Here is a 69481-nt window from a genome sequence, read left to right on the forward strand (position 1 = left end):
TGAATCTGAGTACTAGTAAGTCTTTAGGGATGACCAAGCCAGAATGTCTTCATCAGGGTTTCCATTTACCATGCCACCACAACACCTCCATCTCGGGCTCCTCCCATCATAGGTTCACACCTAGGACCACCTTATATACCATTTACCCACCACAGGTATCCAATCCAGGGGGTGCCTAGGTAGCACCACAGGGCAAGACTTGCCCCAAACTCATCATATACTCCAACTTGGTTGACACAACCCTCACCCTCCACACACCCAAGTCACACACGTAGCACTCTCCCCATAGTCTAGATAATACCAGTTTCCACCATGTATTAATGTAGTAGAAGTGTAAGTAATGGAATATAGCAGTAAGCGTGTGTCTAGCCTAATAGCAGGGTATGCAGGGGTAAGGTTGCGTCAAGGTAAAGGCCATCAAGTAAGCATACTACCTTGCAAGTCCTATCATAGTATGATTATAGCAGTAAAGTAAAGCAATAGCAGTTATATATTAGCCATGCATAATGGGTGCTACAAGATTGGGTGGGATGTGGCACCTTCAGTGTAGTCGTCTTCGTTCTCCTCACAGTACTCACGATCCTCGTTCGTCTGGTTCTCCTCCGAGTCTGTATATGTTCGAATTATAGTCACGTTAGCGACATCTATAGAATAGCACAAAGAAGCAATGAAAATTCAAAAGAGCCAAATGCACTCAAATATGGGTTCATTGCATAAAGCTTTATTTTAGATGAATTTTGGTCCTAGTTTCGTATTTTTCTGAGGTCATATGAATTAGTTATGAATTTCCAAAGTTTTAATCATTTCTGAAAATGGGAAAAGGCTGAATTAATCCTAGGCTGACACGTGTCACACTGTGACTGGTCCACGTGACATGCTGACGTCAGCATGATGTCATTGGCTCGTCTCTGAGCTAACAAGTGGGGTCCTGCTGACGTCAGCATGACGTCATCAACGTCGTCGGTTCCGACAGGTGGGGCCAGAGGCTCTTAGGTCACTGACTTGTGGCTCCGGTCAATGGTCAACATTGACCGGTCATTGGCCGATACAGGCCGGGCCTCGACTGGGCTGGTTGGGCTAGGCTTGGCCCGCCATGTGGCACGCGCTGGTGCGGCCACGTCGTCTTACTAGGCCACTAACGGGTCGTGATCCATGGGCACAGGTGAGGCGTGGTTCATGGTGAACCCGCCTGCGTTGGTCCATAGACCGCAGAGCCGGTCTATGAGGGACTTGGTCCACTTACTCCTTCCTAGGGTTTGGTTCATGTGCACAACGTGGTCGTGGTCGGAGCTCGGTGGAGCTGCTTGGGACGTGGTCGGCGTAGTCATGGTCGGAGCTGCTTGGGATGTGGTCGACGTAGTCGTGGTCGATGAGGTCGTGGTTGGAGCTGCTCGGCGGAGCTGCTTGGGATGTGGTCGACGTAGTCATGGTCGGCGAGGTCGTGGTCGGCGAGGTCATGGTCGGCCAGGGGGAAATCCCCTGCTTCTTCCCCGGCATGCTCCCACCGGTGGTGAAGTCACCGACGAGCTTCTCGGGCGGTACTGGTGTGCGATTAAGGTAGGCAATAGTTTTCCCATGCCTCGGTGAGTGCAGTAGTGGGGTCAATGGGGCGGCTGGGGCTTCATAGGGTCTCGGCCACGGTGAACGGCGGCGTGGGTTCGTCGGTGTGCATGGACAGGGCTACAGTGGTAGCGAGAGCCCAGTTGGAGGAGCGTGTGAGCTCCTCGGTGCTTCTACGGCCATGGTGGGCGTGTTGACGGAGCTCCTAGTGCTCCCAGTGGCTCCGGCCATGGTGGTGGGGGCAAAACAGAGGCGGTGGCGTTCCGACGAGGTGCGGTACGGCAACGCAGGGCTCCGGTGGGCTTCGCGGTGTGTCTCTTGTCATGGCTGGGGTCCTCCTTTTGGCTGATGGCAGCGCACATGGCGCGTCCTAGGTCTCGGCAAGCATGGCCATGGCGGTCTCCCTAGCTAACCAGTTGGGCTAGGCTGGAGCTCGAAGCTTCAGCAAGGTTCCGATCATGGCGGTGCACGTTCCATTTGGCTAGGGAGGTGGTCTCAGCAAGATGGCTTACCGCAGGGTTCGTGGCGGTAGGATGGTGGTGCAGTGGCGAGGCGAGGCCATGATGTGGCGATGTAGTGCCGTGCTGAGCAGCTACGTCGCTGCAGCTGATCGGGGCGGCGCTCCTAGCTCCAGTGAGGTCCTCCCCGCGGCGGCTTCCTTCTCCGCCTTGCTTCTCCCTCCTCTCTCTCTCTCTCAGCTTGACGCTGTGTGGCGCTGTGCCACCAGCAACGGCGGCGAACGGGCTAAGGGTTAGGGCTCACGGACGTTGGCTTTATAGCTGAGCTCCAAGGGCTCCAATGGTGGATGGCGATCGGGCGGTGGGGATACGTGCGGCGCATTCGATGGCTTTCATGCGGTAGCGTAAGCGCGGTGCAAGGGCAACAAGGTCATGTGATTTGCGTGACCCTGGGCCCGAGCCTACCACGCTGGTCGGCTCCCGGTCGCGTGGTGGAGAATGCGTGGGCGAGGGGAAGAAGATGCTACTGTGCTGACAAGCTGTAACACCCCAGGTGTTTGCCACCAGTTAAGCAATGGGTTTGAGCTAAAATATGGTATATTAAGTGATGATGAAGATGTCAAGGTCAAACCTATAGAAACGAGCCCCAACCTAAACTTGGATATTGCACCTTTTGCTCGCCTATAGACCCCTTTTCAAGATATATGCTTGGGTGGTGTGATTGGGATATCTTCATGTGTCTCACATCAATACCCATCTATATTAGACACTCAAAAAGTTTCATGAAGTTTGGAATCAAAAAGTCACATGAAATGATAAGTTATATCCTTATTGGAATGACTTTGCGAAGTGCTTGAATTGCACTATTAAGTGAATGGGAACGTGAGATGTCAACCAAACCTTGCAACCTTGCCAAAATGACTCTAGATGAACTCTACAACAAAAGTCATGAAAGGTTCATGTTGGGCAAAGGTCAAGAAAATGCTCCAATGGATCAAAAAGGATAATTTAAGCTTCATCGTGATCCTACTTTGGTCAAAGTAGAACAGTAGGTTCTATACCAGTTTTGAGGTTGGACCTTAAATGAAAGTTGTAGTACATATCATGTAAAACAAACTTTGTTTAAAGGTCAAGAGTTGTTTTGGCCTCTAACCTAGTCAAATGGAAGTCACAAGATTCAATACAGTGCTGTTTTGGAGCCCAGGAATTTGGCTGTCCTAACTGAGGTTGGACTGCGGGTACCCTACTTTGGAGCTTTATATCTTGCAAACCAAGCTGATCCAGACCTTGATCCTTTAATAAAAGTTGTTCTTTGTTTTGAGTACAACATAGTTTGTTTTTGGAGTACGCCCTAGTTCAGTTTGTAGATGATGCAAACAGAGGTTACAAGATCGAAACTGCCGCTGTTTGTAGACCTAAGTCTGAAATCTTGGGCCTCGACGATGACATTCTGCGTTCTCCAAATTTTGCTAAGCAACTTCAGTTGATCCAAATGTAAAAGTTGGAGCTTACATAATGGGGAAGAACATACAAGAAGATGGCACCAGTTGCATTTCATTTCGACCATCAATTTTGGATGTTTGCTTGTCGCTGTCAAATCACCGACACTATCAAGTTTAGTACTAATTATATGCTAATCCAACAGCCTAATGGCCGAGCACCCTTAATCAAAGTCGAAGAGCATTCTGAGGATAGCAACTTTTCTATAGGCGCCAAGGTCCGAATCTGCACCGAATATGCCGAAAACGGACTCCAAGTCGGGCACAGCAACGCACGCCACGTACTCGATGAAATGACTTCGTGCCGGCCATGCACCAGAGCGCGCCCCACCATTGCCGAGCTTTGCTGCCGCGTGCATCCTTGCCCCTGCGTCCTTGTTCCGCCATAACTGAACGCCTGAGGCTCCCCCTTCCACTCCCGCTCACTCCCTCTGGCTCCCCATCGCCTCTCTCGCTCCAACCGCGCGCCTGCGCGCGTGCCAGCGCACGGCAGCCATGGCCGTCGTGGACGAACTCCATTGCCGCCGCTGCTCCTTCTCCTGCTACCCTCCAGTGCCACCACCGAGTACGCCTACGGCTCCGCGACCGACTCCCCAACTGCGCAACCCTTCTCCACCGCCGTTCGCCGCTGGCTCGTCGCTACTGCCGGCGTGGCCACCGCTAGGCCGCCCGCGCATGTGGCCAGGAGGCCATGGGCCGTCGCCAGCCACACTAAGACCTTCTATAGGTGCGCCCTACCACCGCGCCTCCACAACGCCTCTCCCTTGCCGCTGATGTCCTCCACCGCCGTCGGCACGGGCTGGAGCCCGACGTGCTCTGCTCTAGAGGAAGAAGAAGGACCTCGTGCGACAATAGGGTAAAAGGGAGGGGGTTAAGTGAATAGACAGTGACTCTGATGAATAGTGCAGTAAAGGATCCGTTCGTTCGGGTTTTATTTGTGGAAACTTCAGGGTCCTCGATGCAAGATTTAGATCCCTTTTTCTTTGATTTTTTCAGATTTGAATGCTCCACTTTAAAAATTCATAGTAATTCATACAAAAATCGTAAAATAGAAAATGAGGACTTTTTGGAATCCTTGTGAAATTTTCTATGCAGTAGATCTATAATGTGGCATGTTTTAGTTTAAATATTTTGCTGTAAAAATAGATCTATGCAGCTAGGTTCCTGTTACTTGCCATGTCTTGTGTTTTTCATAACTACAGTTTTTATGCTCAAATAAATATAAAAATTTTGTGGAGTGCTACTAAGGTGATTGTTGTTGTCTGGTAAAAATTTCAGGAGTTTAGGATTTATAGTTTAAGAGTTATAAAAATAACAAATGCCCTGTATTGCTTTGCTTCTACTCTGAACAGTTCTGCATGTTTGAATTAATTGGCTCAGTTAAGTTATGAATCGTGACTTGGTGAAAATACATGAGTTGTAGTACTTTTATTAAGCTTTCCAAAAAGTTAAATATCATGATTTTTGGTTAAGTAGATCTTGAGTTACACTTGCTTAAATCTCTGTGTCTGTTTCTGCCCAAACCCAGACAGGGTTTCATTGTTGGTGTTGTGGGGCCTTCTTAATAGTATAATTAGCTTTAGGTGTTTACAACAAAGTTGTTTAGAATTTTCTAAGATTTCTAAAAAGTCTAGAATCACATTTATGGGACATGTATAACTCCATTTATAGCTGTTTAAAGTGGCATGTTAGTTTCTGTCTATGTTTTGGACAGAGCTGTAATTATTGGATTAGTTGACCCTTCTAACTATAAAATCATCTTAATATGAGAATAACAAAGTTGTATATAATTCATGTATCTAGCTTCTGTTAAAATTTGGTGTCATTTGGCCAAGTAGTTTGTGAGTTATGCCTGTTTAAAGTTGGGTTTCAGAAATGGCTGCTTTCTGTCAATTGTGGACCAGTTTCTGTAAATGGGTATATTTGACTTAGTTAGCTTGAGAATCATGCTAAGATGATTAAAGATGAATTGTAGAAAATTTCATAAGCTTTCCAGATTGTCTTGTTTCATGTCTTTTGGATTAGTACAACTCCTGTTATGAGTAAAATTAGCTGCTGCTGTTTGCAGCCATGACTCTGTGATTGCCGTGAATACCCGGTTTGTCTTGAATGCTTATGTGATGCATCTTGTGTTACCATTCATCACATTCATACATATGCATCTTGCATCTCATCTAGGTACGCTAGATGCACCACGTGAAGGATGAGATGTTGGAGCCAAACCCGAAGACGGTGTATGGAGGATCTATCCCGAAGATGGAAGGACTAAGCAAGTGCTAGGATCTGAGATGTCACCAGGATGGTGCAAGTTAACTGAACTGACTTGTGTCGGATCCCAGGTAAGCCCCGGAGCATTATAAGTCTCCTAATTTATAAAATCAATTCTTTCTATATATGAGTTATATATTGTTGCATTAAGTTGTAGGAGTTGATTGAAACCGTTGATGCATTTATTACTATCCTTGCCTACCTTATTACCTTTTTACCCTGTTAGGTCAGGATCGAATAACTGCTTAGCCTTGCTTAGACCGGTAGCGATCGGTGATATCCAGTCACTTACATTTATAGGTGGTTACTGGAAGAATTTAGCTATGGAAAGAATGATATCCTGGAATTAACCATGTGTGATGGATAATTGGAGACCGGACGGAAAAAGTTGGAGGCAACCAGACAGGGTTCTGGGGTGCTGTTAGTTTCCATCTGTGTCGATTAAGGACCGACCATTGTTGGGCCTCGAGTCATGTTGAACGCATGCCTTACATTTAGCTGGCCGGATAAAGTACCTTCCGACCACGAAGCTGGGAGATTTTTTGGGCCGAGTAGATTGCCCGCAACGCACTGTGCCGGAGCAGGTGTGGTAGGACACGGGGGCGAGATGATAAGACCAAAGTGCAGTCGGTCGGCCCCCGGGTACATGTGGTTCCTGGCAAACTCGAGATTCCTGGAAAGTTGACTCGGTGATCAATATCTCACTTTAGCGGGTGAGTGAGGTTTGTGTAAGGAATAAATCACCAGCTGGTTAGGAATCGATTCGAATCGCCATCGCTCCTGGATAGTGAGCACTTGACTCGAGTTACTTCATCGTAGTAATTATTATGGAATAATGATGGTTATCTGGATGGTATGGGATATGCTAAATCTAAATTGGTAACTGGATGTTATTGGTTAATCAAGTGATTGCTATAGTACAGGTGCTTACCTAGATGGATAGGTCATAATAAAGATGATGCAAAGTACTTAAAATGGTTTCTTCATGATAGCTTATGCTTTTCGCAAATAAGTCAGCTAGCCCACTAAAGAAAGCCTTGCATAATCCTTGGTGTCGCTTTATTTTGGTTTAAGACGGGTAAGTCTGGCTGAGTACATTCGAGTACTCAGGGTTTATCCCACCTTGTTGCAGGTGATGTTCTCGACCTGTTGATGATGGTGGCTAACCACCGGTGGGCTCGGTGATTCTATACTTACTTCTCATCTATATGCTTTTGTCGGATGATGTCACTATGCTAGCAATATATTTGGAACTTATATTAATGTAATCATTTGAAAGCTATGTTGTTTTCACTAAGCGGTTTTGAAACCCAAACTTGTACTATTATTTGTTAACCCCTTTGTAATATTATTTCCGCTGCAACCCAATGTATGTGATGTGTATTTGCTTAATCACGCGATCTTGGTTGTGATGTTGATTTACCGAGGTCTTTCGGGACACTCGGCGGACTACCGGGTTTATATGAGTGAAAGTATGGGTGTGTCAACGTGTTAGCGGGGACAACCGGACTTGATCTTGTATAAATTGGGCGGTTCTGTCACAGCTGGTATCAGAGCGAGATTAAGCATAATACTGTCAGGTACATAGTTTTAAAAGCTAAGTTTTGGTTTTAAAAGGTCTATTTTAACTAAAACTTTAGCTACAGGCAAATTTGTCAAAACGTATTTGCAAAACTATGCTAGCGACATCTTCCTTTATGCCCAGTTAAGGACTATTAGGTGGCTATCTAAGTACTAACTTCACGGGATGTACTGTATTGCAATTTTTCTTTCGTCGTCCATACGGCGTGCTATTGTATGGATGCCATTCGTTTGAATGGTATTGTATGGATCAGTTGCCTCTACGCCCAGGTAAGTGTGAGTTGTGAGAGCATGACCGCCTAATTGTCGGTCTAGGGGAAAGTTAGCTATGGTTACTGGAATATTTACATGTTACACCCATGTATATATGAAAGTACTTAATTGCGGGTATATTTATCGGGTAGCTATGGATGTCGAAGTATATACATCTAGGGATGTATATACGGAGAGTATCTTAGTTTACTGTTTTCATTGTGTGCTTATTTATCTCTTGTGGAGATGGGCTGCAATGAATTTGCCTGCAGGTACGCTAACCACAAATGCGTAGATTGAATGTAGCTGACGACTAGCTATATATCGAGAGAGTATATGTTATGCCACCGACATAGAACGTGATTGCCACCTTAGGCTGGCAATTTCGTGAGGACGAATAGGACGAGCATGCATCATGATTGTGCTTGTGCATAAATATGCTTCCCTTCCTTTGTTTAAAGTACTAAGTAACTTGTGATCGATGTATTGCACTATCTTCCTTGTGCGGAGTTAAACAAGAATGCCTTGTTCCATGTTTCTTGAATAGGAAGCGCTTGAGAAAAGTGTGTGCTTAGTCTTGCTAGAAATAATTGTGGTTACATGCTTAACCTATAATGTCCTCTAGTTTAGCCAAGTGGTGGGTATGTATGCTTGTTATCTAATTAGTGCCATAGTTATCACCCCTTTTGTCCTCGGTAAGCATACGAGTGTTGAGGAGCGCTATCCTAGAACCACGTCCAAGTTTTGGTAATCTCATGGTTGTCATTTTCAATTAAGTTCTCTCTTAGGAGCCTAAGCCTGTACATGTGGTTGCTAGCCATTGAACGTTGTGCTATGAAGACTTTTATCCATGCCTTTGCTTGATTTTTGACCCAAGCTTAGCCCCCCTTATTTGCTCGCATGTTTTGTGGTTGTCCCGCTCCTGTGTGGGAGGACCTTGCTCAAAAATCCTTGTTAGACCTCATTGCTCCTTCTTCTACTGATGATCTGGTGCAACGCTAATCGCTATCTACTCTACTTTGGAACCTTTTCCTCGCAGATGATGTCATTGCCTTATCAACTGAATCCTTAGTCAGTGCCTTGGCTCTGTCCCTTGAATCTTGTTTATCTTGTCTCCAACCTTCCCACGTCTCGGCATGTCTATCAGTCTTGGTCTCATGTTGCTGCTCGACAAGACCAAATCTCAGGCTAATCATTATCTGGTAATCACTTGGTGGACACAAGGCGGATATGGAAATTCAGCAAGAGTCTCCTGCTTAGTTGCCTTTGGCAATTAGGCTATGCTCTCTTGCACTGTGTTTTAATATTCGGATCCCCTGCTTGTTGACTCCTAACCTTGTGACTACCTTTGTTTGCTATCCCTCCTTCGCATAGTGCTTGCTCCTATGCAACCCAATTTGTGCCATGTGAGATTTCTTGTAGGTTATATGTTTAGTAATGGTGCCACGATTAGCGATCTATGGTGCCGCGACGAAACCGAGAGCCTCATGTGGGCACGCACACAAGGTTGTGCTGCTCGGCACGCGCTGGTATCGAGGTTTCTAGTCATGATCCATTATAGAACTACACCAATATGTTATTCTCACTTGAGCTCTTCCTTGGTTATCTCTCCTTATCATGTCAAGCGATCTATATGTCGAACTAGATGCAATAGGACTCCCTTGTGAAGTTGTCCAACGGTTAACCTTTGAAGAATAGGTCACTAACAGGAACATAAACAGACTGCAAGAGGTGGTAGACAAGTGACTCTACTTGACGATCCCTATAATGACGTCGGTCATCTAGTGAGCAACTTATGTCATTTTCATTGGATCAGAAAGGTGCACCACACTTAAGGTTGAACAAGTTATCAGTCGGATGATAAATGGACCAGGAGATTATGTGTTGTAATAGGTCACCTGGTATATATGAGATTTCTATCCAAGTTCTCAATCTTTAGGTGCATAAGGATGACGTAGACGAACCGACCTCCTTTGGTGTGACCCCTTTCTGCTGACTTCAATGGCGACCATCTGTAGGCTTCGACTAAAATTTTTATTATCAAGAGTGAAGATTTGGAACCTTTTTAGTGTTGAGGGACAACTGATTTGTTACCAGTAGGAAAGTTAGCCTTCAGTTAGGTAACGACTATTTGGTAACTATGAAGGCCAGATCTCACAGAACAATGTTGATCAAAGAAACAGCAAACCTGGCCCCACAATGCAAGTGCTACTTCTTCTCCAAATGTGCTATCAAGTCAATTCCATCTTTGAAAATCACGTATATAGTACAAGACGTTGTATCGGCTAGGTAGGAGCTAGCGAAAGCACGTCCCTAGTTTTAGTCAGCATCTTTATGCCCTAAGGTGCCAATTACACATGTGTCCAGACTCTATTGGATAAAGTGCCGAAGGATATATAGGAATGGTTCCTTGTCAATGTAGAAATGCCCTACATGTGGAATAATGTTTTGTGCCATACGAAAACAGCCACAAGTCCAATGCTTGTGCATTGTCAAGTTGGTATCTAGATCAACGGCGGAAATTGTTACCAGAGAAGCATGTAAGAAAAACTCTAGCCTCCATCCTTAGCTAGGGAAAGGCTGCTGCTACTATGAGAAAAGTAGAGAGTGCAAAACACACACCTCAACGTGTGAAGCAAAGAAAAGGGAGAACACAAAATCTGTCCAGATTTTGTGGCACTAAACCGGTTATCTTCCAGCCGGCGATTAGCGACTCAAACGAAGTTGAATTGACCCCAAACTTAGTGATCTCATTCTTTGCTTAGGACCCTTCAATGTCCTAAGTTGGTTTGAGTATTGGTTGAGTAAGACATCGGATTTAAGAGATATCTTGTCGGCTCGGTTTGCTGCCATTTTAGAACACAACAGTTTTGGTAGAGGAATTATTTGGATGGTCAAATGGTGTCCGTTTGAGTTGATTTTTGGTGAGTAGTTAGAAGACCCATGGATCTACAAGCCCACCAAATTTTGTGCATATTGGAGCAGTAGTTTGTGAGATATGAATAGAAAACAAAAGGGTACAGAATCTGCAATTCCGTTGTGACTGCGATCATCATTTGCATTAGACAGTTGTGTTTGTCATTCCTGCCAAGAAATTACAACTTGTAGGTGTATTGCTGATTAGACAATCCTCCATACCCTTGAGAAGACTAATTGCACCCCTATGTGCCTTGCCTTTGCCCTCTTAGATCAGCAATGCGTGAGCAGTCAAAGTATTCTAGAAGTCAAGATTGTGCCCTTGCAAGTCAAAAATAGATTGGAAGGGTGTTAAACCGCAAATTTTTGGATTATGGCTTTTGAGATATTGATTGGCCTAAGAATGGAAGCCTCGATATCAAATATAGTAAGAAAGCTAGTTTTGCTACGATGCAAGTCAACCCAACTTGTTGTGCAACTGCACCACGAAGGCAAATTGTACTCAACCTGCTTGGTAGTAAACTAGTCCTTAGTTTTGTGATTACTTGCAACTTGTGTTGTCCGCCAAGCCTCGCTAACATCCTTCTACGTCAATGGTTCTCCAATGCTAACATGCCTTTGGTACCTTATATGTGTTTTTACCCAAGAGGTTGCATCAGATTCCACCCAGATCCCTGTTGCAACCTGGATCCAAAGGCTCCCTAAGGAATGATCATCGAGAATGACAGAGTCAGCTATTACGTTTACCACTCACTCAGCAGACTCAGACCCTACAATATTGTTTTCAGAGAAAGAGAACTGCACACATGGAACCATTGCAACGAGTATCCTTCAGAAGATTATGATCTAGTGCAAAGTCCATATGGTATGTGCTGTATCCACTAGGGAAGTAGATGCTACAAGTATTTAGTCTACGTTTGTATCGCTCTTTGTACATCGAGGACGAAGTACGTAGGACATTGCTATCTTGGATTCCTCCCAAAGTAACAATACATCGTGAAGGCCAACGAAGGAAATTCTTCAGACAAAACTTACTACAAAGGACAAGTATCAGAAAGTGTCTTGATAAAATTAGCCTCTCTTATGCTTGAAGCTATGTAGCCTAAAGCTATCGCTGATATTGGAAACTGGTAGCATGTCTCTCTTCCATAAAAGTCTTTCGTCCTGAATCTCGGGACGCGATTCTTTTAAGGGGGGAGGGCTGTAACACCCCAAGTGTTTGCCACCAGTTAAGCAATGGGTTTGAGCTAAAACATGGTATATTAAGTGATGATGAAGATGTCAAGGTCAAACCTATAGAAACGAGCCCCAACCTAAACTTGGATATTGCACCTTTTGCTCGCCTATAGACCCCTTTTCAAGATATATGCTTGGGTGGTGTGATTGGGATATCTTCATGTGTCTCACATCAATACCCATCTATATTAGACACTCAAAAAGTTTCATGAAGTTTGGAATCAAAAAGTCACATGAAATGATAAGTTATATCCTTATTGGAATGACTTTGCGAAGTGCTTGAATTGCACTATTAAGTGAATGGGAACGTGAGATGTCAACCAAACCTTGCAACCTTGCCAAAATAACTCTAGATGAACTCTACAACAAAAGTCATGAAAGGTTCATGTTGGGCAAAGGTCAAGAAAATGCTCCAATGGATCAAAAAGGATAATTTAAGCTTCATCGTGATCCTACTTTGGTCAAAGTAGAACAGTAGGTTCTATACCAGTTTTGAGGTTGGACCTTAAATGAAAGTTGTAGTACATATCATGTAAAACAAACTTTGTTTAAAGGTCAAGAGTTGTTTTGGCCTCTAACCTAGTCAAATGGAAGTCACAAGATTCAATACAGTGCTGTTTTGGAGCCCAGGAATTTGGCTGTCCTAACTGAGGTTGGACTGCGGGTACCCTACTTTGGAGCTTTATATCTTGCAAACCAAGCTGATCCAGACCTTGATCCTTTAATAAAAGTTGTTCTTTGTTTTGAGTACAACATAGTTTGTTTTTGGAGTACGCCCTAGTTCAGTTTGTAGATGATGCAAACAGAGGTTACAAGATCGAAACTGCCACTGTTTGTAGACCTAAGTCTAAAATCTTGGGCCTCGACGATGACATTCCGCGTTCTCCAAATTTTGCTAAGCAACTTCAGTTGATCCAAATGTAAAAGTTGGAGCTTACATAATGGGGAAGAACATACAAGAAGATGGCACCAGTTGCATTTCATTTCGACCATCAATTTTGGATGTTTGCTTGTCGCTGTCAAATCACCGACACTATCAAGTTTAGTACTAATTATATGCTAATCCAACAGCCTAATGGCCGAGCACCCTTAATCAAAGTCGAAGAGCATTCTAAGGACAACAACTTTTCTATAGGCGCCAAGGTCCGAATCTGCACCGAATATGCCGAAAACGGACTCCAAGTCGGGCACAGCAACGCACGCCACGTACTCGATGAAATGACTTCGTGTCGGCCATGCACCAGAGCGTGCCCCACCATTGCCGAGCTTTGCTGCCACGTGCATCCTTGCCCCTGCGTCCCTGTTCCGCCATAACTGAGCGCCTGAGGCTCCCCCTTCCACTCCCGCTCACTCCCTCTGGCTCCCCATCGCCTCTCTCGCTCCAACCACGCGCCTGCGCGCGTGCCAGCGCGCGGCAGCCATGGCCGTCGTGGACGAACTCCATTGCCGCCGCTGCTCCTTCTCCTGCTACCCTCTAGCGCCACCACCGAGTACGCCTACGGCTCCGCGACCGACTCCCCAACTGCGCAACCCTTCTCCACCGCCGTTCGCCGCTGGCTCGTCGCTACTGCCGGCGCGGCCACCGCTAGGCCGCCCGCGCACGTGGCCAGGAGGCCATGGGCCGTCGCCGGCCACGCTAAGACCTTCTACAAGTGCGCCCTACCACCGCACCTCCACAGCGCCTCTCCCTTGCCGCTGATGTCCTCCACCGCCGTCGGCACGGGCTGGAGCCCGACGTGCTCTGCTCTAGAGGAAGAAGAAGGACCTCGTGCGACAATAGGGTAAAAGGGAGGGGGTTAAGTGAATAGACAGTGACTCTGATGAATAGTGCAGTAAAGGATCCGTTCGTTCGGGTTTTATTTGTGGAAACTTCAGGGTCCTCGATGCAAGATTTAGATCCCTTTTTCTTTGATTTTTTCAGATTTGAATGCTCCACTTTAAAAATTCATAGTAATTCATACAAAAATCATAAAATAGAAAATGAGGACTTTTTGGAATCCTTGTGAAATTTTCTATGCAGTAGATCTATAATGTGGCATGTTTTAGTTTAAATATTTTGCTGTAAAAATAGATCTATGCAGCTAGGTTCCTGTTACTTGCCATGTCTTGTGTTTTTCATAACTACAGTTTTTATGCTCAAATAAATATAAAAATTTTGTGGAGTGCTACTAAGGTGATTGTTGTTGTCTGGTAAAAATTTCAGGAGTTTAGGATTTATAGTTTAAGAGTTATAAAAATAACAAATGCCCTGTATTGCTTTGCTTCTACTCTGAACAGTTCTGCATGTTTGAATTAATTGGCTCAGTTAAGTTATGAATCATGACTTGGTGAAAATACATGAGTTGTAGTACTTTTATTAAGCTTTCCAAAAAGTTAAATATCATGATTTTTGGTTAAGTAGATCTTGAGTTACACTTGCTTAAATCTCTGTGTCTGTTTCTGCCCAAACCCAGACAGGGTTTCATTGTTGGTGTTGTGGGGCCTTCTTAATAGTATAATTAGCTTTAGGTGTTTGCAACAAAGTTGTTTAGAATTTTCTAAGCTTTCTAAAAAGTATAGAATCACATTTATGAGACATGTATAACTCCATTTATAGCTGTTTAAAGTGGCATGTTAGTTTCTGTCTATGTTTTGGACAGAGCTGTAATTATTGGATTAGTTGACCCTTCTAACTATAAAATCATCTTAATATGAGAATAACAAAGTTGTATATAATTCATGTATCTAGCTGCTGTTAAAATTTGGTGTCATTTGGCCAAGTAGTTTGTGAGTTATGCCTGTTTAAAGTTGGGTTTCAGAAATGGCTGCTTTCTGTCAATTGTGGACCAGTTTCTGTAAATGGGTATATTTGACTTAGTTAGCTTGAGAATCATGCTAAGATGATTAAAGATGAATTGTAGAAAATTTCATAAGCTTTCCAGATTGTCTTGTTGCATGTCTTTTGGATTAGTACAACTCCTGTTATGAGTAAAATTAGTTGCTGCTGTTTGCAGCCATGACTCTGTGATTGCCGTGAATACCCGGTTTGTCTTGAATGCTTATGTGATGCATCTTGTGTTACCATTCATCACATTCATACATATGCATCTTGCATCTCATCTAGGTACGCTAGATGCACCACGTGAAGGATGAGATGTTGGAGCCAAACCCGAAGACGGTGTATGGAGGATCTATCCCGAAGATGGAAGGACTAAGCAAGTGCTAGGATCTAAGATGTCACCAGGATGGTGCAAGTTAACTGAACTGACTTGTGTCGGATCCCAGGCAAGCCCCGGAGCATTATAAGTCTCCTAATTTATAAAAGCAATTCTTTCTATATATGAGTTATATATTGTTGCATTAAGTTGTAGGAGTTGATTGAAACCGTTGATGCATTTATTACTATCCTTGCCTACCTTATTACCTTTTTACCATGTTAGGTCAGGATCGAATAACTGCTTAGCCTTGCTTAGACCGGTAGCGATCGGTGATATCCGGTCACTTACATTTATAGGTGGTTACTGGAAGAATGTAGCTATGGAAAGAATGATATCCTGAAATTAACCATGTGTGATGGATAATTGGAGACCGGACGGAAAAAGTTAGAGGCAACCAGACAGGGTTATGGGGTGCTGTTAGTTTCCGTCTGTGTCGATTAAGGACCGACCATTGTTGGGCCTCGAGTCATGTTGAACACATGCCTTACATTTAGCTGGCCGGATAAAGTACCTTCCGACCGCGAAGCTAGGAGATTTTTCGGGCCGAGTAGATTGCCCGCAACGCACTGTGCCGGAGCAGGTGTGGTAGGACACGGGGGCGAGATGATAAGACCAAAGTGCAATCGGTCGGCCCCGGGTACATGTGGTTCCTAGCAAACTCGAGATTCCTGGAAAGTTGACTCGGTGATCAATATCTCACTTTAGCGGGTGAGTGAGGTTTGTGTAAGGAATAAATCACCAGCTGGTTAAGAATCGATTCGAATCGCCATCGCTCCTGGATAGTGAGCACTTGACTCGAGTTACTTCATCGTAGTAATTATTATGGAATAATGATGGTTATCTGGATGGTATGGGATATGCTAAATCTAAATTGGTAACTGGATGTTATTGGTTAATCAAGTGATTGCTATAGTACAGGTGCTTACCTAGATGGATAGGTCATAATAAAGATGATGCAAAGTACTTAAAATGGTTTCTTCATGATAGCTTATGCTTTTCGCAAATAAGTCAGCTAGCCCACTAAAGAAAGCCTTGCATAATCCTTGGTGTCGCTTTATTTTGGTTTAAGACGGGTAAGTCTGGCTGAGTACATTCGAGTACTCAGGGTTTATCCCACCTTGTTGTAGGTGATGTTCTCAACCTGTTGATGATTGTGGCTAACCACCGATGGGCTCGGTGATTCTATACTTACTTCTCATCTATATGCTTTTGTCGGATGATGTCACTATGCTAGCAATATATTTGGAACTTATATTAATGTAATCATTTGAAAGCTATGTTGTTTTCACTAAGCGGTTTTGAAACCCAAACTTGTACTATTATTTGTTAACCCCTTTGTAATATTATTTCCGCTGCAACCCGATGTATGTGATGTGTATTTGCTTAATCACGTGATCTTGGTTGTGATGTTGATTTACCGAGGTCTTTCGGGACACTCGGCGAACTACCGGGTTTATATGAGTGAAAGTATGGGTGTGTCAACGTGTTAGCGGGGACAACCGGACTTGATCTTGTATAAATTGGGCGGTTCTGTCACACAAGCGGGGTCGAGTCGTTAGGCGCTTGGCGCGATGTGGTTGCGTGCTGCGTGTGATGGCTGACGAGCGGGCTCGGCTTGTCAGTGGCTGTACGCGTGCGGGCGGCGATGCTGGGCCGGCTTCGTGGGCTACGCGCATGAATGGGCAGGCAGGCTGGTTTGCAAAGCCGAGCAGTCCTGGGCTGCTGCTGCTCCCTCTTCTTTCCTTTCTCTTTTATTTGTTGCCAATTTGGTTAGGATTTATCATAAATATTTAGTAAGTTAGTTAAACATCACATAATGGCAAAAGAATCCAAATCACATGTGGGTCTAAGGATGCATGCATGATTTATTTATTTAGGAATTTAATTACACGTGTGGCATAAAACCAAACTATGCTTATGATTTTAACCTAGTTGGGTCACATCCAATCCAAAACTAGGGTTGGGCTTCTACATATGTCACTCAACATCACATAGGGCTAACACAAAAATTTTGTAGTTGTGATTTTTGGTGTGTGGATTTTTGGGTTGTTACCAGTGGTGCCAACTAAATATTATTCTCCACCTAGCGCGCTAAAAGACGAAGATGACGAACCTAATCGAACAATGGATGGATCAATTGGAAGGGCAGTAGGGGCGGACCCAGTAAAGGACATGGATTTACACATGTATACCCAATATTTTTTTTGCAAAAGAGTCGAAGTTAGTAGGCATGTATACACTTGAAATGAGATCAGATCCGATTACAAATATGTAAACAGCTTAAGTTAGGGTTAGGGTGTCCGGTTCCCCACAGGAACGCAAGAGAAAAGGTGCACATACCTCGTGGCCGTGGCCCGTGGGTGCTCGTCGCCGGCGAAGGACGCGACGAAGGCCTCGGAACGGACCGACGAAGACCTGGGCAACTGGCGTAGGGCGTTGGCGTCGGCGGCCGCCCAGTTACCGCAAAAGAGAGGGACAGAGCGCGAGAAGTGGGGAGTGAGGACTGAGTGGGGACTGGACGACTGCATCGTGGTCCGGCAGGGTGAATTTGCTAGAAGATACTCGTCAGGATAAGCCGAAGTATTTTTCATCGAGAGGGTAATTTTGCTAAAAGATATATTTCATTGGTGATCTTTGCTAGAGAAGATGACAGCGGATTGGATGGATACTTGACTGTGAGTATATCCATGATCTCAGAGCATCTCCAAGAGTTTGTCAAATTTTATTTGACAAATTTTGTGATTTGCCAACTCCTAACATTATATGTAGTAAAAAACAATACATCTCCAAGAGTTTGGCATTTTTGACTTGGTAAAATAAAAAAAACTCGTTAACAAAACGAAGAGACCCGCTAAGCGAACGAAGAGCCCCGCTAAGCGAACGAAGAGCCCCGCAAAGAAACGAAGAGCCCCGGATGCCAAGCCGTATACGCGCGCGGAGGGAAGATTTGCCAAGTTGCTATTGATGCTAAGTTGTTTTACCAAACTGTTGGAGGCTATTTTTTCTTATTTTACCAAAATTATATAAATGTCAAGTTAAGATAGCGAACTCTTGGAGATGCTCCTAGGTTTTACTTACCCACGAGCATACCCACACGTAAGATTTGGTACCGAGCACTTACCTGACTGGTTAGATTCGGATGCCCATCACGTAAATCCAAGAGATCAAATAATAAAATCATAGTAATTGGAAATAATAAATTTACAGTTAAATATCAAATCTGTCACTCTCACTTACGTACAGTCAAATAGGACGATATAGCTCACAAACCACAGTACATCGTGGATTCATAGTTCGGTCCTTACAACTCATTCACGGTATGTTCGCTGGTTGGTTTCTAGGCTAGTTTGGATTGACTGGTGCTAATTTATTGTGAAAGAAAAAACGCTGTTGGCTGGCTGGTTTGGGCTGGCTGAAACCAACAAACGAACAGGGTGACAAATAACACAAACAACTTACATAAGAACTAAAGTAACAAATTAATAGCTCACAGTCACTTTATTGAACCATCCATGAAAAATATCATTTCATATTTCAACATGCTACCTGCAAGTTACAAGTTAAATGGCCTTTGTCAACATACTATTTGCATCCTTGAATCAAAGTGCTGCCTGAATCAACACGAGTGCTGATACAATTTTACATTTTTTTACACTGTACCTCTACACGAATCAAGCCAACGAATGCTGTCTGGTAAACATGTCAAAATGGCCTTTGTCGTCTCTTGGCTGAAGCTTTATAATACAATTACATTGCACGGTTTAATATAGCTGGAAATCAGAGATAGCAGAGGTGAGGGCTATAGTTTTAAGCATGATCATAGAAGATATGATGCACGCTAAATAATATTCTAGTGGATCTGAAAGCGACCGCCATACCTGCCGTCATCGCTCGCCCAAGTCATCCCGTACCGGAGGCCAGGCACCACCATAGGTGACTCGCACGTTTCTACCGATCTCGGCATCGGCGGCAAGACCCTGTCCAGAAGCCGGGGCAGGTCAAAGGCCCGACGGGACGACCGGCCTCGCGGAGTCGCTGCTCCCCTCCCCCTGGCTTGCGCTCCAATCCCAGACCCCACGCGGCATGTGGCGCGCCACGCACGCCCTGACGTAGGTAGGCTGCCGCTGCAGATGCGCGGTCGTCGGCTCGCGGAGGCGACAACGGCGAACCAGCCCGTGTTTTTGATACCTTTCTTCCCTTTAAAAACACGGCAAAAACTACCCGATTACGCTACCGAACGGCTCGGCACGGCACGAGCGGGGCCGCCGCACCGGAACGTAACCGAGCCCGAGCAGACCCGACGTCTCCAGACTGCAGAGCATCATCAGTCGAGGAGGAAGTGTGGGGGAAACGCGCGTGGCGTCTGGCCGCGTATGCGCCTCGGTGCCGTCGCCAGGACGACCAGGATGGCAGCCGAGGAGATGAGGCGGGCCTCCGCCTCCACGGCGGTCGCGGCCGCGGCCACGGCGGAGGTGCCGGCGGCCCCGGCGCAAGCGGGGTCGAGGTGGGCGCGGGTGTGGCCGAGCGCGCTCCGGTGGATCCCCACCTCCACGGACCGCATCATCGCCTCCGAGAAGCGGCTCCTCTCGATAGTCAAGTACGACCTCGCCCTTCTCCATTTTAGCAAGTAGTATTATGTGGATTGAATTGATACGTCAGGCTTTTTATTTCACTGGTGCAGTTCAGCTGGTTACTGTGCTTGGGATTTACCGGAAAAGCTAGTCACTTTCGCCTTACAATTTATCAAATTGCGTGTCAATTGGTACAAATTTCAGGCTCTTGACCAGAAAAGCTGCACGGTCACTTAGCTTCGAAATTTCATTGCATTTGCGCCGGTGCTAATTCGGCGATTGATTGTTGGTTCATCTGTGGTCGAGCCCGGCTAAGAATAAGGTCCCTTTGAATGTTGATCACGAAGCTAAGATTTTGGAACTCTAGGAAAATTGCGTGCCTTTGCCCTTTCATCAAGTCTGTCTGACTGGGCTATTGCTGCAGTTTCACTGCAATCTGCTATTAGTGCTGCAATTTACTGCTAGCTAAATGCAAATCTGCAAAGGTTATCGAGCTAACAGTTTATGAGTTGTACTAACTGAAATGTTGGGGACTCGGAATCATACCTGTAAGTTTTCTTAAAAAAAAACATAACATTGTTGCTTAAGTGCTGTCATTCATCTGAACCTAGTGTTTGATTGTAAGCACACGGTTGCTTCTGATTATACTGAAATGTTGCAAGCTGTCTGAAAAAGTGAGGCAGGAACTACATAGCATGTCTTAGTATTAATATATTGGTTCATTTTCAACTTGTGTAAGAAGTTATAAAATACCATACTACCCCTATGGCACTGCTAGTCGATATGCTTTGTTGTCTGCTAATTATTGTTGCATTGCATGGATCTTTAATGTTGTATTTTATTTGTAACAGGCTTTCTATCTTTGTTGATGAATGGGCCTTTATCATTTCATTCTAGATATTATGTATCTCTTTTGTATTTTGCTTTACATGGCACACCTTTGATTTTGTCTTTACAGAACTGGGTATGTCCAGGAACATGTCAACATTGGCTCTGCTCCACCTGGGTCAAAAGTAAGATGGTTTAGGTCAGCAAGTGATGAACCAAGGTTCATTAATACTGTAACATTTGATGGCAAGGAGAACGCTCCCACCCTGGTTATGGTCCATGGCTATGCAGCTTCACAGGGGTTCTTCTTTCGAAACTTTGATGCCCTTGCAAGCCGTTTTAGGGTGATTGCCATTGATCAGCTTGGGTAAGTTTTGACAAAAATGGCACAGAATAATTTTTGTTGTCGATCACTATAGGTCTTTAATCAGTAGTGGATTTATCGCAATCAAGAAAAAAAATGACTTTATTTCAATTATAAATTGATCTGATCCTTAAGTTTTAAAATGTCATGGCATATGGTTTAGCGTCATCCATTCTCATTTTATCTTCCTCTGATGCACGATGGCACTATAGCATTGACGTTTCTCATTCCTTTTGCAGCTGGGGTGCTTCAAGCAGACCTGACTTCACATGTAAAAGTACCGAAGGTTGATACTTCATTCTTTACCTGCACAAGTTTAGATATGATGTTAGTTCTTTTATCATGTTACTGATAACCCACAACAGTCATTAGTTTTTAACTTTCTGCATCATTTATCATGCCATGTTCTCTAATTTTCTGATGGTATTTTGATACGTTATTTTCTATGAAATCTTAGTGGTTTTAACCATTTTATGAAGCCTAAATAGTTTTATTCCACCAAATTCATATATCGATTCAGTTCTTCCCATCTCATATGCTTATGAGTGGTGTAGTAACAAGTTAAAATCTTTTGCCTCTTATGGGTGTGTTTGTAAACAGAAACTGAGGCATGGTTCATAGATTCTTTTGAGGAGTGGCGCAAGGCCAAGAACCTCAGTAATTTTATATTGCTTGGTCACTCCTTTGGAGGATATGTTGCGGCAAAGTATGCCCTAAAGGTATATTCCTAAAACATTTACCACGTCCAGTGTCTCCATTTATGCCAATCATCACTAACAACTCAGTCATATTTCAGCACCCTGAACACATTCAGCACTTAGTTTTGGTTGGTCCTGCTGGCTTCTCGTCAGAAACAGAGCATAGCTCTGAGTGGTTAACCAAGTTTCGAGCAACATGGAAAGGCATGCTATTGAATCATCTTTGGGAGTCCAATTTTACTCCCCAAAGAGTTATTAGGTAATCTAAGCTTGTTGCACTTATTCTTTTTTTTTTTTGAAGCATTACATATTACAAACTAAAATTTCATGTGACTATTTGTTGTTTTGCCCTCCAATCCAAATTGTAAGTCATTTTAGCTTTGTCCTAAGTTAAACTTTTATAGTTTTATAGCTTTGGCCAAGTAGAAAAATGCATAAACCTCTACAATATCAAATAAGATTCGTTAGGTACACTATGAAATATATTTTGATAGCACGCTTATTTTTGAAAGAGTTGGTAGCCCATTTATTTGATATGTGATAGCCATTTATTTTTGAAATATATTTTGATAGCACACTCGATTGCTCCAATGGGAAAAATATGTGAGGCTTTGTTGCAAAAACAAAAAACAATGCTCTTTTCATTTTTTTTGGGTAGGTGCTCCTACTTTTTGTCCTTATATTTATCTGTTTTTCTCGAACAGAGGATTGGGTCCTTGGGGTCCAGGTCTAGTACAAAGATATACCAGTGCCAGGTTTGGTACACGTTCAACTGGTGAATTACTAACAGATCAAGAATCGACATTGTTGACAGGTATTTTTTTGGTTAATAACTAACGCAGTAAATGTGTTATTTCTTATTGTACTTGCAACTGAACCTTATTGTTGTTTTGTCATGTGTGAAGATTATATTTACCATACCTTAGCTGCCAAAGCTAGTGGAGAGCTGTGCTTGAAATATATATTTTCCTTCGGGGCATTTGCAAGGAAACCTCTTCTGCAGTGGTTAGCTTCTTATACTAATCTACTTATGGTTAACTGTTCTCTGATATGATCGTTCACAATACAATAATTAGTCTCTTGAAGTCATGGAATTCCATCATTTTGGAAATAATATCCAGGAGCAGAGATGTGGGCCTGCATGGTATCTGTAAAATATTTTTCATGTGGAAACTAAATTATCACTTCAATTGGGGCTGTTAATTCTAGACAGAACAAGTTGTCCAAACAAACATTCTGAATGTTAATGAAATCATCATCTCATTTGGAGTAAATGGAGTCTCTTGATGCATCATGATGTTTTATTGCCCTTTAACTTGCAACAGCGCATCCGATTGGAAAGTGCCGACTACTTTCATATATGGGCTGGAAGATTGGATGAACTACCAAGGGGCTCAGCAAGCACGGAAGGACATGAAAGTTCCTTGTGAAATAATCAGGGTGCCACAGGTAAACCTTTCATTCTGGCAATGTTGCATAGTCACGAATTACAATTTTGCAATACTGGTTCAAGGACTAAACTTTAGTGGTTATGTGCTGCAGAGTGGACATTATGTGTTTATAGACAACCCTTCAGGGTTCCACTCGGCTGTCTTGTACGCGTGCCGTAATCTTTTATCCCCAAACGGAGAGGAGGGCTTCACATTTCCTGATGGCCTAATATCTGCGTGAAGTGGCATGTTCAACAATCTTTTCGTGCCCAACAATATAGTTTATATGGAGCAAAGATATACGATGGTGGAAATCTTTGCTCATTTCCACCAATTTGGAAATATTTGTGCCCTCTTCCACCAATTTGTTTGTATACGGATTATGCCGTGTGTATATTCTGTGATGACTGTAAGAAACATAATGTATTAACATTATGTAATGTATGTACACGATTCTTTATTTGATTTTCGAATTGCAATACGCGAGAACCATTTTCTTTCAGTGATTCAGTGTGCTTGCTAGTAGTAACGCAGAAAGCACGTCTCCATTCCTTCAGACAGTTTGATTCTGGCGAGGTTAGCATCACTTGGCGAGGGTCAGTTTGATCCTGTTTAAAAAGTTGGTCTTTTAAAATTATATATTCCTCTCAAATGATTTTCTATAAAGTTTCAAGAAATTGTTGTGCAAAGTAACTTTGAACGGCAGCTCACAGAACGCAAACCAGCTAACCTTTCTCTCCAGACCTCTCTCTCTCTCTCTGCCCTACTCAAACTTTGATGAGCCTAGGGTCTGATTTAGTTCCAAAAATTTTCAACCCAAACTATTACATCGAATCTTACGACACATACATGGAGTATTAAATATAGAAAAAAAAACTAATTACACAATTTGGTTGGAAATCGCGAGACGAATGTTTTAAGACTAATTAGTCTATAATTAGCCATAAGTGCTACAGTACCTAACGGCGCTAATGATGTATTAATTAGGCTTAATAAATTTGTCTCGCGGTTTCCAGACGAGCTATGTAATTAGTTTTTTTATTAGTATCAAAAACCCCTTCCGACGTCCCAAAATATACGTCCAAAAATTTTCATTTCGCGATCTAAAGACACCCTAAGCCCACATGCTGCTGGTCGCGCGGCTGCACGGGTAGCAGAGCATGGCGGCGGGGGCGCGGCCCTTCGCCAGCCTCGCCGCCGCCACCTCCCGGATTGCTTCCCTCGGCCGCGCTGGCGACGCGGCCTCCGCGCGCGCCGTGTTCGACGCCATGCCGCGGCGCGACGCCGTGGCCTGGAACGCCATGCTCACCGCCTACGCGCGCGCCGGGCAGCCGCGCGACGCGCTCGCGCTCTTCTCCCGTGCGCCCGTGCCCGACGCGTTCTCGCTCACCGCTGCGCTCTCCGCGGCCGCGGCACTCCGAAGCCCCACCGCCGGAGCGCAGCTGCACGCCCGCCTCCTCCGAGTCGGCCTGCGGGCGCTGCTCCCAGTGGGCAACGCGCTCATCGCCATGTACGCCAAGTGCGCCCGCACCGAAGACGCCGCGCGCGCCTTCCGGGAGATGCGCGAGCGTAATGCGCTGTCCTGGTGCTCGCTCCTGCATGCCTATGTCGCCTCAGACCACTTGAGGCTCGCACAGGAACTGTTTGATGAAATGCCCAACAGAAATAATGTTGCCTGGAACACGTTGCTTATGGGATATTCACGCAGCGGCAATGCTAACCAGTGCTTGCTTCTCTTCAACAAGATGCGGATGGCAGGGCTGACCTGTGATGATGCAACACTTTGTATTCTTGTTGATGCTTGCACTGAGCTGCCCCACCCATTCGCTGGCTATGCAATTCACAAGATTGTAGTGCAGAGTGGATGGAATGCAATGGCCGAGGTCAGTAACTCCCTGATTTCCATGTATACTAAATTCAGTTTGCTTGATGACGCCGTGCGGATTTTTGAGTCCATGGAGGTGCAGACCATTGTATCGTGGAATTCACTGATTGATGCTTACATGAAGCTTGGCTGTGTAGAAAAAGCCACTTCTCTCTTCGGAAGTGTACCTGAGACCAATGTCATCTCATGGACTGCAATGATCGGAGGACTTGCAAGGAACGGACGTGCTGATGAAGCACTAACGCTATTTGTCGAGATGTTGGCACACGAACACATCCATCCGGATGACTTCACATTTGGGGCCGTGCTGCATGCTTGTGCTGCTGCGGCATCTCTAGCAAGTGGAAGGATGGTCCACTGTAGGGTGTTCCAAAGTGGGTTTGCATCCTACTTGTACGTGGCCAACAGCTTGATGGACATGTATGCCAAGTGCGGGGATTTGGAGGGTGGTACTAATGTGTTCAGTGCCATTTTCAACAAGGACCTGGTCTCGTGGAACACAATGTTGTTCGGATTTGCTATAAATGGATGGGCCAACGAAGCACTGGTGGTGTACAACAGCATGAAATCCCATGAGGTCTGCCCCGATGAGGTGACATTTACAGGCTTACTCACAGCCTGTAGCCACTCTGGTCTTCTGGAGCATGGGAAAACCTTCTTCGAGTCGATGGTGTCTGTCCATGGAATTCAGCCAAAGCCAGAGCATCTGTCTTGCATTCTTGACATGTATGCGAGATCAGGGAACACTACAAAGGCTATGGAGATGCTGGATCGTTATTCAGAAATGATTCAGACACATAACAGCGACATACGTGAAGCTCTGCTTAGCGCATGCTCTTTGGAACACCTGAATTTCAGTGTTGCAAGGAAGGCAATGAAAGACATGGTGCCGACCAAGTCTGTGGGAGACGTGGGTTATGTCATGCTGTCCAACTTATTCTGCGCCACTGGGCAGTGGAACCAGGCTGAGCGGGTGCGAATAGCAATGGCTGAGTATGGCATCAAGAAATCACCTGGCTGTAGCTGGATCGAGGTCCAAGGTGCTGTTAAAGTTTTTGTATCAGGTGCACAAGATCTTGATCATTCAGGTCGGGATGTTATTAGCTTGTTGGATGGCGAGATGAGAAATATCATGCTTTTCGGTGTGTAGTCGTATAGGTCATCAACTCATCATAGTGTCCCGCATTGAGATTGTTGTTATATTCCAAATGGGACTTTCTTTGTTTCCGTATACGCTCCACGGCAAAGAAGTTCTAACACCACTAATCTTGCTAACGAAAGCTCAAGCTAGGTTCTGTTTGTTTTTATATGCTGTGACGTTTTCGTCTTGGACGTCGTCGCTAAGATTGGACGGCTAAATAATAATAGACTCTGTATTTGATTTCTCTATATTTAAGTGTGCTCTTTACCCTTTAGAAGCTGTGGGATGCAGAGGACGTACCCAGTGCAGAGAGCTCTCTCTTTGTGCGGGGTCTGGGGAAGAGTATCAGTGGCAAGCCTTACCTTCGCTTGTGCAATGCGAGAAGATCGCGACTCGAACCCTGGACCTTCCGGTCACAGGCCGGGCATTCTCCATAAGAAAAATGTGCTGTGAGTGGACGCATGCTAAGGTGGTGTAGTATGGCTAATCTGGGTTTTCTACCGAGAGAGTAAAATAAACCTCCCATACGCACACGATTTCATCAACATCACATATAATATATATCCGATGGCCCAAGGGAAATTCAGAGGTCTAGTCCATCTTTGAACATGAATACAATATGGACTGGTTTATACCTCTACTATAACCTGCTGGTGGAAGGTGCCCGATGGCCCAAGGGAAATTCAGAGGTTTAGGCCATTTTTTAGCATGAATACAATATGGACTACAAGGTTGTTTGGTTGCCAGCCTTAACTCGCCACGCCTCAGCCTCAGCGACCACAGAAAAAGGAGGGAGCTGTTTGGTTGGTGGCACACCACAAATGTTTCAGTTCATTTCAGCGTGTTTTCTCGTCACAGTTGTGGCGGTGATTTTCAATGCCACTCTTTGGCATCGCCACAACCGCGGTGTGCCAGCGTGCGGTCAAAATCCAAACAGCTCCTACATATGGTTTATACCTCTATAACCTGCTGGTGGAAGATGACGCACACGCACCTAGGGCAAAGAAACACAAACATCATGAACCAATTGGCTCGGGGGAGGTGGATCCAACCATTTTCCCCATTGTTATCCTTCATGTTCACTAAACCACTACATATGGGACGATGCTCTCTAACTTGGGCCTTGTTGGGTTTAGTAGGGATTGGAGGGGATTGAAAGGGGTTGAAGAGGATTAAATCCACTACAAGTTAAAATCCCTATCGTTTTCCTTCAATCCACTTGAGAAGAGGATTAACCAGACAAGGCCTGATTGGAAGGGGATTAACCGAACAAGTCAATAAGGTGCAACCCTCTGGTCTCCACTTGATTTTTCCCCTCTTCCGACAATGCTGCCTACGTTTATGGATCCATAATAATGCATACCGGACACCACCCCCGCGCCCCATTCAGTAGGCAGTTGACTCGCCGAAGACACACGGTCGACCTCACGGTGGATGGCCCTCCTAGTTCACCACCAGGGGCTACCCTCCAGGCTGTGGACAACGACGACTCCGCCAAACGACGCCTCGACAGCTTCATCAACAATGTCACGCGTAAGATGGACTCTCCGCTGATTCGCGAACCTCCCAAGCAGCCTCCTGCTAAGCCGGTGCTTCGGTGGCGGAGCAGGCGGTTGGCGGCTCAGAGCCTCTCGCGAGTGCCAGCTTCCAAGCGAGGTGAGGTGTTGATCATGCAGCGTATGGGCTACACCAAGGGTCTATCTGCGCCATCCGCTTCGGAGTTGGAGACCTTTGACAGGCTCTTCGACGGCAACCTGACTGTGTCCGAAGCCGAGGCGCTAGACGAGCTCTTTTCCGGCAGTTGGAAAGGCATCGTCCAGGCGGCCGCGAAGACGCAAGGCCACCTCCTAGGTCACAAAGCTAGGTCGATATTGGTTGTTCCTTTTATGTAATATCGAAACTTGAGGTCTTTTGCTAGGATGGTCCAGCTTCGGTTGTGCTAGGTCGACCTCCTTCGACGCTCGTTTGAAGCGCGTTGTTTGTTTGTTTGTTTAAACTATTCTCCTTAATACAATGATACGCAAATCTTTTGCGTGTTCGAGAAGAAAAAAATACATACATTAGGGAGGTGGAAGCCGACCCACTTCGATGGGTATTTGGCCAACCACACGTTAAATATTGCAGAAGCCTTATATATTTCTTCCATTCATAATCCAAATGGGGTGGTGATTTTTTAGTCGAAACCAATCATCTCAAAACGATCTACATCTTTCAAGTGATAAATTATGCATTTGAGGCCTTCTTGGGTTCAGGATCCTCATATGTCACCTAGTCACTTAGGTCCTCAAAAAAGGTGCATTCATTGGTTCATTCTCATACACCGGGCCTGTCTTACCGCACTCCTAACTTGCACCAAGCCTTGATCTTTTTTATAAAAAAAAAACGGAGGAAAACCCTGTTTTTATAAAGCCACAAAGGACAAGTAACAGACATAAACTGAAAAGAAAAGAACAGATAACGCTGGGGTTACCAGCTTACACCACGACCAACCAGTAACGAAACACCCCAAGTTTTTAAGTTTCCACTAGCACAAGCTGCTAGAAGGAACCAACAGGACCAAAATCTAACAAGAACAACTTCTAAGCGTGGAACTGCATCTTCATCCAATTGATCCATTTATGTCATATTTTCTATGATTTATCAGTATACTCCAAAAGTCATATGGAAATGGGATTATATTATACATCAAGTGGCCATTAGTATATGATGAAGATGAACGATTTTTTTTTCGATTAGATGAACGAGTATGTAAACATTGCCAACGAGCTGAATAGGCTGCTGCAGGCCTGCCTCATTTTTGGGCTTCACCTATAGGCTCAAGCCCACGCCGTTCAGTTAACCATGGAGTTCATGTGATCGTGAAGCCCATGTCTCTCTTTCGGCCGCCCAGCCATGGCAAGCGCTCGAAAGGTAAGCCCACCAAGCCCAATTGTGCGAGAAGACAAAGGCAAACAGCAAACTTTCCGTTCTCGTCGACGCGCCTTACCTTTTGCGCGCACCGCACCGTCGCCCGCCCTCACGTTTTGCTCGCTGCCTGCCTTCGCGTTCGCATTCGCTCTCGTCGTCACAAAACCTCGCCGCCGGTATATTCCCGAGTCCCACCTTCCCCTCGCGACGCGCTCCTACTAAACCCTAGCTCCGGCTCAATCCCATCCTTCGCCCACCTCTCCGCCGCCATGGACGAGAACCGGAGCGCCGATCCCGCTCGCCGCGGCCGCCTCCTCTCGCCGACGAGCGGTCAGCCCCAAACCTCGCCACAGACACAGCCCCATCTCCCCATGGACCTCGCCTCCCAGTACCAACGCCGCTTTGCGCCGTCGGTTTTCCTCCCACCGATGGCGCCCCGCCTGGCGTCCAGCTCCGGCTTCTCGGCCTTCAGCAACTACCAGAGCCTGCCGACGACGCACGCGCCCGCGGTGGGCGCCGGATCGCATCTCGCTCGGTCACTCCCGAAGCCGCCGCTCTTCTCCGTGGACTCTCTAGCTCCGCTCCCGTACTCCACCGGTCCAGCGGTGGGGGCGGGGGCGGTGGTCCCGCGTTCCCCGCCGTCGCCCGGCGGCTCCGAGCAGCAAGTGCCGTCCGCGTCCGGCCTGCCGCCGAGTGGGGCGGGGCACCGTAGGTCCCGTAGCGATTTCCTCGTCGGGTTCTCGCGCCCGAACCAGCTACCCCTGCCGATGACGACTCCTGCGGCTGGGGAGTACAGGTCGAGGGACGCCTCACTCGAGGAGCTATTCCGCTCGTACAGGGATCCGAACCTCGGCTCCTCCGGGTCCGGGGATAGCAAAAACGAAAGGAACGACTACCTAAGCAGCAGCCAACGCGTTTGGAGCCCCGCTGATAGCAGCGAGAATGAGGCTGAGAGCTGGGCGGCTAGTGGCAGTGGCAACGCAGACAGCAGCGCTAACCATCCTCGCCATTGCCGCAGCCTGTCGGTGGACAGCATCATGAGCAGTCTCAACTTTGGAGGCCCGGGCCAGGTTTCTCTGAGACTACCGCCTCCGCCCCCGGTGGCAGGAGCCGGTGGCAGCCTCACGCGCACCGGAAGCGGGGCATCGGGCGGTGCGGTTGCAACTGCTTCTTCTGAACTTATCAACGGAGAGTTCACCGAGTCTGAGATGAAGAAGATCATGGCCAATGATCGCCTCGCTGAGATCGCACTTGCTGATCCTAAGAGGGTCAAGAGGTTCGAATTTTCTGGAGTTCATATGAGAGGATCCAGCCTCCATACTCCATAGTGGTTTGGTTTGCTGAAATCCAGTATTTTTCTGGTAAAATTCGCAGGATTCTAGCTAATCGGATCTCGGCAGCAAAGTCTAAGGAGCGCAAGGTGAAGTACATGGGTGAGCTTGAGCGTAAGGTTCGTGTGCTGCAGATGGAAACTAGTACATTATCTTCGAAAGCAGCATCGTCGCAGGTTTGTTCTCTGAGACTCTGAATGTGGTGATCATTTTGTTCTTGGCCCAAGTTTTGGCACTGCTTTACTGGCTTAATATCTATTTGCAGAGGGAATGTGAGGCACTTAAAACTATGAACAATGAGATGAAGATCAGGCTGCAAGCAATGGAGCAGCAAGCACAGCTGAAAGATGGTATGTTTATGCCCCCCCCCCCCCCCCCCCCCCCCCCAACCCAAAAAAAAATCATTCACTGTTGTACCTCCTTTCTGCAATCAGCATTTTTCTGTTCCATCGGTGACTGATCTATACTGTCTTCTTATAAAGCTTGTTTTTTTTCTTTGGGTTGTAAGTATGTTGGCTTGTGTTTTCTCTTAACGCAATACCTACACAGCTCTCAACTCTCATGCGACGAGATCTTGCTTTCCACTGAGCAGTATGTTCTTTTATTTTGGACTTGCATGTGCAATTTTGCTTATTAAAAAACTCAAGAAACAGGAGTTTACGTTTTCCTAGATTTATATGCGCGTTCTCTCTACGTGTCAAATGTAAATTGCAGTGATTATTGGTTGATCATTAGATGCATACATTTTTCTAAAAAAATGATGATTTGTAAATGATAAGTTCCCCAACTCATATGATTTCTAATCTTCTACAGTTTCCCTGAAACATATTTTATATCCTTCAGAAGATGGTAAATATGTTCATCACTGGGTTACAGTAAGCTTCTTTTTTCTCAAAAAGATGTACCATTTGCATCAGTATTGAGGAAGTATTTTCTATTTTTATTCATGGCTTGGGCTATGAAGTTTGTTCGCATCCATCCAAATCTATGACAATTTCTACATTTTGAAGTGCACAGAGAAGGGGGTGAGGGTGAGATGTATAATAGCGAGTAGCGAGTCCATAGAAGAGGAATGTAGAGAATACGAACAAAAAGAAAATTGTTATTGAGTAAACCTAAACCTAGTGTTATGAGCAGACTGGAATAACTCTGAATGCATTTCTTTTGATTTTTCAATGCCGATACAGCATTGCCAACTTGGCATATGTTCAGCTTATTTAGTGCCCTTATTTCCCAGTGTCTTCAACTTAGACCTGGCATTCCATGCTATTGCTTTACCTCATCGTTCTCTAATTGACTGTATAGTTCAATGAGAGCATTCCCAAGAGTCTTTCTTAAACTCCCTCTTTAAATCAACATTTAGAGAGTTGTTGGATATCCAATTAAAGAATTGAGCGGGGAACAGCAGGTGCTCTGCCTTTTCATTATAGAGTTGGAAAGAAACATTTACAAACTTGTCTCAGCGTTTGGAAGAACAACCAATTAAAGAATTAGTTGGAGGATATTTTTTCATCAAAATATCTATTCCTAATAATTAGGATTTAGGAAGGATATAGAGAGTCGCTTGGAGTTGCTCCGACATGGCAAGGGAATTTCCATTGATCTATTATAAGTTTTTATGACTTATGTATGCTTTATTAATTTAAATAATTGAATGCAAACTTTAGTTTTACCTGTTTTCATAATCCATGTGTTAGAATCTCACTGCTTTTTATCAGGCCTCATGGCCATTATTATTTATTTTTTGTGAGTCTACATGGACCTTATTTTGCCACAGGTTGGGTTGTTTTTGTTTTTCAACTAACAGGCGCATATGTAGTTTCATAACACTGGGGTGTGTGGGTGCTGTATGACTATATTCTTCTACTAATGCAATGATACGTAGATCTCCTGTGTATTCGAAAAAACAATGGACCTTATTTTTTCCATGGTATTTACATTGCAATCTTGTTTCTTTGGCCTATTCAACTACTGATTTTATCATTGGTACATTGTTCTGTATCCAGCTCTGAATGAAGCACTGACTGCTGAAGTCCAGCGCCTGAAACAAATTGCTGGTGAGGCCAGTGATCCTCATGTGCCGAACGGTTCACATCATCATATGAACCGCCAGATTCTCGAACAGCAGCTGCTGCAGCTACAGCAGAAGCAGCCATCAGAGGCCCAGCAGGCTCAGCAGCAGCAGCAACAGGAATCAGAGCAGTTCAAAGCTCAGCAGAAGCAGTGGAACCATTAAGGAGATTTCACAGACGGCATGCACATGCTTGAAGGTCATTCATACTGCAGATTCATGAAGGGATACCTTGTGTTCCCGGATATTCGTTTTTCTTAGGTTTTAGAAGAACCGCAGTTGGATATTCCGTCTTTTGTGGTTTCTTGCAAAGTCATTTGGTTTCATTGGTTGGATGTTGGTAATGCCTGGGTGGATTCTGTGTTGTACAAACTTTTAGTCTCTGTAATTTTCTGCTAGAATTATTGAAATCATTTTTAGGCACATTTGTGTTGCGAATCAAAGGGGCCAATTTGTGGGGTACAACATATTCTGTAGATGCGGATGCGTGAAATCCTGCAGCTTATTTTCTTATTCATTAATCATTCTATTAGAAGTTCAGATGGATTCGTCGTAGTTGATGTTTATGTTTTAGCATAACCTGCTATTGATCTTGTTGTCCAGCGCAGCGTTGCAGAGAATCTACCCAATGAGGCTGGTATCTGCTGTTGGTTTGTAGGCTCTGGCTCTGGGAAAGTTTGGTGCAGGCTTTGGATACACTTGTGTGCTTGTGCATATATATTGTCACAAATACTTCAAAACAAAAGCACGTATCAATGGATCTTGCATTGCCTAGCCTTCTGTCAAAGAAAAAGGGCAGATAGGTGAAAGCATCCAGGGGTTGTGGTCCTGATCATGCCTAGATATGCTGAAGTCTATAGCTTTTTCAGCAGAGAGAAAAGGCAAGAAAGATTCATTCCTGATCTAACTCTTTGATTTGAAAGAGTTGATCAAGCTTAGTAAATCATCCTTGCATTGCCTCTTTCTGTTTTGTAGCAAAAGGGAGTTATGATCAAAGCTGCTTTTATTTCCTTGCCCATTTCACCAAAAGAGTTAGTAGTTGCCAACAAAATCTAGTTAATCCGCGCACTTATAATGTACAAACACCATGGCACAGAGCACCCAAGAGAGCTCCAGGAACCTGGCGATTTATGAGCACAGACATGGCGGAGCAGCCAAGCAGATGGATGGTAACTAGTCCACTGTCCTGTCCACACAACTAGCACATGCACCAACAAGGGGACGCAAGCTAGCTACTTCATCTTCAGCAGGCAGGCAGAGGAAGCAATCTCATGCAGCTCCCGCTCCTGCCTCTGGCACGGCCGCCGTCTTGGACAGGTTATGGAGCAGCGCGAGGTTCTCGTGGCGGAGTGCGCTGGCCCTCTCCCGGAGCCTCTCGTTCTCGGCGATGATGCACCGGTTCTCCAGGTAGAGCTTCAGGTTCAGTATCTCCATGGCCTCTGCTCCGGCTCTCAACCTCCTCAGCCTCAACCTGCGTACGTGTGGTGTGATTGCAGATTTGCAGGAAACTGTCGCTGCTGCTGCTGCTCCTCCAATTTGAGCAGAGGAAGCTTGAGAAACTTGAACAGAGCACGTTAATTAGTTACCTCTTTCTCCTGATGGCAACCGAGACATGAGGCGGTGGCGTCTTCTGCAGCTGCCGCTTGAGGTTGACGACAACAAGAGACGGGTGCTTCTTGCTGCTGCTGCTCCAGGACCAGGAGCCGGAGCACATGTTGCTGTGGATGGCGTACGCCTGCTGCTAGCTACTAGATTCTTTGGAGCTCAGTGACTTCGAGATGAAGTGTGTTTTAAGGTCTTTCAGGCTATATATAAAGACAGATCTCATCTCATCTCACCTCGCCTCGTCTCAGGGCTTTGGTGGTGGTAGCTTTAGGTTTTTGTTTGGTGGTGCATGCACACATTGACATGACGCATGTGAGCCGAGAGAGATGGAGAGGCAGCTAGCTCCTCCTCCTCCATCATGGAGCATGGACTATGGCATGGCATGGGCCAATGGATCTGCCGGACGCTAATCATTTAGCAGCATATTTCCATCGGAAAAAGGAGGAGGAGAGCGTGGAGAAATCGATGAGAGAGTATGGATCGGCGACGAGACAGCACGATCTTTTTGACAGGAGTAGGTTGGGGAGGAGAGGAGAAGACTACAAATAAAGGGAATCATTTGGGTTCTGCAGGAAGCTACCAGATGTGAAAATGAATTGGCTGAATAATTGTGCTCTCTATGTAACTTCTCCATTTTTTTTCCTCAAAAAAAAAAACTTCTCCGTTTTTTTGCATTGGTAAATATACACGTCAAAAAAAGCAAAATGGCCATGCATGCATTATTGATTTCTTGGGCCGGTTGCTTGCATTCCATGATGAAGCTTTAGAGTTTTCTTGGTACTCGATGGTGCAAGCAAGAGGAAGGCACGGGGAGGTCAAATTCGCTTTCGAGCATACCATCCTTTTTGCTCGTGCGGTTTCTTCGCCAGAATGATGCCTCAGCGCCTTTTTACCTCCCCTCCCCTCTCTGCAAACATGCGAGTTGCCGTCTGCGTTCAGAACTCTCGCTGCACTGTTCCAACAGAGTCTACTGGGAAGGAATTCCCATTTGATTTCTATCGCAGGCCTGAAAATGATCTGTCGGTCACCACAGTTTCTGCCAACTTGGGAGGCCAAGTTTCCATGAGAGAGAGATGTCCTTCATGCCACGCCATTCTCACACAGAAACCAGTCACCAAGCAGCAGCCATTCAGCCCCCGTTTACTGCGTCACGGGCCATCATGGAAGCGAGAATCTCTCGAGAAAAAACTTGCAGGGAAGACACTTTGGGCCACTGCCCCCAGCTTTGGCCAAAAGTTGCACTCATTACACACAAGGTAGCCAAGGAAGAGGTGCGCAAGAATTTGCGTTTGACACCTCAAGATCAACAGCACCTGTGCTCCAGATCTGCGCCGTCCGATGCCGTCCCAGACCCATGCGCGACGCGTGTCCCCCCCACCCGGTCCCGGTCCTGCGTCCACTCATTTGATGCATATCTTCGCCGAGTGGAGGTTTCACTCCGACGCTTGACCTCCCTGCACACATTGACAGAACACAGAAGCAGCATCCATCGTTGCTGCAGCTTTCGCCATTGACACTGGCCCCCGCATGAACCTGGTTGACCAATGCGCATGTGAATCATGAATCACATTAGGTAGATGCGCCATGATCCGTGAACACATACATGCATATGCATACATACATACATACACGTGCGATGCTCGTCCGGCAACAGCGACGTTCATGTTGGGTTCAGGGTTTAGCATCATGAGGACACATGCCAGTGGCACCTCGAGATGGAGAGCAGGTACTTTGATGCCTTTTTGGCAGGATTGGTTTGTTGGCCATGAACGGATGAGCTTGCGGGGACAGGGTTTTGCAGTGGTGGAGATGGTATCATGGTACTAACTTCAGTGCTCGAAACTGTAGCGTACTGAGTGGCATCTCTCTGTATCAAGTGAATGGATTCTGCTTATCTAAGGCTGTAACCGAATTCAGGGTGATTTTCACAGGCATTTACAGGAGAGATGCAGTTCTGTTTTTCATCAACACGGTCACAATCATATTTCAGAAGGTAAAGCCAATCAACCTTCTAACTCCGATCAAAAAAAAAAAATCAACCTTCACAGGCTCTCAGCAATGTCAATTTTCAAATGAGGTGTAGCATCCCTACAAATAAAGAACATTCCTGAGTGCAGCAAAATATGACTGAGTTCCCGACACTATCTTTTATCTTGCCTCAGAAAAATAATACTACAAACAGAGGATGCATATTGTTGAAAGGTTGTCCTTTTAAATAAACTTTTATCTAATGGCTAAACAGCAGTCATCCATATCAGAGAAAAGCAAGCGCATATCTCATTTACCTTGCTAAACCGGTTGTAACATCCAATCTTGCAGCCTATGACGTTTTTTAGCCTTACTGGGATGCTTTGAAGATGCGGTATGCAGCTATGCACATTGTTATGTTGCCAATCACTGTCAGGGCACCTTGAAGGGCTACAAGGACCTGTGGATCAAGTAAGAAAACCATTTTCACCAAGGCAAACAATACGAGCAAACGAACAGTTTCAAATACTGATTGGATTGCATTGTGCTTTTGTCTATTTTCATGAAAACTCTGAAGGGTTACCAGATGTAATAATTCTGTTATCACAAAAACTAGTAAAGCATGACTGCATAAGGATCTCAGCAAAAAGAATATCTGAAAATAGTTGCTGGTGTACACTAACTAAAGTTTCATTCAGGGTAAGCTAGAAACACAATAGCATCTCACAATTGAGAACATTCAAAAAAAAATATGGGGTCAGATAAGTGATAATCATATCAGCAAACAACAAACATGAAACTGCATTTTTAACTCAAGGAAATATCTTACTTCAAGAGACTCTGAATTGTAGAAGAAATGCCACGTGCAAGCACACATTGCTCCACCAAGAAGTGGAATCTATTGGACAGAAATAAAGATCTGTCAGTCAGCAAAACATAACATAACCAGTGACAAAACAGTTGAAAATTTACGAACATATGAACTGACTAAACAGCATAGTTCTGCAAACAGAAGAAACACACACAAGTTTCTTCTGCTCAAGATAACATTAAAGTGAACCATTCCTACTCAAAATCTTTAAACATCGCAATCTGTAGTTCTACAGGCAGATAGAGAAGAACCACCACACATTTCTTCAGCAAACGATATCTTAGCAAAGATCTAAAAGCTCTGCCGAAATTTGCACTCACCATCCCCCACGAGAGGCCCTTCCAGCCCTTGAGCCCCGTCCTCTCCCCGTAGTCCCAAACCAGCCACATCGCCGTCACCCTGCAACGCAAATCCCTGTCAGGGATTCAGGCCTCACAGAGCTTACAGGCGCGGAAGCAGTCGCTAGGCGGTAGCAGAGAGAAGCGGTACCACTCGGCGACGCTGGAGACGTGGACGGCCCAGGTGGGCAGCGAGAGTGCGTTCGCCGGCTCGGACAGCGCGGCGAGCGCTGGTGGCGAGGCGGCCGCGGCCCCGGCCACGGCAACCGCCGCCGCCGCCGCCGCCAGGCCCACCTCACCCGTCAGACGGAGTGCGGAGGGCGGTCTCCGCCGCTCACGTAGAGGTGGCGGAGGGGGACCGGAGGGCGCTAGCGTTGCCACGAGCCGGAGGGACGCCATGGGACGCGGCAGGACTGCGTGAGGTTGGCGTTAACCCGAACCCGGCAAGTCGTCGAGGATTATTAGACGTCTGTACATCCGTATGTGTACCCAAAAAAAGGAAAAAAAAAGAAAAAACTGAACATAGATTTGAAGGCTTATAAAAAAAAATACAGTCCAGGTTTAGCGGTGCCCCACTGCCCCTACTCAAGCTCGTATAAAATAGTAAGGCTTTCAAACAGCGGCGAATCTAGACTAAACTGCTACCGGGGTCGCACAGATTCATGAACTCAATTTAATAGGGTCGTAGCTGACCGGAATACGCGGGGTTCCACTGATTCGTACAAAGTTATCGGGGTCGCATGACCCCGACACATGCACTATGGCTTCGCCGCTGCTTTCAAATAACCCCATTCTAGACTACTCAAGAGTGAGATAGAAAATAGAAAACTGACGCTTGAAATATGAGAAGATTGGTGAGAAACTTAGGGCGCATTTGGCCGGGCTTCCGCCGGCTCTGGCCACACACTGTAGCGCGCTGTAGCGCGCTAGAGCTGGAGCCGGAGGAGCTTAAAAAAACGAGCTTCTCTGGCTCCGGTGCTGTTAGTGAGAGGAAAGAAGGAGAGAGAAAAACAGCTCCGGTGAACAGTGTCGCTACTGAAGATGAACAGGGGAGGAGTCAGAGGAGCCAGAGAGCCCAGCCAAACGGGCTCTGATAGTGTGTTTGATTTAAAGACTCAAGTCATACATTATGGAATGGTCTAGTATGGACTCATCCAGCGATTTCTCGTGGAACCACATGATCCGTCTTAGTAGGCATATCCAAGTACTACACAGAATGGCTTCGTGACGCATGATTCGATAACATGACACATACCAAACGTCTGGGCTAGCTTCGGTACTAGATCGAATGATTTCGCATGGCCTCGTGACACATACAAACAGACTGATTGGTTAGGCTCTAAAATCTGTCCAACGAAAACTAAAGCATTGTACTGAGGTATGTTCATACACTTATTCTTAGCCTCACCTCAATACCCCCTGCTTTTCAATTTCTTTTGTTCCCCCCTCTTTCCCACCCCCACCTGCACAGAACCCTATTTGTCTCCTTCCTATGCATCGCTAGCACCGCCCTCCCTCCGGCTATTGATCACCGTATCTAGGCGTGTTTGGTTCTGTATATCAGTGAACCAGGCTCTCCAGATGCGGTGACCACCTACGCCAGGGTTCGGGCTAGGCTCCGGTGGTGTAAAAGCCACCCCTCCAGCTAGGTTCCCGTGATGCGAGAAAATCCGACGTTTCCCAAGAGCCTGGCTAGCGCAGTGCGGGTGGGAGCATATGGGGTGCACACGATAGAGAGGGGAGATGCAGGCATCTAGGCAATCAATCACTTGCTCGGTGTAGCCTGTATGACTCCGTTGGCTTGGAGGAATTTTGGAGAAATTTGTGAGAGAAAAATACTGTTTCGGATGAAAAAAAAACAGATCAAGCTAGGTTTAAGGATACACGGGGCCTATGCATGGATCCTACTGTAGCAACCGAACAAACATCTCTTGCATGCTCTTAGCCTGGCTACCGAGAAAGGACCTGGGTAGACTGGGAAGGCAACTAAACGCGCCCCTAGCCTTCCCGTTGGCCGGAGTCGTTGCCCTCCTCATTGTCTGCTCTAGCCTGTGAGTGGGCCCTCCTAGAGAGCGGTCTCAATCGACCTCAAGCTCACCCTCGCCACCCGACCATGGACCACCTTTGCTCGGTGAGCTCCCTCTCGGGTTGACGGGTTGTTGTCCGGTCCTCAAGCAGGTGCTCCCATAGTGCACCTCAAAATGGGAGTTGGCCTCCCCTCATAGCCACGCGATGCAGGAATCGAAGATGAAGGAGACGAGGTCGCGGCGTGATGGAGCTCGACCCGCCATGGTGATACGGGAGACAGAGAGGACGAAGAGGAGGGAACCTTGATTGGTCGTCCATCGTCCACATTACTTGGACAAGAGAGGACGATGGATGCGGCTTGGAGGGAGGGGGTTGAGAAAAGAAATAGGAAAAACAATGTATTCCGCCGACAAATAGGTCCCATCTAGAGTTTAATCAATTATTTAACGTTCGAAAAAGAAAGGGAGGTCTTCAGATCCCAATAGGTCCCGATTTGAGGATCATCGATGGAGATACTCAACTGGACATGTGTATAGCTGCAACCGTATGTGTAGGTTACTCTTATTCCTGTAACGTTGTCATTGGGATGCAGACGAAATGTCGCATACGAGAAATTCTGACGAATCATGCGAGAATAGATATGGTTCGATGAACAGCAGTTTGAGATGCCCTGTTCACTTTGCTAAAAAAACAAGCTGAAAAATATTGTTCGCTAATTTGTCGTGAGAAAAAAACATGGTTCCTTTGCTGAAAAAGTATGGCTGCCTATGACAAGTGGCCAAAAATTGAACTCAATCAGCTCTTGGGCGGCATGCCAGCATGTATAACTCAAAAAGAAATGCAAATTTGGAAGATAATTTAGTGAAAAGAAAACACTTGCAAGCTTACTTAGGGCTTGTTCAGTTCCTATGGCACCATCGCCTGGAAGGATTCTTACCCGGATTGCTAGGCTAATTTATATAATCTTTGATCAGCTGGAACGATTCTTGGGTGCAATCCTAGAGAACCGATCGACCCCTTAGATGGAGAGAAGGAGCGCTACATGAGTTTCAAATTTGAACCATGAAAATTCTATCTAGTCTAGATAAATAAGAGCAGGAACAGCAGCACTCGATTGATTCAGGAAACTAGTCAACCACCAAAAAATCAGATGTGTTTCTTCACAATCCAAGGGAGACGAGGCCCTGTTCATGCATCTCATCTCAACAAATCGTTAAGCCCTTTGTTCGGCTTTACATGTATTCACCTCAACATGATATGTGTTGGAGTGGATTGGATCACACATGAATTGAGGTGGATACAAGTGTAGTCTGACAAGCCCTAGAGAGGTTCTATCCATGGGCTTTTTGCTATCATCCAAGAATTTAGGCCATTAGATTCCTCAAAAGAAATTTCAGGCCACTAGAAATCTTAGTTTGACAGAACCACGATCAGATATAAACTAGAAACACCGGTGCGGATTTGCCACGCCATGGAGGGACCAGCCGGTTGTATTTTGTGAATCACGGTTAAATTAAGCTAATGACATTTATGTCATATAAGCTCATTTGTGTTTTCTTAATTGTATTGATAAGATCAGTGTGTTTTCTGGGATACATTCTTTACATGTATCGCTATTCGAAAATGCTCTGGTGAGGACGTCCGTTCGGACGGACCTTACAACCGTGGAGTCATGGACCACGCAAAACATCTTGGTCCACTCATGGAACAATGCAACAGATTGGTGGGTTTTCCCGTCCGCTCGAGCTCGAGAACGTTCGGGATACAAGATATTTTTAGGCTCTGTCGCCCCCTCCCCCCCCCCCCCCCCCCCCCCCCCGCCTGTAGGTACCGCACGCACTTCGCAAAGCTTTTTTGTCTATCCTCTGCTCCTTTCTCCCCATCTTTGTCCGTCGAGATTTTTTTGCTTCTGTGCCACCATCCCGCACCGCGACCCCATCCACCTCGCGCATCGCGGAAGGGGAGGCCGACACCTGCGTCTGGGTGTACGCTGAGCCGTTGCTCTCGACGTCCCCTTGACCGAGCTTGCTGGCTACTGTTGTTCCCCACCAGGTAGGTCATTGCCGCCAACGACGCCGTGTTTGTTTCAGGCGTTTCAGACTTATGTTTCTGAGATGTTGCAATGACAGTACACATGTTGCAAACGTATGTTTTTAAATGTTCCAGACGTGTGTTTTAACTATTTCCTTTGGACGTTGCATATGTTGTTATAGCTATAAACGTATGTTTCAAGTGTATGTTTTTAAATGTTTCAGATTTATGTTGTAATTGTTTTATATGGATATTGCATATGTTCCTATGATTATACAGGCATATTTCGAGATTGCATATTTATTTTTGTCAGTTCATCTGCCGCCGATGCTCCCTACCACTCGCCGTCTTCCTGCAAGGCAGTGCGGCTGCACGGTCGTACCAGGTGCCGTTTCTGCTTACGTGGCCGCGAAGCTCGGCAGACTTTCGGGTCGATGGATGGATTGTTGACGTGGCTGATCGAAGTACTAGACACGTAGTCAATTGAGGTGTTGGCCTGTTCGCTTGAACTTATCAGCCTGACTTATCAGCCATGGTACATGATTTTTTCTCACAGTAAATCAGCCAACCGTACTCAGCGAAAAGTTCGTCCGGTAAAAGATAGTGCGAGCCAGATTGTATGCCACGATGATCATTTGGCAGCGATCCTGACCAATGATGAACCTTCCTAGATTGCTATCCATGGGGATCAGTTAGCCTGACTAAATGTCAACACGGGTTATGGCAACGTCAGAAACAATGATGAGTTGCTTCGATTTGAACTGGGTTATTAGGCTTCTGTTTTCTTGGACCACACCATGACAAGAGCAAATCCCATTAAGGACATCAACACAACCTGCAGAAATGAATCAAGTTAACGATGGTAAGATCCTCATTAATCTCTCCGCAGACAAAACAGAATCGACCCCTCTTTTGCAGAGTTTGTGTTGAAGTTTCATGTGAATTGGGTGGAAGTAATAAGTTTTTTTATCTGCTGGACAGATGTTAATACCGTGGAACAATGTATTGACCTATCCATAGCTGTCCCCAAGATTAATGTCAGATTAACAGGAAAGTTCCATTTGTAAGAGATAAATCTGCAAGGGGCTAGTGGATGGTAAAAGTTCACATACCGACACAGCTGGAGGCACACCCACTAGTGGATCTGGGAAGAACTTGTTTGCTAAAGCAAGAGCAAGGAGGCTACTTTGCATTCCTGCATCAAGAGATACTGGTGAGACAACAAACAAATTAGAAAGAAATATCCTCATGTAATAGGAGAGCACGTCACCTGTCTCAAAAGATATTGTCCTTTGTAGTGCCTTTACATCGTCTGACTTGTGAAACCAAGTACCAGCAAGATGATAACCAGCTACAAAAGATGAGGTGTGGAATGCAAAAAGGAGCAGCACTATGGCTAATCCAAATGGCGACAAAACAGCCTTGATATTTATTGCCAATGGTGAGCCAACACACAGAGCAGTGACAAACACCGATAACGGAGGGAGAAATGGCTGAATAGCTGCACAGAGCCTTGGAAGGAATCTGCGTAATATAAAGAAACATGAATTTAGACCTGAAAACAGAAGTTACTCAAAGTGGGAGCCAAAGATCAGAAATATAGTAAGGGAACTATCCAATCTAGCACAGCTGTCTCCTATACTTCAGTTCAAAGCAATGAAGGGAATACCTATTCAGAAGCAATCCAGCAGCAATTGGAGCAACAACTATTTGAACGATGCTGGACATCATCCCTTTGACATCTACAGGTAATTTCTGGCCAATAAGAAAGTAAGATAATGTTGGGGTGACAAAAACTGCAGTAGCTGTTGACAATGATGTCATAACAATGCTGAGAGGGGCCATATGTGGATCCGTCAGGAAAGTTGCATAGTTTGAAAGCTGTGCTCCGCTCACGCATGAAACCAACATGATACCAGCGCCTACAGACAAGTTCACGGCAGAGTTCACCGCATATTCTGCAATGCTCCTTCTAAAGCATATAAAAATGCATGAATCAATTTCTTACCTAGAGCAGTTGGGAGATTAAGAACTGCGACCGCAAGAGTGCCAAAAAGGAATCCCAACAAAGGCTTGATGACAAACTGTCCGATATAGCCCGCACCAATAGCATCTGGCCTTTTTATGGCTTCAACAAAATCCTTGACGGTTGAGTTTACACCAACAGCAAACATCAAGAACCCCAAAGCAGGTGCATAATACCTGCGATAATAACACACACCCTGGAAATGTAAATAACAGGTGCAAATATAAAACACAGTGCTACTGACACAAACATGAAACTATCTAATAAAAGCCAGCTAATAAGTGTATGACACTGTGAGAGGTAGACCCTTAATGATTAATCATTACAGAAAGGATATCGGAGTTTATCAGTGAGCATAAACCAAGAGGATTCATATAGTCCAGAGACCTAATCAGAAAGCATTACCATATAGAGAACGAAAAGATGGTGATTAGTAAGGATCAACACATGATTTTAAATACCTTTGAGGTAATTATATGCATACTTCTGAGAAATCGCACTCCCCTATATTTCTTATTTATGGGACTGGAAGAACAATCAAGAAGTAAGTTCGAGAAAAGTAGCTGTCCAAGAAAATGATCTTAAGATACTATCATCAGGGGGGATAAGGATCCAAAGCCAAAGGAAGCCGAACAGGGCTGTGTACCATCTCTTTCATATACTGCTAAAGTGTAGCTGAAATATAAATTCAACTGATCATTGATCCAACGATGTAGATTCCATGCTAACAGATCGATAACTGAATTTGCATTAATAAAGAGCAAAAACTTGCATGACAGACCTGGTTGTGAACCATGTAAACGAAGGAGGGTACACCAGCGCGAGAATTGTGCTCCCCAGCACTATATGGGGAATAATGGAGTTGGCACTCTTTAAAATCTTCAAGAAATCTACTTTACTCTCCTCCACTACCTGTAGCTTCAATCCAAAGTGTAAAAAGCAGACAGTGACCATCCCGAGTACAAAAGCTCACTAGCTAAGGCATAAAGAAACTGCATCGCAACGGCACCTGAGAAGGCGATACCGCGTCCTCCCCGATGTTATCTTTCTCCAAGGAACCACTCGCACTCGCCCAGAAGCGCCTCTTAGCAACCACTCCAGATCCCTGCTCTGCTTGTATAGAAGAAACAGAAAGACTACATCACAAATTTTCAATCCCGGCACCGCGAAGCTTATGATAGATAAGATACTGATTGTTGAACCCAAAAATCCAAGCTATGTCAACGGCGATATCACCAATCAATCAATTAGAGAAGGAGACGAAACTACTCAGACCGTCGAGTGAGGAGTTTCCGAAGTTGGTACACCAAACAGACTCCAGGCACCATCCATTCACACGATACAACAGCATAAGATTGGAGAGGTTTTGAGATCAGAGTGGAGCACCTACGCCATGAAACGCGCGGCGGCGGGATCGCCGGAGAAGGCACCGAGACGCGGTCCGGCCCCGGCTGCCGGTGGCGGGCCGACGAGTGGACGCCAGCGAGGTGGGCCCGCTTCAGGACGGCTGCGGCGGCGGGGGGCATTTGAACTCGAGCGAGGAGTGGGTGTGGGGCACTGGAGCAGCAGGCAGCAGGCCAGCAGCTGACGAAGGGAGATGGGAGGTGTCGTTTCGAGTTGCCATAAATCTAATGGCGCCCCGTTCTCGTGCCTTTAAATCCATTTATTTTTTTTATTTAAAATAGTATTTTTTTCTCACAAATTCTTTCAGTATTACTCTAAACCATCCAGATTTCTCCAGAATTCAGACGGCTCGGATTTGTATGTTAAGAGTACATGACCTTTATATCGGTTCACGTAGAATGTCTCTACGTTCAGTTCGTTGTTGCTGCTCGTGTTACTAGCACTGAAAGTTTGTAGTAGAGTTACAAATGATCGAGAGAGGGACAGGTCCTAAGTCTCTGGTGAGAGGAGCGAACGGATGCCGAGAGCTCGGTCGTTTCTCGATTGTATGCTCGTGTGTTCTGGTTGGTTCGAGGTTCGATGGATTCGAGTCCCAATTGATGCGATGTGTTGCGATGCTCTTTATAGAACGCCCTACTTTTCTTTTTATAGGTCAAGGGAAATCACGGGTTACAATAGAGAGAAAAGAGGAGGATGAGAAGGAGAGGAAGTCCTCCATAATCGTCGGGTCCTTTTCCTTCATGTGGGTCCCGCCAATCCTGTAGATGTCAACAGGGATAGCTCCACGTCGCGGCCCTCTCCGTCATTGGCGCCATGCGCAGGCGTCGTCTCCCGATCGTGACGCTCCACTCCGTCCTGGCAAACGTCGTGGTGAACTGACGCGCTTGTTAGTGCTCGTACGAGGGTTAGGCATAACAACACGGATACGCCCGACGCTGTTCCTCATGTGAATCCCCAGGTATGGCCCGTCCGGCCACGGGTTATATCGAAGAGTGTCGGTCACCTCCCTGATGTTAGAGCTTTGACCCAGGACCATTCGCTTGGACCTAGAGTAGTTGGCGGTGGTATGGGTCTTCGTCGGGCGAGACAGATCCCCTGGCCTCGGGGTCGGTCGAGGCGGAGCCCGCCCCCAGAGGTCGGGCGAGGCGGAACCAGCCCTCAGAGGTCGGGCGAGGTGGAGCCCGTCCTCAGAGGTCGGGCGAGTCGGAGCGCAAACCTAAGGGTCAGGCAAGACAGAGCCCGCCCCTAAAGGCTGGGCGAGGCGAAGCCAACCCTCAGAGATCGGACGAGGCGGAGTCCGCGACCTCGGTGTCGGGCGAGGCGGAGCTTGCGCACCTTGGGGTGGGTTGGAGCTGTAGTCGCGCTCTTGACTGCTCAGATGAATCAATGTTGATGGTTATTAGCTCCTCCTCTTCGGGTACCCTATTATTGGTCTCCGACAGTAGCCCCTGAGCCTGCGAAGGAGTAGAATACTCATTCGGAGGCTTTTCCAAACGGGAGGACTCTGAAGGCCTCGGGCTTCTTTTCTTGCCCACAGTGTGACCTGGGGACGGTGATTCCCTTTCCTCGAGCCCTCTCCCGTAGCAGGGGGCTCAGTCGATGATCGGTTTGTCTTTGCGATTGTCTTCCCTCAAGCGTTTTTTTAATAAAAATGAAGGGATCGAGCCGTGCCATGATTTTTCTTTAAGGATGAATTATGGCACCTGATGAGCTGTTAATGGGATAGTCTGAGTGGGCCCCTCGGCATCCCGTTCACGGGGATCCAGCTTGGATCAGCTTGGTGACTGACCCCAGATTCTCAGCGGTCAATCCATATAGTTCTCGGGTACGTTCGATCGGTCCTAAGGGCTAAGTACCTTTCTTCGAAAAAAACCATGGATCGTAACCGGCCGAGACTCGAACGTGGACCGGAATGCTCGCGGCGCTTGTGCGCCTGGGTACTGGCCGCTAGCGGGCCCATCTCTTTCCACCTCTCACCCTAAAGGCGCCTGGAGCGGTTGTAGAATGTAACACCCCTGGTGTTACGAGCTCGTTTAGCACCACGATTTAGGCCTAAGACAAATTTTCGAAACGAGTTTCTCAGAATTTCTAATTTAAAATATACTTGATGCGAAGCGAATCCTGTGTGACTTAGTTTCGTGGACTCAAATAAACACTCAAGTTAAATTACGCAGTGCGTAGAAAAATCTAGGAATGTCCGATAATGATTCTAGCAAGTAAATGGCGAATGGCTTGTTCTGTTGGATTGAACATGAAAACAATTTTTATAAACAAAAATACGATATGACTGGTATATAGTACTTAAGTAAAATTCGGAGTGTGATTTTGGTGGCAATTAATGTATCGAGTAACAAACTTTAGCGCTTAGACTGTGTTTAAAAATATAAATAGTCAGCTTGGTAAATGAATATTTGAGAGCTGAAATAATAACGAGAGTGCCGCTGACCAATCGCCCCACCTACCTCGCCGGTACGACGCACACGTTGATGGATGAGTTGGTCGGGTTGATGCTGCCGTGTACTGCTCTGCTTGTTTTCCCTCCCTCACCGCCAGTTCCGTCGCTTCACCCTGCGTCTCTTGCTGTGCTCTCTGCTCTCTGCCTTGCTTGTCTACCTGCTGACTCGCATGGTCCCGTCACTCTGATGTCCTACGTAATGGAAGTTGATCGACCCTCGTGTTGTTGTCCCCTTCCTTTCTATTCCTACATAATGGAAGTCTGCCAGTCGCTCCTTGTTTCCCTCGCCTCCCTTTGCTTGCCCAACGCCGGCTCATCCCTCTCTCTTGCCGTGCACCACTGTTTTCGTTCTCCCGTCGAGACCTTGTCGTGATGTCGCTGTTTTTCCCTTCCTGCTTGTCCTCGGCCGTTTGCTTCACCTACCCGTGTTAGTGCTGCCTCTACTTGCCTGCCGTGGCCGGTATCTATCTGTCTCTTTATTCTCTCACGTTGTTTCCTCGCTCCTTCCTTTTTCTGTTGTCCGGGGGAAAAGGCGCCCAGCTCCGCTTGCCCTTCCCACCCACTCGCTCGGCCCTCTCCTCTGCTTGCGTCGTTGCTGGCTCCATGCCTAAGCACGCGTGCCCTGGTCCCGTGTTGGACCTGCGATTCCTCGACGCGTCGAGCCACAGCGTCGCCTCTCCTTTTCCCCTTCGCAGTCAGCGTCGCCTTGGCCTGCTTTCTCCGCCACCTGCCGCCATCACTGCGCTGCCGCCCGTCGTTTTCCCCGGTCCCAATGTAGCAGCACACTGGCGTGCTCGGTTCGCCAACGGCCACCACCGCATGTGCTGGCGCACCACGAGCGCGCGCTGCTACTCCGGGCCATGTCGGGAGCTGCCATGTACCGCGCCTCCCATCGTTGTTGCCAGTTTACCCCCTCCTCGCAGCGTCCGAAGCCAATGCAGCGACCGCGACCTCTCCCCGCACCACCGCCATGGCTGCCCATGCGTGCGGGCTGCGCCCGCCGATGCCCCAGCTCCACCGCGGCCCCTGCTCGGGCCTTCGCCATGCTGTGCATGTGGCTAGGGCGTTGTGCCTTGCCTGGCACGTGCGGGGCCTAGCCGGGGGCACGCCTTGTTCACCCGGTGCCGAGGAGTTCGCCCGCGCCAGTCACCGCGCCCCGCAGCGGCACCGCCACCGCTGTCGCTCGCCGCCCGCCGATGTTCCCCTGCCGTGCTCTGTTTTTTGTGGGAGAAGAAAAGGTGAGAAATGTGAGGATTGAATCTTTCCAGGGTTCCTGATGCGAAATCAGTGACTCACTTAAATAGTATTGTGTCCTACGGGTGGATTTAAGTAAAGTAAAGGGACCACATCGCAAAACTACCGCCGCCGCGCTGCCTTGGCCGCGTGGGTCGGTTGAATGGGCTGCTCTCGCCCCCGTCCCCACGTTGGGCCGCTGGCCACGCGCCCCGCCTGGGCTGCCGCACGCGTCCACGATAGGGCTGCTAGGCTGTTTAGCCGCCGCCGGCCCAAGTGCCATGTTCTTTTCTAGTTTTGTTTAAAATGGCAAAAACTTGTAAAGTCAATATAAAATTGTGTAGCTGTCCAAAAATTATGAAATTGGTTTTGTTAGTCTCCTAAAATCATGATCTACCTATTAGTATATTTTGTTCACATAGTGTGATAATATTCTTGGAAGCTATATAATTAATTTACGGTACTTAATATTGAAAAATATAAATTTGTAGGAATCTTCATGGTAAATTAGTAATATTGTTGAATCTGAAATTTGTACAGTATACTCCTAGCAATATTAGGTACTTAGTGTAATTTTTATAGCTCTAGAATAATTAGTTGCTAAATAGATAATGATGCCCTATTCCGAATAATAATTAAATAGATAAAATGGAATAAAGAAAACACCTTGGGTTTTGTATACCTAAAACATTAGTTGGGAAGTAACGTCTTATTCGACAACATGGATATGTAGACCAGCGTTAGAGCTATCTCGTTAGCTTGTGAGGCGTGATCAGATTTCTAAGCACTTCGATGATCGTTGATTATTTACATCTATGCATTTGCATCAATGCATATCATATAGGTACGATGATAGATCAACGGATCAATTGAAGGATGATTGGAAATCCGAAGATGGTGTAATAGTATTCTCTCCAAGAGATGATGCAATGGGCTTTCTATTCAGAGGATGTGGATGATCTGAAGATGCAAATACTAACTTTTTGGTTATAATTTACCTAGGCAAGCCCCGGTGCATAACCCCTACTTTTTCTACAGTTAAAATTATTTTGTGCATTAAGTTTAAGGAGTTGAATGAAACTCATTTGCATATATATCTTTATCCTATGAGTCTTACTAGTATTACAGGATCGTGTAGAATGCTATGCTACAGGACTCCGGTAGAAGTCAAGTGATTGCCTGTCACTCGTGAGAGATAGGAAAATATATTATTGTATTATTATCACTTAGAAAATATAAATGATGGAAAGAAAAAATGGTGACTAGGCAGGGATATGGTTTGGGTATTGGTGGGTGTAAGAGGTTGTGTTGCCGTGGACGTGGGGCATGGCTTGGTTACATTGCTTTCCCTGTCTGTGTCGGTTAAGGTCTGGTCGTTGCAAAAGGTATCGTGGGCAAGTCATAGATTTATTATCCCGAGCACATACTTGTGTATGGGCGCTTGGAAGACTTGTTGCTCTCTTGTCGTGGGTTCCGATTCTTTTCGGACCAACTATCAGGGTTTTGTTTTAGTGGAGGAGGTCCTTGCACCGCACTGAGTCTAGGACTCAGGCGCGGGGGCTTAGAGTCCTAGTTTGGACAGGGACCTAGGACCCTAGGACATGAGGGTGATGGGTTGGTCCTGTTTGTGTCTGGGGTACAAGTGGGGCGTGTGTTTTCGGGGTACCCAGCTAGGGGCATTGATTCGCCAATTGCCGGGTGATCTGGTACGGCTTGTTTCGTGTCTAGCACCGTAGTAAGAACTGAAAGATGAAAGATGGAAAAATGAACTCTGATTGCATACCACCTGCTTGAAAGTAGCACATGTGCTTACATAGAATGGTTAGTTAATGAACCAATGCGGCTATTAATAAAAATCAAATATAAGGATGCACGCTTAGTAATGCTTCCTGCAAATGCAATAAACCCACAAGCCAGATAGCCTTGCATATCCTTGGAGTGTTTTCTTTTCTCCTATCGGGTAAGTCTTGCTGAGTACAATTGAGTACTCAATGTTTTATTCCCCCTATTGCAGGTGACAGGTGGATGCTAGAGCTAACCCTTGTGTGTGGATTCCTCCTGGTGGGCTCAAAGAGGATTTCCTTTATGCTGTGATCATAGTTTTTATTTATAACTTTCACTAAATGTTTTGATGAATGAAAGTATTATAATATGTTCTCATAGTTTATATATCAATGCTTTATCATTTCATGACTAGGTATTTATTTCCGTTATAATTCTGATTACATGTTGTATTTCGCTGTTAAATTAAATTGTTCATAACTCTGATAATATGATTATATTCCATTGTTATAATAATAAATATTATATCCTGATGTCGTATTAAAAGTGATGTAAGAAATTGTTAAGAATGATGTAAGCTTTATTCTCTCATTTGTGATCCTGATGATAAAAATATGGATTTTTGGGTTCTCCCTTGGGGTGGTTGCTGCCCGGCGAGGAGGATGTGCCATCGCCTCCCGATGGCTACATGGTGTCATTCGTCCACTTCCATGAGCGTGGGTTTGCAACCCCCATCCATAGATTTCTTCGGGGGCTGCTGCACTACTACAAGATTGAAGTGCAGCATCTCAATCCCAACGAGATCTAGCACATGGCGGCTTTCGTCGCCCTGTGCGAGGGGTTCCTGGGGATCAGCCCCACTTCGATTTGTATAGGTACTTCTTCACCGTCACCCTCTAGACGAAGAGGGAGAAGAGCGACAGGTAGGAGCTGCACATGTCGATGGGGTGCGCCGGCATCTAGCTCTAGAACAATTGGCTCAGCGAGTACCCGTCAATGCGGCTATCAACGTCCAACAAGGGGTGGCACTCACAGTGGTCCTACCTCAAGAACAACGCCGCCGCCCCTCTACCGGAGTTCACCGGGTGCCTGATCGAAGAGGCCCCAGAGTCATAGAGGAAGTGGGGTGTCCCGGAGAAGGACAAGAAGAAGATTCGGGACCACATCTCCACCATCCACATTCTCAAGGAGAATGGCTTGAAGGGGTCGGGCGTCATCGGGGCCTACCACGTAAGGAGGGTGGCGCCATTGATGACGTGCGTGCTCCCGCTATATGCGATGGCGCCCGAGGCATCATTTGATGGAACGATGCTCGTCGAGGGGGCGCTCCCCAACTCCGAGATTGCGCAACGCATCAAGGAGGCAATGGAGCTCTCATGGGACGACGTGGGTGCCCCCTCGATTTCATCCACTCGGTGTTGGGATATCCTCCGATGTGGCTAGAACCAGGCAATGTCCTCTTCATAAGTTTACCTTTCTCATGCCTTCGCTTCAATAGATTTCCTGACCTCTTGATACTAACTTTGAGAGGGGCGGGATCAGCCGAGGGACCTCATCTTCATGGATCACCTGGCACCATTGCCGAGGGATTCATCCATGAGGGCGATGAATCATGCCTTGGGCAAGTGGCTGAGGAAGGTGAAGGAGGACAAAAAGAGGAAGAGGCAGCAGAAGCTGCAGGTGTGGGAACAGGGGGAGGACACTGACAGCGACGACAATGATGATGATGGTGATGATGACGAGGTAGCCGACCATGTCGAGTTGGACATCCTAGAGAATGAGGATGCGCTAACTGGTATTGGTTTGTCCTTGCAGGAGTCAGGACCCTTCCCATTCCATGGAGGGGAGGGTACGTCTGGGGAGCCGGCAAAAGTGGGACATACCATCGACCTCCCTCAGAAGTCAACGGGGGTGGGCGGCTCTACTGCTATGCCTGAGATGTCAGCGGAGGCAGGCAGCTCTGTCGTCACACCCCAAGAGTCAAGGGCAGCGAGCCCTTCTACCTAGGAGTAGGGGGCGAGCTCGAAACGGCCTCACCCCGATGAGGCAGAGTAGAGGTCGAGGTGTTCGCCCACCAAACGTATCTGCCGCCCGACGACGTGGAGGTGAGTTATTAGATCCTCTGTTTTTCCTTGTTTTGGTCATATTTCATCGTGACTTATGTTTTTGGTCCCTTGCAGCATCGATAGGCAACGGAATCCTTTGGTGCTAGCGCCAAAGAAAAACATTGCCCTTTAGGTGAGGTGGCAGTCGTTGGCTGGCGCCATGCCCATTTCAGGCAGGAGCGGCGCTAGTGCGACTGTGTCTCTGGCCGAATAGGCACTGCCCACGGTGGCGCCCGTGCCCTCGGTGGGATGGGTGGACATGGGGGCTCAAGGGGTGTCTTCGGAGGTCCTAGAGCAGCCGGCGATGGCAGCGATACCGCTACCGACAATGGGGCAGATGGTGCTATCGACCGTGCTTGTAGCACCGACCATGGTGGGCATGATGCAGCCGGTCGGGGCCCCACCAACGCAGGTGGAGGTGGCGGTGGCTGTGATAGGCGGGCCATAGCTGGACACAACCGTGGCAACGCCTGAGGCACCGACGTGACCCACGCTATCAGCGGCACAAGCGATGGTGCCTGGCGTGCATTGGGCGGAGGGGGACACGACTGAGGGGTCCCTAGATGTTGTGGTGCTAGGAGTAGGGTTAGTGTCCATACCGTTGACCCCTCCTGTTGCCAGAGGGAGTGTCTCGTGCGGGGATGTCACAGCGAGAAGGGTCGGCGGTGCTTAGAGCCGGCAAGGAGCCATCCCTGGTACTGATGTTGGTACGCAGTGACTCGCCTACTCGGGGCGAGCCCCTGCTCCAGAGGATGAATCCATAGGATCCGGCATCGATGCTCTTCACCCTCGATGATGTCACCGAGTGCATAGCGCGGGAGGGCCTCGACATGGGGATCACATCTGTGCTGGAAGCCCTAGACCATGCCAGGGGTGCCTTACGTGATGTTGTTGTTCCCTCCGGCTAGGTATTTGCTTGATCCTACCTCTCGCCCTTTTCTTTCTTTATATATTTTTTTATATCCTGACCATCGTCTCCCTTTAGTCCCTCATTGCTCGTAGCTGGGGGAAGTCTCGGTTCCTTCATGAATAGAAGGAAACCTAGGACCACCTCATCAAGGAGGCATGGCTACGTGGGGAGGTGACCGCTTAACTTGTTGCCACCCAGCAGAGGGAGGCCAAGCTGACTCCCCTCATCGAGGAAGCAGACGGTCTTTGGTCATGGGTGGCCGAGGTCCATCGAGATGCTGACGAGGCCGAGAAGGCATTTGAGGCCCTATCAACATGGTCATAGAGGGATGATGAGGAGGCCGCCTGGGTCAGGAAGGAGCGGGATGAGCTGCTCCAGAAGGATGCCAAGACCTACCAGCGGATCCTCAATCTTCTGGCCGAGGTTTAGAAGGAAAGGGAGCTGAAGCTAGGGGCCAAGGAGCTTGAGGCCCTAGGGAAGAAGGCGAGCCTAGATGCCACGGTGGTTGCTCGGCTACACAAGGAGTAGGATGAGCTGCACCAAACCACGAAGATGCTCCACTCAGAACACAGCGTGGCTCATGAGGAGCGCGACCAGCCCTTCTGAGAGCATGACCAGGCCTACCTAGAGCACGACGACGCATAGCAGATGGTCGGATCAATCCAGGCCAAGCTTGGAAATGCGACAGCCTAGAAGCTGGAAGCTAAAAGCATTTTTGCTGGGCTAGCCATGGACCTCACTGAGGTGACAAGGAATCTTTAGGTGAAGAGCGACAAGCTCAGTATCCTAAGCGCCACCCTTGGAGTGGTCTACGATGACCTTTAGGTGGTGCGGTCGGAGGGGACCAGTTTGCTCGTGGCCTGTGTCGTTGAGATCACGGCACGGGTGTGCCAGCTCAAGAGGAATACCCTTTGCGCTGAGGCCAATCAATCCTTTGTGATTGCTCGTTCTCACTATGGGGACAGCATTGATTTGGAGATGATGAGCCACGGCTTCACGCCTGGCTATGAAGTCCATGAGCTGGAGGAGATGGAAGCGATGGTGGCTCCCCTTTCATAGGACCTAGCAGACAGGATCGAAGGCATAGTTCTCCCCTAGAGGGGTTAGTTAGTTCAATAGGTTGATCGATCATTCTTGTAATCAGCGAACAAGTGCCGACCCTTGTGTATCATTTAAACAAACTTATTATTTTGTTTTGGTGCGAACGGATTTGTTTTTCCTCCCTTTTTATGTGTGAAAAGGGGTTCATGTGTTCCAACCCTTCCGTTTGTTAAGACCATAGAGCTCAAGGTGTAGGGGGAAACTCTGATCACGCTGGTAAGCAAGAGTGCCATAGCCACTGGGGCGTAGGTTTCTCGCAGTCCGACTAGCCTTGTCCAGTCATTTATTTCCATAGACCTTGCTACTAGGTTTAACGTGAGGAAGGGTGTCGGGCATGGTGACTGTTTCAGAAAGGGTGTATGTGTACCCTTATCAGCCCCCAAGTGAGATCTGACCCCTTGTCGTTGCTAGGGTCGAGTGTCACTAAAGATCGAGCAGAGGATAGTGAAACTAGTAGGAGAAAGCGTCTCTTGTTTTTGTGTGTACCCCCTTCCTAGGATCTGAGCCATCGTTCTGCGACCGCACGTTCAGTCTCCTTGCGAGTCAAACTTTCCTTGACCCCTGCGCATAGCAGGGGTTCGCCCAAGGGTCAGCTCATCTTTGTGATCATCGCCCCATCCACGGTTTCTACGACCAGAGGGGTTGAGCTAATGTCACTTGCCTCGATGGCTTGAGTGACGCGCTTAGTGAGCTCGCTATCGGGCATGTTCGTGTGGAATCCTGGTCCATTATTCATGACAGGGTTAGCATGGTCCTCATGTGGCATTCCACTACACCTTAACTCGAGTCCCAGAGGATGCCTGTGTTGCCCCGGAGTGCGACTCAGGTGGCGCGCTGGCCTCCCATCGATGGAGATTCTATGGGCTCGGCTCAAGGTTAGGATCGAATGAGAAGGTTGAGATGACCCTATCTACTTCTGAGTGGGTCGAGCAAAGGCCATTGGGGCTCATCTATGTTTTCTCCCTTGGCTCTGTTCGAAGTGAGGTAGCCTCGAGCCCTTCGTGGGTCGGCCTTCGAACCCCGGTCAGGTGGATTCCTGAGTTTGGGTTGGGCGGCTCGAGCCCCCAAGCCCCATGGGTCTCGGTGGGGGTCAGCCGTGTTTCATGTGTCACCCCATCCATGGTTTTCGCAACTAGATGGGCTAAGCTAATGACACTTGCCTCGATGGCTCGAGTGTCGTGCTCTGCGAGCTCGCTAACGGGCATGTACGAGTAGAATCTGGGTCCATCATTCGCTGACGGGGTTGACATAGCCCTCATGTGGTATTCCACTACTCCTTAACCCACCTCCCGGTAGATGCCCGTGTCACTCCGGAGAGCAACTCTGGTGGCCCGCTGGCCTCTTCTCAATGGAGATTCTATGGGTTTGGCTCAAGGTTAGGATCAAATGAGAAAGGTCTCGATGTCCCTGTCCACTTCTAAGCAGGGTTAGGCAAGGCCACTAGGGCTCATTTACAATTTTCTCCCCTAGCTCTGTTTGATATGAGGTGGCCTTGAGCCCTTCATGGGTTGGCCTTCGAACCTTGGTTGGTCACCGCTCATATCGAATGAGACGACTACCGCTTCATGACGCGATGCGAAGTGTTGTGATGCAGCAATTGCATATGCAATGCTTGGATGTATATGATGAATGTATGAATGAATGAATGAATGCATGAGAATGGATGAATGAATGATCATGCAATGGAAAAGAAAAGTTGGGGTCAGTAAAGTTACCTTGATGGCTCGAGTGATGGGTTTGGGGAGCTCTTACTAGATATGTCCATGTGGGGTCTAGGTCTGACGTTCATGATGGAGCTGGCGTAACTTGCATGGGGCATCCCACTTCTCCGTACCCATCTCTCAGTAGTGGTTGGGGCTATCCAACCGACTTGGGCGACCTGTCGACCTCTCCTTAATGGAGATTCTGCCAGTGGGTCCCTCCAAATCCTTCTAGGGAAGGCGAAGGCTAAAGCTTGGGGTATGGGGACAAAAACTCTGATCATGCTGGTGAGTAGAAACGCCATAGCTGCTGGGGCATAGGTTTCTAGCGGCCTAACCAGTTTTACTTAGAGTTTGTTTCCGCACACCTTGCCTCTAGGTTTTAGCGCAAGAAAGGGGTTGAGCATCGAAAATGTCTACCGAATAGACACTCTTGCTAGCCCCTGAGCAAGACCTGACCCCTTATCGTTGCTAGGGTCAGGGGCTCGATAGCAAAATTAATGCGCGTAAAGTAAGGGTGACCCATCTCTCGGCAGCGGCCTGAATCGTTTGATCAACTTGGGTGGCCCACTGGCATATGACTTACCTTGATGGCATGAGTGATGGGTTCAGGGAGCTCTTACCAGATATGTTTGAGCAGAATTTGGGTCCGTCGTTCATAACGGGGTCAGCATAACCCGCATGGGGCATCCTGCTGCTCCCTACCCATCCCTCGGCAGCGGCTAAGCCGTTCGATCACTTGTATTTCCCTACTGGGATAGGACTTACCTGCATAGATAGAGGATGAGAATATCCCACGCAAGAATTTAGTTAGGCAGATAAGCCAGGCAGCGAACTTGTAATAAATTGACAAGCCCTTAAATTTCGTTATAGCCAAACAGCTTTTTAGCCCTTCTCCCATTTTTTTTATAAAAAGGTTAGTGCATTCCGACCCTTTTCGTCATTAAGGTCGTAAAGCTCAGGGGGCGGGTGAGAAAATTCTGATCACGCTGGTGAGCAAAGGTGCCATAGCCGCTGGGGCATAGGTTTCTCGCAGTTCGACCAGTTATACTCAAAGCTTATTCCTGCAACCCTAGATCCTAGGTCTTAATGTGATAGGAGGTCGGGCATAGAGAAAGTAGGCTAGGTGGATAAACTCTTAGACGTGCACCAACACTTCTCGTGACTAAGGCCAAAAAAGCCTAGGGTGTGGAAAAAATCTAATCACATTGGTGAGCAAAGGTGCCATAGCCGCCGAGGTGTAGGTCTCTCATAGTCCAACCAGTTTTACTCAATGTTTGTTTCTGCAAACCTCACTTCTGGGCCTTAATGTGAGAGAGGGTTGGGCATAGAGAATGTCTACCAGATAGGTATGCCCTTATTAGCCCCTGAGTGAGGCCCGACCCCCCGCCATTGCTGGGGTCAGGTTTCACTAAAGGTTAGGGAGTTAGATAGCAAAACTGATAAAAGAAAGTGTGCGTTTATTAAGGGTAAAAGCGATGTAGCTGCTTGATGTTCCAGGCATTGACAAAGACTCCGCTGTTGATGGTCTTGAGCTTGTAGGTGCTCGGTTGGAGCACCTCCACGATGACGTATGGTTCCTCCCATGGCGGAGAGAGCTTGTGGTGGTCCTTGCTGCTCTAGATGAGGTAGAGGACTAGGTCTCCGATGTTGAAGGCCTAACACCGCACTAGACGGCTGTGGTACCAGCGCAACGCTTGTTGGTACTTGGCCTAGTGGAGGAGGGCAACATCGCGTGCTTCATCCAGCTAGTCCATGGCATCCTTGAGGGATGCCTCGGCTCCCTGTTTGTCGTACGCCATGACCCTTGGCACTCTATAGTTGAGGTCAGTCAGGAGGATAGCCTTAGAACCATAGACCATAAAGAATGGTGTGCAGCTAGTGGCCCGGCTAGGAGTCATCCTTAGGCTCTAGAGCACTGTGGGAAGCTCTATGACCTATCATCCACCAAACTTGTTCAACCGGTTGAAGATCCTAGGCTTGAGGCCCTATAGGACCATGCCATTTGCGTGCTTGACCTGCCCGTTCATGCGGGGGTGCGCTACAAAGGCCCAATCAACACGGATGTGATATTCATTGCAGAATTGGAGGAACTTCTTCTTGGTGAACTGCGTGCCATTGTCCATGATAATGGAGTTCGGTACTCCAAAGCGATGGACGATATCAAGAAAGAATAGCATGGCTTGCTTGAACTTGATCGCAGAGATCGGTTGGGCCTCTATCCACTTTGTAAACTTGTCTATGGTGACAAGCAAGTGGGTATAGCCCCCGAGCGCTCTTTGGAGAGGTCTGACCAGATCAAGCCCCTAGACTGTGAATGATCATGTGATGGAGATCGTCTAGAGTGCTTTTGCCAGTAGGTGGGTCTACCGAGCATAGTACGGACACCCTTCGTAGGTGCGCACAACTGATTGGTGTCGGCTACTATGGTCGGCCAGTAGAAGCCATGATGGAATGCATTTCTGACTAGGGTTCTAGGCGTGGCATGGTGACCACAGATCCCACCATGGATATCACTCAGCAATAGCTTCTCTTATTCGATGGGAATGCAGCGTTGTAGGATCCCGGTGTGGCTTTGCTTGTAGAGTTCGCCCTCAATAAGGACAAAAGACTTGGTGTAACACCCCAGTGTTATGCAAGTATTTAGGCACTACAAATCATGCATATTATGCATCATCAAGCATTATAATCATACATGCCTAATCATGTAAATAATAACTGAAACAATGCTTTGAAACATATGAAACATGCTCGTGAAACATGAATGTTGCATACACTTGTTTAGAGTTATTTTTGCCCTAATTATGCTTGCTAGGCTAATAAAACATGTTTGGCTATAATTGTAAATCATCTAGAAATATTTAGGTTACAATTTGGAGCAAAGTTTATATTTAAATTTTTGCCAAATTTTGCTTTTAAAAATAATTCTTCAAAATTAGGGTTTTGAATTAATATTGATTTTAATTTGGTAATTCAAAATCTATTTGGAATTTGACTTTGGTCATAAAAGCAAAGTTGTAGAGAATAAAATTTTGAGCAACTTTTATTTTTGGGCCAAAGTTTGAAACTGCTTTGAAAAAGTTCAAAAATTCATTTGAATGAATTTGGGAGAGAAAAGAATTTGAAAAAAAAGATCATTTTACCTTAAATGGGCCTCGCGCCTTGCTTTCGGCCCAGCCGCACAGGCCGGCCTGGCCTACCTCCGCGCCGCGCTCCTGCTCCCGCACACCATGCCCATTCGCCGCGCACTCACCCGACCACGACAGAGCGCGCACGCCGCGTGGTGGCCATGCTCTGGCGAGTTCGCCGCACGGCACCGCCGGCCTGCCCCCCCGCCCCTCCTGTCGTGCCTACACCCACCGCGCCGCATCTGCCACCCCCTCCTCCATCTCATTTGCTTCCTCTCTTCTGCCAGCGCAAGCAGCAGCAGTGCATGCACCCGCCATCGCCGACGTTGGTCGTTCCAGCCGCTCCTGTTCGCCGTAGGCCGCTCCATCTCGCCAGCAGCTCCGCCTCCACCTCATGCACCTCGTGCTCGCGTCGCTTTGCCATGGTAAGCTCCCCTTCCTCAGGAATCGCTCGCCAGAGCCCGACTGAGCTCACTGGAGAGCTCCGCTCCCGTGGACACCCCCTCTCCGCTCCACCTCTCTCCTTCCTTTCGTGCGCGTGAGCACCGCCTTGCCCTCGCGAATCTCGTGCGCGCCTCCCCATGCCCTGCCGTGGCCGGAGTTGGCGTACCACCGATAAGCAGTGCCACTACTCTGCCATGCACACCATCAAGCTCCATTCCAAGCTCCTCCCATGCCTTCTCTTGGTGCACCGCGTCCGCCTCGTCACGGGTGAGCTGCTGGTGGTGACCGCACCGCCGGCTAGCTCACCGTCGGTGAGAGCCGGCCGGTCAGCTCCGCCCCTATTTCGGTCTGACCGATAGGTGGGGGCCGTTGACCCATGGGGGCTAGCTCGTCAGCGCCCTGCCTCGAATCTAGGTGCACAGCACCGGGTGTACCCAGCATTTTCATCGGCTGATTTTTAAAAGGACTTAGGAAATGATTTTCCCAAAAAAATGTTAAATGTTTCCAAAAAGTCATAACTTGCTCAAAATAGCTCCAAATTTATTGAAACAAATTTGGCTAGGTTCCTTGTCACCAGATCTACATGATAAAAATATTGCATGTCATTTTTGAGATACTTTAATGTAGAGCTTTATTTAATTCTTGATATTGCTGATATCTTATAAAATGTTTAGTAAATCCTATATGTATCAAAAAAATATGATTCCAAGTTTGTTACTCTTCTTGTGTAATGTACTTTCTAGGAAAAATATATGCCATGCATGTCCTGTGGAAAAATTATGAGGTGTAGTTCAAGTGCCTTTAATGGCTGATTTTTGTTATTTTTGCTAGAGAGCAAATTTTGTATAAAACATGCATATGATAATTTTTGTACAGTGATTATTTACTATTTAGAACCTAGGAAAAATACCAAATCTATTGTTTGACACTTTTCATAATACAAAGTATTTTCATGCTCATATTTAGGCCCAAGCTTGTCATTTTTGTGTAGGCTACTCCACTTATCCAAATGCCATAAACATTTGATGGTAGACTACTTAGAGTAGTATTATGCTATGGTAATTTTTTAAGATTTTTCTATGCTATAAAAATAGATGTTGCTATTCAAACCTATTATTAATTAGGGTTTAATCAAATGTTGCTTTATGCATGATTAAGGAATTAGTGAAGCTTTGGTGTATCTTTGAAGCATTTAATGAGATGTGTTGACTTAGCATATTAGTAGTAGAAGAGAATGCAGTAGATGACATATGCTTGTAGTACATGTTCTTGGATGATGTTGACTACCTTGCATGCAAGCATATTCATTATGTTCATTTCATCCGATGCACCTTTTGCATAAGCACTTATGCACCTGCATCATACAGGATCGCAAACCGAGAGCCTGGTCGTCATACCCAAGGAGCCCGAGGAGCAGCTCGAGGTGCAGCCGCAAGAAGTGACCGAAGCAGATAAGGAGGACGTTGAGGAACTTCCAGAGTGCCCCGATCACCGCCCGAGCTCCTTCGAGAGAGGCAAGCCCCGGAGCATTTTTCTCCTCAGTTTGTGATTATTAATTAATGCTTTACTTTAATTGATGCATTACGTTCAGGAGTTATTTGCAACCATTGCTGCATTATACCTTGTCTACCTTTGTTATACTATATCCTTGTTACCCTGGTATCCACAGTCGAGTCAATGCTTAGCTGGCTTAGACTGATAGAAGTCAGGTGATTTCCTGTCACCTGCGAGCTATAGGTGGTTACCTGGATCTACTCGGATAACTATGTAGTCATGGTATAACTAAGTGTTAATTTGAAGTTGAGACTGGACAGAGACTTATAGGGTTTTAGACTGTAGTGCTTTCCATCTATGTCGATTAAGGACCGACCGTTGTTGGGCCTCGGGTCATGTTGAACGCATGCCTTACATTTAGCTAGCCGAATAACATACCTTTTGACTACGAAGCTAGAAGATTATTTGGGCCGAGTGGATTGCCCACAGCACACTGTACCAGAGCAGGTGTGGTAGGACACGGGGGCGCGATGATAAGACCAAAAGGCAGTCGGTCGGCCCCCGGTACATGTGGTTCCTAGCAAACTCAAGATTTTTCCTGTATAGTTGACTTGGTGACCGATATCTCACCTTAGCGGGTGAGTGAGGTTTGTGTAAGGAATAAATTACCAGCTGGTTAATAATCGATTCGAATCGCCATCGTTCACTGGATAGTGAACACTTGACTTGAGTTACTTCATCGTAGTAATGTTGATGGAACACTTGGACAGTTATAATGGATATGACATTATGGAAATTGTTAACGATCATTGGTTATCATTATTTGCTTAATCACATGCTTGCTCTAGTATAAGTGCAAATGTAGTCGACAGGTTAATAATAATTAGCTTGACAATAATGCTTTTGGAAAGGTTCTTGAAATGCTAAAAATGCCTTTTTGCAAATGAGTCAGCTACCCTACTATAAAGCCCTTCATAATCCTTGGTGTTACTTTATTTTCGGTTATGTCGGGTAAGTCTAGCTGAGTACCTTCTCGTACTAAGGGTTTTGTTCCCACTTGTTGCAGATGAGCAGATGTATTACGGCTACTGTATCAACTACCTTTATCCTACGATGGGTGACACTTAGGACCATGGGCATGGTCATTCCTTACGTCTCATCTAATGCTTTTGTTGGAGATGATCATCAGCTGGCACTGTACTTGAACTCCATGTGAGTGTGTGTGGTTTTGAACAAATGGCTTCTGCTACTTCTATTTGAACTCGGTTGTAATAACTATGTTTAAACTTCGATGTACCTGTGATGCGAACTTTTATGTAATATGTGATGGTGATCGCTAAACTTATTATGATCTTGGCTGGTATGTGAGTTGGTTTGAAATCCTTCGTGATTTCACGGACTACCGGGTTATATGAGCTTAAGTTTGCTAAATCGTCTGCTCTGGCGGGTGATATCCTTTATGCCCAGTTAAGGACTCTAGGTGGCTTAATTAAGTACTGACTTGGGGTTCTTGCATCATACTTCTCTTTCGTTGCTCATACGGCGTGCTATTGTATGAGTGCCACTTGTTTGAGTGGTAGTGTATGGATCATTTGCCTCTATGCCTCGGTAAGTGTGAGTTGTGAGAGCATGATCGGATACACCGCCGATCTAGGGTGAATGCTTATATGATGCTGGAGTAATTACATGTTCTACGCATGTTTTACAAAGGTATCTCATGTGTGGGTATTCCGTCCGTTGAGGCGATGCCGTCAATAGGACAATGGTTTGGGTAGTTACTACCATTGTACGCGTATCTAGGGATTCGTATAGAGCATGTAGATAAAAATTTACTGCTTTTATGCATTCATTGGGAATTAGGCTGAAATGAATCTTCTGCAGGTACATAACAACATTATTGTGTAGAACATATTAGATACGTATTTGAGAGATCGTTTGTATGCCACCGAATTCATCGCTAGAAATTATTTATTTCATAAGTTTGTGAGAACGTACGGCATGTACATACATCATATTACTTATGCATTTCATTCATGTCATGCATTTCTCCCCTTATAAATTAATTATCTCATTTTGATAAAAGTTGTATCACCTAAAATAAGTTGCCATGGGGTAATAAAAGAAATTTTGCTACAGATGGCCCGCATGAAGCAGACTGCCCGTAAGTCCACTGAAGGAAGAGCACCACGACGTCAGTTGGCCCTGAGGGAGCACCACACCATGGACACCTTCTTGAGCGGGTTTGGCATGCCAACCTTGCTTTGGAGAGTGCTCCATGATGTGGGGTACCCAGAGGGTCAAGAGCTGGTGTACTCTTGGAATGAGAGCCAGTTAGGAGAGGATGGACTTGTAGTGGTAGAGATCACAGTTCCTGCTCTTGGTGATGCTCTAGAGTGGGATGGTTGGCACTTGGAGTTTGAGGGTCACACTCCTATTGAGGGTGCAGAGGGAGCAGCTTTCCGTATCATCAGGGAAATCATGAGCAGATTTCCCAGTGAGCTTGCAGCAGCTCTAGCTAGCACCTTTCCTAGGGATGATCCTCGTGATGCTATTTGGGTTCAGCCTCAGGGAAGTGCTTTGGTCAGAGGTCCAGCTAAGGTACAGGCTAGCGACAATCATGCTATGAGTGCTATGTTTGCCGCTATCAGAGCATATCAGGGTCTTGAGTGTACCTACTAGACTTTGACTGGCTTGCGTGGTCATGATAAGCTCAAGGTAAGAAAGCAGAAGAAGAAGCATGCGCATGCTATAGCTAGTTTGCAGGAGCAGTTGACTGATATGAGCTTACAGCAGGACCAGGCGATAGAGAGAGGTGATAGAGCTATGCAGCAGGTGCATATGTTGACTCAGGCCAACAACAATGCAGACCACATGATTGGACAGTTGGTTCAGGAAAGGAATGAAGCCTGGAATGAGAGGGACCTTCTGCTGCAGAGGGTCGATGAGCTAGAGGAGTACAACATCAACCTGCACGAGGAGTTTCATGCGCTCTACAATGGGGTTGGCCCATATGCTCCTCCAGACGCCGCTGGCATGGACATTGATGATGAGGACAAGCCTGTAGTTTCACCTAGGGGGGATGGTGATGTCTCCGACCCCGACGATGGCCCCGAGGAGTAGGCTAGTTGCCTTGCACTAGTGTTTAGGTCCTGTCGTGATGACCTTTCTTTTGTCGACATGTAACCTAATGTAACTTGTTTCGAACTTATGAGACTTGGCATGTGATTGGAACTTGGCTAGTAATGCGATATCTGAACACATAAAAGTCCAGTGTAGGTATGCTGGCAATTCGGTTGTATGGATGCGATGTTTGCATTTGAAGTAATTTAATTAGTGATGTTGTTTTAATTAGGATACGATTATTGTGCCTCTGTTTTATTGTATGAATTTATTCTCTCTAGTAAATTTAGTATGGCATAATTTTTCATTCACTCACAATTATTACAGCTTCACTCAATCATTACTTATTGCTGAAATATGCAGATGACAAATACTCGCCGTACCACTTATGAGGCCGCTGAGATAGGTGGTAATGGTGCTGGGATAGGTGGAAGTGGTGGAAACAACATCAACAACAATGAGCCCCCCCATGAACCGCATTTGCCACCTCCACCCCCACTCACCCTAGAGGTGTTCTTCGCACAGTTGCTCGAGAGTCAGCGCAACACGAAACAATCTCGGAAGAACATGGAGGATTTTCTACGTACCATTGCTAATAATGTTCAACGCGGTAACAATCAGGGTGGTGGCAATGGGGTGAATCAGTATAGCAACTTCAAGGATTTTATGGACACTAGGCCACCAATATTCAAGGAAGCAAACGAACCACTCGATGCTGAAGAATGGATCAACACTATGGAAGATAAATTTCGTGTGTTGAGGCTGACTGAGGTATTGAAAACTTAGTATGCTGCACATCAGTTGCAAGGGCCAGCGGGAATGTGGTGGAAGCACCATCGCACCACCTTCCCTCCAGATGCTCAGATTACGTGGAGAGAGTTCATTGAGGCCTTCCGTGGAGTTTATATTCCACCCGGGCTGACCGAGATGAAGTTGGGAGAGTTCTTGGCATTGAATTAGGGTACCAAAACCATGATGCAATATTTGCATGCTTTCAACAACTTGTGCCGTTATGCTCCCGACATGGTTGACACCGATGCTAAGAGAATCACTAGTTTCAAGAGAGGGCTCAATCCAAAGATGATGAAGCATGTGGGTACCAACACCCACGCCAGATTCAACGACTTTATCAGTGATTGTCTAAAGCAGGAAAAGAACAACAACGCCAGTACCACAGCCATGACTCGCAAGAGAGCACTAGAAGGTGGTCTGTCCCAAGCAAGAGCACCTGCGGGAGGTCGTCCTCCCTATCGTCCATCTGCACCCAGCGCTAGGTTCAGGCCACCACAGTAGAGAGGTTAGAATTTTAGGGGACCACAAAAGCCTTACAAGATGGCAGTGCAGTCCAACAAGGCAGCCGCAACTATGGTATAGGGCAGTTCTAAGGGAACTGTGGGATCTACTGGTACAGTAAGGGGACCCTGCTATAATTGTGATCAACCCAGCCACTTCTCAAGGTTCTGTCCTTATCTGCCCAAGAAGAAGCAGCAGACCTATACTGCTCGGGTGCATAGTATGACTGTGGATGAGATTCCTAAGGGAGAGCCCATAACCGCTAGTAAGTTTCCTATCAACCAACACCCTACAGTTGTTCTATTTGATTCTGGATCATCGCATTCTTTTATGAGTCAAGCATTTGCACGGAAACATGAACAACTATGCACAGAATTGGGTTATGGTTACCGTATAAGTTCAGTGGAGGCTGATGTTTTGACCAATCAGATGGTTCGAGGGGCAACCCTTGAATTAGGTAGAAGAAAGTTTCGAGTGGACTTGATAGTTATGCCTAGACTAGTTCTGGATGTCATTATAGGGATGAATTGGATGAAGGATTGGGGAGCAGTTATAGATACAGGAAGTCGGGTACTTACCCTTAAGGATCCCTAGGGTGAGGGTACTTTCCAAGTACCATTGCCTTAGAGAACGGACCTTATAAGTGTGACATGTGCTACTGAAGTTATTTCTATTCATTAGATTCCAGTAGTGTGTGAGTTCTGGATGTATTCCCAGATGAGTTACCTGGTCTTCCGCCAGATAGGGATACTGAGTTTGGAATTGACTTAATCCCCGGAACAGCTCTGATTTCAAGGAGACCCTATCGGATGCCTTTGGATGAATTAGTTGAGCTGAAGAAGCAACTAGAAGAGTTATCGAAAAAGGGGTTTATCCGGCCAAGCAAGTCTGAATGGGGATGTCCCGCCTTGTTTGTGAAGAAGAAGAAAGAGGGCACATTGAGAATGTGCGTGGATTATAGGCCACTTAACGCTGTAACCATCAAGAATAAGTATCCCTTGCCTCATATTGATGTTATGTTTGACCAGTTAGCCAAGGCTAAGGTGTTCTCCAAGATAGATTTGAGATCCGGTTACCATCAGATCAAGATTAGGCCACAAGATATACCGAAAACTGCATTTTCCACCAGATACGGGTTGTATGAGTATCTTGTCATGTCCTTTGGCTTGACAAATGCTCCTGCATACTTTATGTTTTTGATGAATACAGTTTTCATGCCAGAATTGGATAAGTTTGTGGTTGTGTTCATTGATGACATTCTGGTGTACTCTGAAAATAAGAAGGATCATGAAGAGCATCTGAGAATTGTCTTGACCAGACTTAGAGATCATAAGCTGTATGCTAAGTTTAGCAAGTGTGTATTTTAGTTGAAGAAAGTTCCTTTCCTTGGTCACATTTTGTCAGAAAATGGAGTTTCAGTTGATCCAAGTAAGGTGCAAGAGGTTATGGATTGGAAGGCACCGACCACAGTTCCTAAGGTTAGAAGTTTCTTAGGATTAGCTGGTTACTATCGCCGTTTCATACCAGATTTCTCGAAGATTGCCAAGCCAATGACAAGTCTGCTACAGAAAGATCACAAGTTCGTGTGGACAGAGGAGTGTGAAGTAGCTTTCCACACCTTGCAGAAAATGTTGACCACTGCTCCTGTTCTAGCACAACCGGACATTGAGAAACTATTTGATGTGTTTTGCGACGCATCAAAAACTGGATTGGGATGTGTTCTTATGCAAGAAGGAAGAGTCATTGCTTATGCCTCATGTCAGTTGAGAAAGCACGAGGTCAACTATCTGACACATGATCTTGAACTTGCTATAGTTGTGCATGCCCTAAAAATTTGGAGACATTATCTACTTGGTAATATGTGCAATATTTTCACAGATCACAAGAATCTTAAGTACATCTTTACCCAACCAGAGCTGAACATGAGATAGAGAAGATGGTTAGAATTGATCAAAGATTACAACTTGAATGTGCAGTATCATCCTGGAAAGGCCAATGTAGTGGTAGATGCTTTGAGTAGAAAGTCACATTGCTTGAATGTGCAACCATTACTTGAAGATGGGTTTGACCTGATGCATCCTGCTGTGTTACATAGTATTCAGATTAGTTGCTCTTTGGAGAGTAAGATAATAGAAGGCCAGAAAACAGACAAGGGAATATTTCACATCAAAGAGAAAATAAAAGAAGAGCCATCTAAGCACTTTAGAGTGGATGAACAGGGCATGTTGTGGTTTGACGACCGTCTTGTGGTTCCCAAGGATCGAGAGCTTAAGAATAAACTCATGGATGAAGCTCACCTTTCTAAGCTATCTATCCATCCGGGAAGTAGTAAGATGTATCAAGAACTGAAACCTCGTTATTAGTGGACCAAGATGAAGAAAGAAGTTACAGCCTATGTTGCCAGATGTGACACGTGTTGTAGAGTGAAAGCTATTCATATGAAACCTACCGGTTTATTGCAACCTTTGTTCATACCTAGTTGGAAGTGGGATGATATAAGTATGGATTTTATCTCGGGTTTGCCCACTACTCAAAAGGGACATGATTCGATTTGGGTGATTGTGGATCGTCTTACCAAGACCGCTCATTTCTTACTTGTCAAGATAGATTATCGACCACCTCAATATGCCGAGAAGTATATTGCAGAAATTGTAAGGTTGCATGGTATACCAAAGACTATAGTATCTGATAGAGGGCCACAGTTCATGGCTCACTTTTGGGAACATTTGCACAAAGGCTTGGGAACTAGTTTGATTCGTAGTACCACTTATCATCCTCAGATAGATGGTCAGACTGAACGAGTCAATGCTGTTCTAGAGGATATGTTAAGAGCCTATGTGTTGTCTTCTAGGGGTTCATGGGAGTCATGGTTACCTTTAGCTAAGTTTGCTTACAATAACAGTTATCAAGAAAGCATCAAGATGGCTCCATTCGAAGCTTTGTATGGCAGAAAATGTAGAACACCACTAAATTGGGTCGAGCCAGGAGAAAGAAGGTATTATGGTATTGACTTTGTAGAAGAGGCCAAGAAGAAAGTTCATATTATTCAACAAAATATGAAGGCGGCCCAATCACATCAAAAAAGTTATGCAGATAGAAGAAGGAGACCCCTTGTGTTTGAAGTTGGTGACTATGTTTATCTGAAGGTCACGCCAATGAAGAAGAAACGGTTTGGAGTCCGAAGAAAGCTTGCCGCTAGATTCATAGGACCATACAAGATCTTGGAAAGAAGTGGTCTAGTAGCTTATAAGTTAGAGTTACCAGAGACAATGAGTACCGTCTTTCTAGTTTTCCATGTATCACAACTCAAGAAGTGTTTGCATGTTCCGGTGGAAAGAATAGAACCTCAAGGAATCAAACTCAAATCAGATTTGGTGTATCGTGAGCAACCGGTCCATGTGTTAGACACTAAAGAACGTGCTACTTGGAATAGTGTGGTGAAAACATACAAGATATAGTGGAATCATCATGATGAGGGGGATGCAACTTGGGAAATGGGAGAATATCTACAAAAAGCTTATAAAGATTTTTATAACAAATGGTTCGTAACCCAAATCTCGGGACGAGATTTTTATAAGGGGGAGAGCTGTAACACTTTGGTGTTATGCAAGCATTTAGGCACTGCAAATCATGCATATTATGCATCATCAAGCATTATAATCATACATGCCTAATCATGTAAATAATAACTGAAACAATGCTTTGAAATATATGAAACATGCTCGTGAAACATGAATGTTGCATACACTTGTTTAGAGTTATTTTTGCAATCATTATGCTTGCTAGGCTAATAAAACATGTTTGGCTATAATTATAAATCATCTAAAAATATTTAGGATACAATTTGGAGCAAAGTTTATATTTAATTATTTGCTAAATTTTGCTTTTAAAAATAATTCTTCAAAATTAGGGTTTTGAATTAATATTGATTTTAATTTGGTAATTCAAAATCTATTTGGAATTTGACTTTGGTCATAAAAGCAAAGTTGTAGAGAATAAAATTTTGAGCAACTTTTATTTTTGGGCCAAAGTTTGAAACTACTTTGAAAAAGTTCAAAAATTCATTTGAATGAATTTGGGAGAGAAAAGAATTTGAAAAAAAGATCATTTTACCTTAAATGGGCCTCGCTCCTCACTTTCGGCCCAGCCGCACAGGCCGGCCCGGTCTACCTCCACACCGCGCTCCTACTCCTGCGCACCGCACCCGTTCGCCGCGCACTCGCCCGACCGCGACAGAGCGCGCACGCCACGT

General features: G+C 46.2%; 6 protein-coding genes and 1 pseudogene across 8 annotated transcripts; 3 read left to right on the plus strand and 4 right to left on the minus strand.

Moving 5' to 3' along the window:
- The first annotated feature begins 19047 nt into the window (after positions 1-19047).
- LOC136546623 (probable 1-acylglycerol-3-phosphate O-acyltransferase) lies at positions 19048-23360 on the plus strand. The gene is made up of 9 exons (XM_066538589.1): positions 19048-19564; positions 20497-20733; positions 20970-21016; positions 21331-21449; positions 21527-21687; positions 22133-22242; positions 22334-22433; positions 22754-22877; positions 22971-23360. Exons 1-9 carry the CDS (start codon positions 19098-19100, stop codon positions 23097-23099), a joined length of 1494 nt encoding a protein of 497 aa, XP_066394686.1. The 5' UTR covers positions 19048-19097; the 3' UTR covers positions 23100-23360.
- A 630-nt stretch (positions 23361-23990) lies between these two features.
- On the plus strand, positions 23991-26124 carry LOC136546624 (pentatricopeptide repeat-containing protein At2g36980, mitochondrial-like). The gene has a single exon (XM_066538590.1). The coding sequence runs from the start codon at positions 24019-24021 to the stop codon at positions 25891-25893; it is 1875 nt and encodes a 624-aa protein (XP_066394687.1). The 5' UTR covers positions 23991-24018; the 3' UTR covers positions 25894-26124.
- Positions 26125-29060: 2936 nt separating this feature from the next.
- Positions 29061-32528, plus strand: LOC136546625 (bZIP transcription factor 29-like). Its single transcript, XM_066538592.1, has 4 exons — positions 29061-30067; positions 30166-30298; positions 30388-30472; positions 32129-32528. Exons 1-4 carry the CDS (start codon positions 29061-29063, stop codon positions 32356-32358), a joined length of 1455 nt encoding a protein of 484 aa, XP_066394689.1. The 3' UTR covers positions 32359-32528.
- A 650-nt stretch (positions 32529-33178) lies between these two features.
- Positions 33179-34050, minus strand: LOC136542168 (protein LITTLE ZIPPER 1-like). The gene is made up of 2 exons (XM_066534479.1): positions 33780-34050; positions 33179-33664 (listed from the first exon to the last, which is right to left on the minus strand). Exons 1-2 carry the CDS (start codon positions 33905-33907, stop codon positions 33463-33465), a joined length of 330 nt encoding a protein of 109 aa, XP_066390576.1. The 5' UTR covers positions 33908-34050; the 3' UTR covers positions 33179-33462.
- An 866-nt stretch (positions 34051-34916) lies between these two features.
- Positions 34917-35610, minus strand: LOC136544263 (uncharacterized; annotated as a pseudogene).
- Positions 35340-37423, minus strand: LOC136542167 (uncharacterized). Of its 3 annotated transcripts, none has more exons than XM_066534475.1 (5): positions 37127-37423; positions 36958-37051; positions 36596-36664; positions 36084-36226; positions 35340-35886 (listed from the first exon to the last, which is right to left on the minus strand). In XM_066534475.1, the coding sequence occupies exons 1-4, from the start codon at positions 37372-37374 to the stop codon at positions 36137-36139; spliced, it is 501 nt and encodes a 166-aa protein (XP_066390572.1). In that variant the 5' UTR covers positions 37375-37423; the 3' UTR covers positions 35340-35886; positions 36084-36136. The 3 variants fall into 3 exon arrangements, with proteins under 3 accessions (XP_066390572.1, XP_066390574.1, XP_066390573.1); XM_066534477.1 differs by having other exon boundaries at positions 35343-35886; positions 36958-37036; XM_066534476.1 differs by lacking the exon at positions 35340-35886 and having other exon boundaries at positions 35894-36226.
- Positions 37424-41441: 4018 nt separating this feature from the next.
- LOC136542166 (probable sodium/metabolite cotransporter BASS5, chloroplastic) lies at positions 41442-44656 on the minus strand. The gene is made up of 8 exons (XM_066534474.1): positions 44451-44656; positions 44070-44170; positions 43842-43972; positions 43043-43236; positions 42704-42956; positions 42305-42558; positions 42147-42229; positions 41442-41869 (listed from the first exon to the last, which is right to left on the minus strand). The coding sequence occupies exons 1-8, from the start codon at positions 44584-44586 to the stop codon at positions 41804-41806; spliced, it is 1218 nt and encodes a 405-aa protein (XP_066390571.1). The 5' UTR covers positions 44587-44656; the 3' UTR covers positions 41442-41803.
- Positions 44657-69481: the final 24825 nt, after the last annotated feature.

This window comes from Miscanthus floridulus, chromosome 3, assembly GCF_019320115.1.
Source record: "Miscanthus floridulus cultivar M001 chromosome 3, ASM1932011v1, whole genome shotgun sequence".
Lineage (NCBI taxonomy): Eukaryota > Viridiplantae > Streptophyta > Magnoliopsida > Poales > Poaceae > Miscanthus > Miscanthus floridulus.

What these genes read in the sequence shown, in the direction of transcription:
- LOC136546623 (XM_066538589.1), top strand. Translation starts at nt 19,098, where the DNA reads ATGCGCGGTCGTCGGCTCGCGGAGGCGACAACGGCGAACCAGCCCGTG. An exon ending in CGGCTCCTCTCGATAGTCAA is followed by an intron (nt 19,565 to 20,496) that starts GTACGACCTCGC and finishes TTGTCTTTACAG; the next exon opens with AACTGGGTATGTCCAGGAAC. An exon ending in AAATAATCAGGGTGCCACAG is followed by an intron (nt 22,878 to 22,970) that starts GTAAACCTTTCA and finishes TATGTGCTGCAG; the next exon opens with AGTGGACATTATGTGTTTAT.
- LOC136546624 (XM_066538590.1), top strand. Translation starts at nt 24,019, where the DNA reads ATGGCGGCGGGGGCGCGGCCCTTCGCCAGCCTCGCCGCCGCCACCTCC.
- LOC136546625 (XM_066538592.1), top strand. Translation starts at nt 29,061, where the DNA reads ATGGACGAGAACCGGAGCGCCGATCCCGCTCGCCGCGGCCGCCTCCTC. An exon ending in CGAAAGCAGCATCGTCGCAG is followed by an intron (nt 30,299 to 30,387) that starts GTTTGTTCTCTG and finishes ATCTATTTGCAG; the next exon opens with AGGGAATGTGAGGCACTTAA. An exon ending in GCAAGCACAGCTGAAAGATG is followed by an intron (nt 30,473 to 32,128) that starts GTATGTTTATGC and finishes TTCTGTATCCAG; the next exon opens with CTCTGAATGAAGCACTGACT.
- LOC136542168 (XM_066534479.1), bottom strand. Translation starts at nt 33,907, where the DNA reads ATGTGCTCCGGCTCCTGGTCCTGGAGCAGCAGCAGCAAGAAGCACCCG. An exon ending in GTTGCCATCAGGAGAAAGAG is followed by an intron (nt 33,665 to 33,779) that starts GTAACTAATTAA and finishes ACACGTACGCAG; the next exon opens with GTTGAGGCTGAGGAGGTTGA.
- LOC136542167 (XM_066534475.1), bottom strand. Translation starts at nt 37,374, where the DNA reads ATGGCGTCCCTCCGGCTCGTGGCAACGCTAGCGCCCTCCGGTCCCCCT. An exon ending in GTCTCCAGCGTCGCCGAGTG is followed by an intron (nt 37,052 to 37,126) that starts GTACCGCTTCTC and finishes AATCCCTGACAG; the next exon opens with GGATTTGCGTTGCAGGGTGA. An exon ending in ACAATTCAGAGTCTCTTGAA is followed by an intron (nt 36,227 to 36,595) that starts GTAAGATATTTC and finishes CTTGATCCACAG; the next exon opens with GTCCTTGTAGCCCTTCAAGG.
- LOC136542166 (XM_066534474.1), bottom strand. Translation starts at nt 44,586, where the DNA reads ATGCCCCCCGCCGCCGCAGCCGTCCTGAAGCGGGCCCACCTCGCTGGC. An exon ending in GACAATATCTTTTGAGACAG is followed by an intron (nt 42,230 to 42,304) that starts GTGACGTGCTCT and finishes CTCTTGATGCAG; the next exon opens with GAATGCAAAGTAGCCTCCTT. An exon ending in GTGTGCCTCCAGCTGTGTCG is followed by an intron (nt 41,870 to 42,146) that starts GTATGTGAACTT and finishes TCATTTCTGCAG; the next exon opens with GTTGTGTTGATGTCCTTAAT.